At 40.2% G+C, this 72,089-nt stretch overlaps 2 protein-coding genes across 2 annotated transcripts; both read right to left on the bottom strand.

Moving 5' to 3' along the window:
* Positions 1–4,974: 4,974 nt before the first annotated feature.
* On the bottom strand, positions 4,975–6,548 carry BEX4 (brain expressed X-linked 4). The gene is made up of 3 exons (XM_072744894.1): positions 6,408–6,548; positions 5,931–6,011; positions 4,975–5,559 (listed from the first exon to the last, which is right to left on the bottom strand). Exon 3 carries the CDS (start codon positions 5,552–5,554, stop codon positions 5,198–5,200), a length of 357 nt encoding a protein of 118 aa, XP_072600995.1. The 5' UTR covers positions 5,555–5,559; positions 5,931–6,011; positions 6,408–6,548; the 3' UTR covers positions 4,975–5,197.
* Positions 6,549–35,901: 29,353 nt separating this feature from the next.
* Positions 35,902–44,057, bottom strand: LOC112911547 (putative elongation factor 1-alpha-like 3). Its single transcript, XM_072743511.1, is given in 4 exon segments — positions 35,902–36,218; positions 36,221–36,321; positions 36,323–36,546; positions 43,357–44,057. Coding segments are annotated over 4 exon segments (1,341 nt in total). The 5' UTR covers positions 44,056–44,057.
* Between the last annotated feature and the right edge of the window lie 28,032 nt (positions 44,058–72,089).

Genomic DNA, 72,089 nt, shown 5'->3' with positions numbered 1-72,089 from the left:
ACAATTATAAAAAGGAAAAGAGGATTAAATGTACTTCATGCAAATTTACAACTTTTGGTCTTGAAAGAAATCATTAAATAAATGAAAAGGCAAACCAAGACAGAAAAGTGTATAACATATATATCAAATAAATTGAATATAGAATTTATAAATAAATCTTGCAACTCAGTAGTAAGAGGACAAACAACCAAATTTTTTAAAATTAGCAAAATATTGGGTCACCTGGGTGGCTCAGTTGGTTAAGGGTCTGCCTTCAGCTCAGGTTGTAATCCCAGGGTCCTGGGATTGAGCCCAGATTTGGGCTCCCTGCCCAGCAGAAAGCCTGCTTCTCCATCTCCCTCTGCCCCTCCACTACTAATGCTCATGCTCTCTCTCTCTCTCAAATAAATAAAAATCTTAAAAAATATTAGCAAAATATTTGAACAAATTATTTCGCAAAAGAAGATATATGAATAATAAGTACGCGAAAAGATGCTGAACATGATTAGTCACTAGAGAAATAAAAATTAAAGCTACAATGTAATACACACCTTTTTAGAGTGGTTTAAATTTCTAACAGACACATGAAAAGATGCTCAACATCATTCATCATCAGGGAAATACAAATGAAAACTACAATGAAATAGCCTCTCACACCTGTCAGAATGGCTAAAATCAACAACACAGAAAAAAAACAGGTGTTGGTGAGGATGCAGAGAAAGGGAATACTCTAACTTTTTGGTGGGAATGCAAACTGGTGCAGCCACTGTGGAAAACAGTATGGAGTTTCCTCAAAAAGTTAACAGTAGAACTACCCTATGATCCAGCAATTGCATCAAGAGGTATTTATCCAAAGAATACAAAAACATTATTCAAGGGAATATATTCATCCCAATGTTTATAGCAGCATTATTTACAACAGGCAAACTATGGAAAGAGCCCAAGTGTGCATTGACTGATGAATACTTGTCAATGCACAAATATTATGAAGTACAATTTATTTACTTGTAAATAAATTTATTTATTTGTAATAGCCCAAAATTGGAAAGTACCTAAGTATCCATCAAGAGATGAATGGATAAACATTCACCATATCATGGAATACAACTTAGCAGTAGAAAGGAATATGCTATTATTACATGCAAAATCATTATGTTGAATGAATGAAGCCAGATAAAAATAAGAGTATATGCTCTGTGATATAAAAAGTATTGCAAAAAACAAAATATAGGGACAGAAAGCAGACCAGAGGTTGCTTGAGGATGCGGGTGGAAGGAGGGATAGATTACAAATGGGAAGAAAGAGACTTTCAGAAATAATGGAAATGTTTGCTATTTTCATTGTGGTCATGATTTCATAGGCTTCAATATACATAACACAGATCAAATTGCATAGTTTAGGTCTTTTTAAACTTTATACCTTTATAAAGCTAAATAATTACTCACACGTAGACACAGACTGAAAGGACTGGAAGTGATAACTTGTATTGGTGTTTTCTTCTCCTGATACTTCATTTATTTTTACTTTTTTCATTATAAGTTCATTTTTTTCCTTGGTGGCCTCTTTAAAGTATCCCTCAATGAGATCTCCATTTTCTGTTAATTGAAGATGACAACATATGCTTTTGGAAGACTCTTCTCAGAGATCTCTTTGTGTTTTTAATTACTGGGCTTCTATCCAAAGCCTTGCCTCAAAATCTATAAAATCATACACATATTCCTCAAGAAACTAAATAGTTACAAACATGAACACATAAATGAGTGATAGGGATGAATGCATTAGTTTGTTGTTCCTGGCTGATTCATTTTTTGGTTTTGTTTTCATATTTATTTTCTTGCCAACCTCTTTGGGGACACTTCCATATAATACATCTATCTCTATTGTCACCTTAAAGAGTTAGAATATATTACCCACCAAGATTGACCCTCCCATGGGATGTGTGGATTCACTAAAGTAACTCAGTTCTCCTTCAATCACCTTCTGACTTGGTGACTTTTACTTTTTCCCCTGGCCATTACTTTTTCCAAAATTCTGTTCTCATTCCTCCACCTTTGCTGAAACACTCAGAAAAGGGTGCTTGTTTGTCTTCAGTCATGTTCTGATCATGGTCCCTGAATTTTACATTTCTAGAAAGTTCTGTACTTATACCTGACCATCAGAGAAACTTCCAGGAGAGGTGTCTTAATTTGGTTCTCTTTCAACCAATCATATTGTAACCTTGTTCCCTGACCTTTACCACTTTTAGAAAGTTCTGACTTCATCTCCCTCAGAAACACCAAAGAAGGGGGCTTTATTTCAGTTCTTTCAAAAAATCTCATTCTGAACCCCAACATTGACCTTTACTTCTTTTGGAAAGTCTGTCCTCATCTCCCACCACCCCCAAAGAACCCTGGTGGGAGGCTTCCTTCAGTTCTCCTTCCACCCATTAAGTTCTAATCTCACTTTCCACCCACCGATTTTTTAAAATTGAGGCTACCTTGGGAAATCTGGGACTGGTGTATGGAAAGGTATAGTATTGATTTTCAGAAGGACCAAAAGGCCACTCATGAACATCAATCAGCTAGCCTTTATGAATTGCCTAAGTTTACCACCTTGCATTTCCAGATCAGAATCTCCATCATCCCCTTCTTCTAGACAGAAGCTGAAAGATCATTCCAGCTCCAAAAGGTTGTAAGGGGCACAGAGGTCTCATTAAGTGTTTGCCAATTAAACATGCAGGGAATCTGATGACTTAAGTGTGAACAAATAAACAGTGATTTTAAGTTGTACGTTTGTTAATGCACACACTGGCAATCAGCACACATATATTTCCAAATCATGCCTTGTGGAGGTACTGTGGGAAGGATATAAGCATCCTGAACTGGGGACTGTGGTCTCAGCTCTACCACTTACTGGTTGTGTGAACTTGGGAAAACTGTTTCCCTACCTAGTTTCTTCACTGTGAAATGAAGTTTGAATTAGTGATTTAAGACAAAAATTTTAATTTCAATTTAATTAACATATACTGTATTATTAGTTTGAGGGAGAATTCAGTGATTCATCAGCTGCATAGAACACCCAGTGGTTCAATTGCCCTTCTAAATGCGCATCTGCCAGTTATCCCCCCACCTCCCCTTCCTCCAATAAACCCTCAGTCTATTCCCTAGAGTTAAGTCTTATGGTTTGCCTTCCTGTTTTTGTCTTATTTTATTTTTCCTTCCCTTCCCCTGTGTTCATGTTTTGTTTCTTAAATTCTACAAATGAAATCATATGGTATTTATCTTTCTCTGAAGGACTTATTTCACTTAGCATAGTACCCTTTGGTTCTATCCACATCATTGCAAATAGCAAGATTTCATTCTTTTTGATGGCTGAGTAATATTCCAGCACGTGTGTGTTTAGTGGCAGAGAAAGGTGCTGGAGTTTATGTATATTATAATATACATAAAGTTAATATATATACACATACAGAGATATGGTATCTACATCTTTATCCACTCATCTGTCAATGGATATCTAGGCTCCTTCCATATTTTGGTCAATTGTGGACATTGCTGCTATAAACATTGGGGTGCATGTGCCCCTTTGAATCACTATATCTTTCAATAAATACCTAGTAGTGCAGTTGCTGGGTTGTAGGATAGCTTTGTTTTTAACTTTCTGAGGGACTTTCATATTGTTTTCCAGAGCAGCTGTACCAGTTTCTTTTACCTTGCAACCTACATTTAGAAATACATTTTATAAGGCTGTAATATTTCCTACATGTAAAAAATGTTTCTTAAAATAACTTTTTTAAAAGATTAATTTACAGGTACCTGGGTGGCTCAGTTGGTTAAGTATCTCAGGTCATGATCCTAGAATTCTGGGATGCAGTCCCACATCTGGCTCCTTGCTCAGTGGAGTCTGCTTCTCCCTATCTCTCTCAAATAAATAAATAAAATATTTTAAAAAAGAGATTTAGTTTAGAGGGGCAGGAGAGAATCTCAGACTCCCCACTGAGCATGGAGCCTGATTTCAGAACCCATGAGATCATGACCTGAGCCAAAACCAAGTCAGATGATCAACCTACTAATTCACCCAGGCACCCCTCAAAATAATCCTTACTACTACTCATGGGCAATGGACTGGTTTTTTTGTTGGTGTTGAAGATTGCTTGTTGTGACCCACAAAACTAATTTTAAGAGCCATAATGGGTGGCAATTGTCACTTTGAAAAATACTGGATTGCCAAGTCTTTTTTTTTTTGGATTGCCAAGTCTTTAAGCTTTCTCTCCGCTTTCCTAAAAACGAGTTTCTGTATTGGAAACATACTAAAAAAATTTAAAAACAGCCTCAATGTTACTGAGTCTCGACCTTCCTCAGCTTATCACTTGTAGGTCAAATATGCTCTTATGCCCAGATGACAAGGTCTTCTAGAAAATGACCCAGGCCAGATATATAGTAGGGGGTAGCTTGGTACTTAGCATCTCTTAACTTCAGTACCTTAATCTACCACTACCTTCACCCCTCTTATAATGTCTATTTTAAGGTCTTGTACTTTTCCTTTTTAATGTTTTTGTCCATTGAATTCAGGTAATCATTCTTAATTTTACTTTATTGCTCACACTTAACATGACAACATACACCTATGTACATAGATAGATGCATACATATATACATACCAGTGTCCTCAAATTAGAGGTGTACAATAGATTTACCTGGAAAGCTTGCTAAAAAATGGAGATTCTGTAGTGCCCATCTGTGTATCTGGAGGACAGAAGCCAGATATTCTATATTCTCAAATCTCCCTTTCCCAAGGTGTTTTTATGCAGGTGGAAGACTCATACTCCTTGAAAAACAGTAGAGCACATACATTGTTAAAATGACATCAGATATTGAGTTAGGAGTATGATCCTCCCTTGCTCATTGGATGGAAACAACAACAACAAAAACAGTCAATGACTAGAGATTTTGCGTTTAGGTAGCTAGGAGAGAAAAAGTAGTATTATAAAATAAAGACTAGGGTGAAAGTGGAAGATTGCTGTTTCAACTGCTTTATTAATTTCAATTATGAAAAGAATAGTTTTTTCTAAAACTGGGTGAAATTGCCCTGCTGGACATAAAGTTTTACAGAGACAAAACAATATTTAATTACAAACTGGTAACTGGAAACACCAAATGTTTACAGAAAAAGTAAATCACAAAACTACAAGCTTGTGGAGCAGAGGCCACATTATTAACCTCAGGGAAAACCTTAAGATTCACGGTATAAGGCAAAAGTCATAATGATTATCAGGTTCAGGAGTTTGGAAGCGCTTATGATGCCTCATTTGCTGCTCTTTAGTCTTTCTCCTGATCTCCATCATTTGCCCTACGAACTTTTCGACATCATCTCCCATTTCATTGTGATCAATATTCTTGTTAGGTATGGCCCATCGAAAATTAGGGACAAGTCGTCTCATTCGCCCCAGCTTAACATTTCTTCCATTCTTTTGGCCTTCACTCCCTTTCGAATTGCATGATTCCTCTTCATTCTGCACAGAGCTCTGTTCTTCGTTTTCCTGCTGGGCACTTTCCATGTTGACACTTTTCACCACTTGTTTCTCTTTGGACGCCATTGCTCCTAAAAGACAAAAGAGCAAGGATTTTCTTAGTGGACTGATCAGCACCGAGGACAGAGGCCCTACTATGTACATTCCAAGATTCAAAGCCCTGGATCTCTTCAGTTTTTTAAAATTTCATTTTCCCACCTGAGAGGCTCCCTACACCCTCCAGGGGTCCCCCGGTCCGAGCCCCCCTCCCGCCCCCGTCGCTCCCCTCCCCGCCCCCCCCCCCCAAAGCCCACCATTTTCCCTGCCGATCCCTTCCCAGGCCTCTGCAGGCACCAAGATGGAGGACGCGCTGGGGCGGGGGGAGGGGTAGGGAATTTGGGGCCTCAGGGCTTTCCACACCACACGTTCCCCGCACGCCCCCTCTACTGTCCCCCACACCGACCTGGGCCTATCCTTGCAGTCTCCTCCTCCTCCTCCGGATTCTCGCCGCGAGTGCGCCGCCGCAACACTTGGACCAGCACACCTGCAGAGGGCGGGGGTGGCAGCAGGGGGACTGCGGCGGCCGAACGCTTCGCGCGGACCCGACGCTACCCAGCCCCTCACGGGCCCCCCACGGCCGTGGCCCCCCCCCCCCCAGCCGCCCTATCCCCCGCGCTGACCACCATTTTCTACACCAAGAAGGACGGGCGCGGCGCGGGGCAGGGCGAGAGGCAGGTGATGCCGAAGGGTCAGCGCCTCACCACAGCCCGGCGCTCCGCCTACCATTTTCTGCAGCCAAACGCGGGCCGCGGTGGGGCGGGAGGCTGCGGTCCCTCCGCCGCTTCGCCCCGGGGCTGCGGCACCCCGGTGGGCTCCGCGGCCCGTGTGGGCTCTCCCACACCAAGCCCAGGGATCGCTCCCCGTCCGCCGGGTCCCTTACCTGCTCCCCCTCCGCCTCCTACTCTTTGGGGCCGCCCCTGGTCCGCCGCCTTCAGGGCCACCGGCAGCAGGTACCGACGAGCGGGCGAGCGAGCGAGCGAGCGAGCGAAGGCCGGGTCTGACGCTACAGCGAGGCGCGCGAGTCAGCGTTGGCGGGTCACGTGAGGCCTTCGTCACTGCTCGGGGCACCGCCCCCATGCCCTGTGGGCTGCTGCCCGAGAGGTGGCGTTCGGCGGGTCCGCTAGCACAGCTCGCCTCTGCTGCCGCGTCCTTGTTAAGCAGCACCAGCCTGGGCTCTGTGACTCTCCCTTTGTGTATTCCTGGGCCTTTCTCTGCCTGCTGGGGAAGGGCAGTATCTTCTCAGGGGCCTGTTGGCCATTCCCAGTTTTTCTCTGGGGACTTGCCTCTTCCTATCCCCCTCCCCCGCCATTACCTGTGCGCAAAATTTAAGGGGGCACAGAAAACCTCAGTAGTGAAGATAATCGCATTTTAATGCAGTATTTAAATAAAAATTATGGGATGCCTGACTGGCTCAGTGGTTGAGCCTCTGCCTTTGGCTCAGGGCGTGATCCTGGGATGGAGTCCTGAATAGGATTCCCCATGGGGAGCCTGCTTCTCTCTCTGCCTCTGTGTCTCTCATGAATAAATAAAATCTTTTAAAAAATTAATACAAGAACATCTATGAACAGGATGTCCCACCCAATCCACTCCCAACCTGTGGTCCTCTTGCTACCAATGCTCACTATTTTTTCTATACCAAAATATGTATGTGGGGTAGGGGGACAAGAAAGGAGATGAAATTTTTTTTCTAATTCTTAATACTTTTTTGTTTTGTTCCTTTTTGGATTATAACTGCATTCTGTTTATAGTTTACATTAACTTTAACTTTTGTTATGGAAAATATCAAACATAAGGAAAAATAAAATAGTATAATTGAAAGCTGCTGTACTCATCACCTAGCTCCAATAGTTAACTCATTGCAGTATTATTTCATGTATATCTTTACCCATTTCCTACTCTTAGAGACTATTTTCGAAGCAAATACCAGTCCTAATATTTTATGCATAATTATTTCAAAGTGCATGTCTTTAAGAACTCTCCTATATTTATATGATTTATGTATATAATATATATTTATACCACAATATCATTTTCACAACTAACAATATAATTCTTTAGTAGTGCTTTATGTCCACTCTGTGTTCAAATTCTCAATTCTGTCATAGTTTAACAGTTTGTTTGGATCAGGTTCTTAATGAGACCTAATATGTTTTGCTGCTTTCAAGATACTCTTTGTCTTTCGCTTTGACAATTTGAATATAATATGTCTTGGAGAGTGTATTCTGCAAGTTCATATCTGATGTCGAAACTTCCTATTGACTTTTTAATTTCAGCTACTGTGCTTTTCAGCTCCCGAATTTTTGTTAGTTCCTCTTTAAAAAATATTTTATTTATTTGTTTGAGAGAGAGTACAAGAGAGAGCACCAGCAGGGAAGAGGGAGAAGCAGATTCCCTGCCAAGCCAGGAGCCTGACTCTGGGCTCTATCCTAGGACCCTGAGATCATGACCTGAGCCTAAGGCAGACTCTTTACCCACTGAGCCACTCAGGTGCCCCTGTTAGTTCCTTTTAATTATTTCTTCCTGTTTATTCATTTTCAGTGAGACATTATTTGGTGAGACATTATTCCTCTGGTTTATTTTAGTTCATTTTCCATGGTTTCCTTATCTCTTTGAGCATATTAAAGACAGTTGACTTAAAATCTTCCCCGGGCAGCCCCGGGGAGGGGGGGCGCTCAGCAGTTTAGCGCCGCCTTCAGCCCAGGGCCTCAACCTGGAGACCTGGGATCGAGTCCCCCGTAGGGCTCCCTGCATTGAGCCTGCTTCTCCCTCTGCCTGTCTCTGCCTCTCTCTGTCTCATGAATAAATAAATAAAATCTTTCCCTCGTAAGTCTGGCTTCTTTAAGGACAGTTTCTACTAATTTCATTTTTGCTGTGAATAAGCCATTCTTTCCTTACATGTTTCATAATTTTTTGCTGTTGAAACTGGACATTTTGAATATTATAATGTGGAACCTCTGGAAATCATATTCTTCCTTCTCCTCAGGATTTGTTGCTGGCTGCTGTGGGTTGATATTTGTTTAGTGACTTTTCTAAATTGTTTTTGTAAAGTCTGTATTCTTTTATCATGTGTACCACTAAAGTCTGTTGCCTTAGCTTAGTGATCAGCTGGTGTTTTGGCAGTTACTTTGAGTACCTGGAGCCAGTAAAAGAAAAAAAGAAGAGACACTCTTAGTGTTTGAAGGTAGGTCTGTGCTGGAGAATTCATTCACTACTTAGCCAGACTGTTTTCAACTCTGCATTGTGTGTTTTTTTTTTAAGATTTTATTTATCTATTTGAGAGAGAGAGAGAGAGAACAAACAGGGAGAGAGGGAGAAGCAGCCTCCCCACGGAGCAGGGAGCCTGATATGGGGCTTGATCCCAGTACCTCTGGGATCATGACCCGAGCCAAAGGCAGACTGAGCCACCCAGGCGCCCCTGCATTAGTTTTCATTTCCTACTTGCACAGAGTATGAAGGCCAGCCAGAGGTGAATGGCCTCCTCGGGCCTTGGAAGCACTTGCATCCCATCCTGAACATATGTGTGGTCTTCTCAATCTCCCTGTATATTGGGAAACTTTTAAAAACGCTTATTCTCCCATGTATCTTCTTTCCCAGTGTCTTCTTCCCAGCTTTCTCATTCTGTTTATTATTTGTCTTCAGTACTGTCTTTTGCCTCTAATATCCAGGCCTTTAAATGCTTTTGACCAAAACCACCCCACTCCTGAGGTAAAATAAAGAGAAACTTTCATGCCCTCCATGAGAAGGACCTAACAGATGATAGAGACTCACAGACAGAATTCTTTGAGAATAAGGTCCATAATGTTTCTTCTGGTACCAGCAACCTTCACTAGCTGATCTGGTATATTGAGATGATGGGCTGGCAATTTAAAATGCCATGGCACTCTCTGATTGCAATTAAGGAGTTTCTCCCTTCAACTAGTTTTCCTCTGGTTGTTGTAAGTTTTTATTAGATTCCAGAGTCATGCAAAAGTTGACTAACCATTTTTGGCATGGAAATTTTGAATTCCCTACTCTGCCATTTTTGGTGATATCTTCTCTCTTTATATTTTTCAACTCTACAACGTAATGGCAGTATAAAATTTAAATTATCCTTTTTAGGGGCACTTGGGTGGCTCAGTCGGTTAAACGTCCAACTCTTGGTTTCAGTTCAGGTCATGATCTCATTGGTTGTGGGATCAAGCCCAGTATCTGGCTCTGTGCTCAGTGGGGAGTCAGCTTGAAGATTCTCTCCCTTTGCCTCTTCCTCAACTCGTGGGCACGTACTGTCTCTCTCTCTCAAATAAACAAATCTTTAAAAGAAATTATCCTTTTATATATATATATATATATCATATTATTCTTGCTTTCAGAAATGTTAAAATAGAATGCTTGGCTAATTATAATGTTTGGTACTTTGCCACACATAATATTTGATATATTTGACATGATTTTATTTTATTTTTAATAATAAATTTATTTTTTATTGGTGTTCAATTTGCCAACATACAGAATAACACCCAGTGCTCATCCCGAATTTGACATGATTTTAAAACATTCTTTTGTTTAGTTGCTTTCTGGAATATAGCTGTGGAAACTGCCTATTTCTAAATATGTTTAAAAGTTATATACAAGGTTAAAAATGATAGATGAACATCAAAAGGTAAGTTTTGTTACCTTTGTATTAACTATTTGAGTACTGTTTGAGTGCTTCTAAAAACAATAAATAATGCAATTTAAAAAATCACTTATGCTCAAAAGAAATCTTCTTAAGTTTAAAAGGTTATTAGTAAACTTTTTTTTTTCCTTTTACCTCATGATCTTACTGTGTCTGCTGAGAGGGAACATTTCCTCCCTCAAGTTTCTTACACATAACCAGGAAAAAAGATTAGCAAAAAAAAACTACATATGACAAAAGATCCAAAATGATCAAAATATCATTATCGAAAAGAATTAGTCCTGGCAACATTTAAAAAAAACCCATCTGTGTTGCAACATCTCCAAACACATGGAAATCTGCACATTATACAAACATGCTTGCTCCACTGAACCAGAGTCTACACTTATCCGGAAATTACCAACACCCAAATTGCACATTAAAACTCAGAGCTACACTACTTGAAATAAACCACATAGACATTGGAAGTCTTTTCATCTCATTAATGGCTAACTGAATTTGCATAAGCATCAACTTCATTTTCCATCCATAAGTGCAGAGAAGAGATTGAAATACAGGTTTTCTGACTCTGAATTCAGTATATTTTTCCTTATGCAAGATGATTTTCAGTTCAATTCTCCATATCAGGGATGCCTGTAATAAAGTTAGTATATATCCTTAAACAATATTCCCTCTTCCCTAACAGGCAAGGCATGGCCTGTAAAACAAACTAAATTTGAGTCCACAACTCTGCCACTGTTTGTCTATTTAAACAAGTCCTTTAACTTCTCTCAAGTTTCTTTTACTAACTTATAACCAAATTGACTAAATTTAAAAGTGTTTGAACAAATTGTATGGGATAATATACATAAAGATGCTTATAAATTATAAGCAGTATTCACATATATGTTACTATTAATAACTACCATCTTCCTGAAAACAGACAGACACACACACACACACACACACACACACACACACACACAGTGAGGTGTATCTGTTAGCCAAGAGCCAAAGGAGTTGGCAACTTGGACCAAAATACCAAGGTAGGAAATAATAATATAATCCATGAACTAAGAAGCATGGAAGCATTTATTAATAGAGAAATATTATTAATAGGGAAGTAAAGAATTATGGTGCATTTATACAACAGGAACACTATGCACAGATAAAAATGAATAACCTACATATCCATATAGCAATGAATGAATATCTTAAACATAACGATACATGAGAGAAGCAAGTTGAAAACACAATTCTTTGTCAAGTGTTGACAATCGTTTACATGTCCAAAAGTAATTCTGTATACATTTTAACATGTTTTATATATAATGTTTTATATACTTTAATTTTATATATTTCAAATATATGTCATATATTTAAATTTTACATGTACATAAATAGTCAAAGTATAGAAATACATGTGGAAAGATATACACCAAATTAGGAATGTGGTTACCTCGGGAGAGGCTGGGGTGAATGGAAAGGGAGGCTAACTCAGCTATATTCAAATCATGTGATTACTTAAAAATTTGATGTAATAGTCTTTGTACATTTCATAGCATGATGTAACTCTATTTTTAATGACAAAAATTATAGCCAAAAGTTATTTTTAGGTGAAAAATAAGTTTCAGATTTGTAAATATCATGTGATTCCACTAAACATATTCATAAATATATGTGTTTTGGTATATGCATAGTAAAAAATGTTTGCACACTAACTTGTTTCATGTTCTATACCATTTTGATTATCTATTGTTTCATATTAAACAGGGTCCAAAATTAGTACCTTAAAACAATGTATTATTTTTATTAGTGTTATAATCATCATCACCACCATCATCATTTCTTACAGTTCTGTGGGTTGACTGGGTTCAGCTGGGTGTATTTCCGCTGCCATCTCTTGTAAAGTTGCAGTTAAATCACAACTGGAGTTTTGAGCATCTGAAGACTCGAATGGGCTGGAACTCTTGGCAGTGGATGCTTGCTGGTGGCAGGGAGTTCAGCTGGGGTTGTTGACCAGGGTGTTTGAGGTGTCAGCATTAAACTAAGGTGTTTCAGTTACCTGTTACCATATAACAAACCATAACCAAATTTGGGATAGCTTAAATAACACCAGACACTAATGTCTTTCATGATTATGTGGACTGACTGGACTCAGCTGAACAATTTTTCTGTTTTGTGAGGTTTTTAGGGAGGATGTAGCAGTCTGGAGGCTCAACTGATGGAATAATCAGAGTGACACAACTCACATGGCTGGCAGCCAGAGGGGGAATAATTAGTATATTTGCTCTGCCTAATTAGTATATTTTCCACAGCAATAGTATTAGAAAACAGACAAGAAATACTGCATAAACTGTTCTGCCATTTGCATTTGCTTTATATAATATATTTAGGACCTAATTCCACACTCAATGTATAGAATTACACCCTTGTCTAAATGCCTGCATGGTGTTCTGACATGTTTATGCACTCTGTCATGTTTATTCATTCACCCAGATCCTTATTTTTTAAAGATTTTATTTATTTTTTCATGAGAGACACACAGAGGCGGAGACATAGGCAGAGGGAGAGGCAGGCTTCCTGTGGGGAGCCCAATGTGGGACTCCATCCCAGGACCCCGAGATCACGACTTGAGGCAAAGGCAGATGCTCAACCACTGAGCCACCCAGGGACCCCCACCCAGATACTTATTGATGGAAATTTAGGATGAATCCATCTTCCATGGGCTAAAGAGGACATAGTGGTGAACAGGATAGTACCCAGGTTCTTAAGGGGCTTACATCCTAGTGGGCTGTATGCAGAGGAGAGCAATCCATTACAAAAGGAGGGATAAGTCTAGTGAAGTGGGAGAGGTTACTTGTCCAGAGTGGCTAGACCCAATGAATAGCTCCTCCACAGAATTCTGTTTTAGGCTATCAGACCCAAGACCAGGCGTACCCTGAAGAGGTTCATTCCAGGGGTGGCATCTTGTAGAGGAAAGAACACAGCTGATTCAGGAGACAAACAATCTTGACTGTTAATTCTGGGTTCTTCCATGAATCTATTGAAGACTCTTATGTTGGGAGCTCCTTTGTTCTCATTTTTGGCTACCTTCCCCTTTCATGCAGCCATCTCATTTATACATATATCTTCAATCACCATCCACTCATATATAATTCTTGCATTTTCCTCTCTAGCTCTGTCTCTGATCTAAATATCTTAACATCCCCACTGGAGTATACAAAGGTATAGAGAAATCAAGATGGTCCATTTTGTTCCCTCCAAACAGGATCAATCATGTGTTGCCCATTCTAGCCAACATTACTACCTATCATACAGATAATCAGGTGAGTTGTCTGAGAATACCCCTAACACTTCACTCTTGTACCTCCCTACCCAATTTTCATATCTTTCATGAATTCATCTCTTTGTTCATTCATGAATATGTTCACTCATCTTACAGAGAGAGGGATAGTGCTGTATAAGGGGAGAAAGGGAGTAATTACACAATCACAGTCCTAGAGTGGGTGATCATTGCAATGAGAAAGGTCTGCCTTAGTAAGATTTGTCATATGAGAGAAAGTAGGGACCATACTTGCTGATGTGGATAATTTGGTAGGATTAGTGGTGGTAACAAATAGACAATGTCTTCTGTGATAGCATCTACTTTTCCAAAGAAACAAGAAGCCTAAAGAATAGTTGAGAATGTTGAGGTGTGAGACAGTGCTTATGGTTTGTGCAGAGAATAGATATTTTGCCATAGTGGTCTCAGATATTGAGAAAGTTTAATGCGGTAAGACTAGCAGCCAGGTCTGAGTATTGCTCCCTATCCTGCATTATCTTCCCTTCAACCTTATCTCCCACAACTCTCCTATTTTTTCCACCAGGCTCCAGCCACAATGGCTTTTTTTTCATATTTTTCAGGAACAAGTCATGCTCACTCCCACTTGAGAGTGTGCTTTTCCCTAGTCTAATGTCAGAAGATTTTTACACACCCACAACTCTTTCTTGTCATCCAGGTCTCAGATGAAAAGTCACCTCCATAGCATGGACTTCTCTAGTGATAGACCAAGTATAGCACAACTCCAGGGATCATCAAGCATAGTGTATGTAGTCTAAGTGAATGATGGTCTTTGAAGTTGTTGAACTGTATGGCCTTGGACATCCTTCACTGTCCTCTCCATAAGTGATATTTTCTTTTTTTTTTTTTTTTTTTAAATTTTTATTTATTTATGATAGGAACACAGTGAGAGAGAGAGGCAGAGACACAGGCAGAGGGAGAAGCAAGCTCCATGCACCGGGAGCCCGACGTGGGATTCGATCCCGGATCTCCAGGATCGCGCCCTGGGCCAAAGGCAGGCGCCAAACCGCTGCGCCACCCAGGGATCCCCATAAGTGATATTTTCTATCTCATTTCTCTGTTTTATTTTCTTCGTGGCACTCTTCATCCACTGAAATTACATTGGTTATTGTTTACTTTATGTGTATCCAAAAGAGAATGTAAGCAGCCTAAGGGGAGGGGCCTTTCCTGTCCTATTGCCTAGCAGCCAACCTGGTAGGCAAAGAGTAAACACTCAGTGAACAAGTGCTGCATGTCTGGATTGTTATCTACCAAATACATCAAAACAGGAACAGGTACTTTTTTTGAATGGCAAAACCATTGATATTGGAATCAGAGATCACAGTATGCAAAATATTTAAAGAAATCTTGGACATGATCTATTCAACAGTTTTTAAACTATAGAAAACATCAGAATCTACCAGGGAAATTGTTCAAAATACAGATTCCTTATCCTAAAACCTCAGGGAAAGGATTCAGCAGGTTTGGGGTAAGGTCTCAGAAGTTGCAATTTTAACAAGATCCAGGTGACTCTAATACAGGTAGCCTACACCTTATGCTTAGGCCAACATATACCTTTAAAATGGTGTTTTCCTAGAGAAAATTACTTCTATACCATTAATCTATTATCCATTATGCAATGTTCTCATATCTTCAATTTGACTACTGGAGTATTTAGTGGGAATACAATCCTCTACGACCTCAGATCACTTTTCCAGATGGGGTTTCATTTAACTCTTGATAAACAGAGTCCATTGGATTTAATTTTGATTTTTGAGCTTTTCAAACTATTTGTAAGGATTGCTATTTTATGACTTCTATTCTTTCTTATGTCTTTCAAAGAACAAGGAGAAATTTTATCTCATTTTTATTTTTTAATTTTTTTAAAGATTTTATTTATTTATTCAGAGAGAGAGAGAGAGAGAGAGAGAGAGAGAGAAGCAGAGTCACAGGCAGAGGAAGAAGCAGGCTCCATGCAGGGAGCCCGACGTGGGACTCGATCCTGGGTCTCCAGGATCACACCCCAGGCTGCAGGCGGCTCTAAACTGCTGCGCCGCGGGGGCTACCCTATCTCTTATTTTTAAATAGAATAAGCAATACTATGCTGCACACAACACATGGGAGAAGTGGGCCCTTTTGTAAAATTAACATGTGGGATCTCATTGATTTTATTTTTCCTATATCTTAAAACACTTCACTATTCATCTTTCATTATTAGTTTATTATTCCTAGTGCTACTAAAAAGACTAAAAAAAGAAGAGAAAAAAGAAATAATGATAGAATAGCTTACATTAAGAATGATGCAATATTAAGATAAATAATACCGCATCACCATTTAGTTTTTTACTGAATTGCCCAAAGTATTACACCATCTTTCAAAAATATATAGAAGAAATTAAGAGACTCTATTTTTGCATTTATTTAATCCAGGATTCACTGAACACTAATGGGAATTTTTCTTTCCTTTTTATTACCATACTGGCAAAGAAAAGTAAATTGACAGAGGAATTTATTTCACAGTTATTAGATCAGAAAATAAAAGTACAGTGACAGCAATACTGTAGATGTCATTATTGATAGTGAAATTGATATCTCAAACTATGAGTATTCAAATGGTGATATCTTAGATGAATTTTTTCAAACTCAAAAATCAATTAATGAATAGTGTACTTCTAAGAACCAAAATGATAAATGGTGTTCTCAGTTTGTTACTTGTCATATAATATGTTACAACAAGAAGTAGGAACATCCCAATTTACTCAAAGGACATTGGACAATTTTCTGTCATTTTTTATGATGTTGGATATTTAATATATGTGCAGTATGTAATCAATAAGTTTTCTAAGTGAACGAATGCTGAATTCAGATAAGTAGAGGGAAATAGATAATGCAGAAATGAAAAAAAAGTCATTGAACTGGTCATTCTAGTTGGTGTTTATCAATCTAAAAATGAATACATCTTGCAGTATGTAGCATACAAAATTATCCTCCTATCAACAAAATTATTAGCTGTCAATGTTTTGAAAAGTTTTCTGTTTTGGTTATATAAGTACAGGAAGAACTAGAAATAAGAAGTCAGAACTTACTGGGTATATAAGTGAGCAAGAAGTGAGAAATCAGTACCTACAGATGGATATATTTCAGATTTGGGCATGAGAATTGATAAGGAATTAGCTGCATTTAAAGGATGATGTCCTTTTTGAGTATACATACTTTCTTTTATTTTTCTTAAGATTTTATTTATTTATTTGGCAGAGACAGAGAGAGAGAGAGAGAGAGAGAGAGAGAGAGAGAGGGAGAGAGACAGGCATGGGGAGCTTCAGGCTGAGGGAGAGGGAGAAATGGGTAGAGGGAGAGGGGAAGCAGTATCCCTGCCAAGCAGGGAGCCCATGGGGGATCATGACCTGAGCCAAAAGCAGACGTTTAACGGACTGAGCCACCCAGGCACCCTAGTATATATACTTTCAAAGCTAGGGAAATGAGGAATAAAATTTTGGTTTGATATATTCAAATTCTTGTTAAATTTTCTGATTTAGTTGTACTTCATTATGTCTTTTTTTTACTTCTGTTAATTATTCATATATACTTAATAGACAAAACAGTAAGTGGGCACTTTGTACAAGAAGGTAATGATGATTTTGTCTTGATATTCTGAGGGTTAACATCCTAAACACTCTTAAGTGGCTGAGAAAACTCAGTATTTTTATCTTGTTTAATGGATGGGGCTAGTGTGAGGGAAGTGACTTCTCCAAAATGCCTTCATGATAGGACCTCCTGACTCTTGTTTCAATATTTTGTCTAGCCAAGTCAATATCACACCTTGTGCTTCCTTATCACCTTCTGTATTTCAAGATTGAAGTTCACAAACTTTTCTCGTGTTACTCTAGAAGTCAAAATAAGACAATTGGAAAGTTTATGAAATAGAAGGGTGGGGGAAGATTTTCTTCCCCTGAGACTTGACTAGAGGAATTAAATGGAAATGATGTAATGACACTCTTTTTCCAGAAGTCTATCAGGGAGCCAACCCTATCATAATAAATTGCCACAGAAACTCATGTACATGTAATGAATTTGTATTCTTAACCTTTTATGCTGTTACATGTTCAAGTATTCCTTCTGGTGGTTGAACTCTTCATTTCATGTCCAGGACACCTCTTTTAAGAATGGAAGAGGCAAAGTATGAAGGGAACTGGCAGCTCCTGAAGTGCTTCACTAGGTTTCTAACAGTAGTGCTTTAATAATGAGGAAGACTGAGAGTCAGAGAAGTTAAATATTGTTCCCAGGATCCACAGTTAGAGGGCTGAGGAGATCTCACCTAGGGTTGTCTGTAGGACTCCAGGGGCTGTGATCTCACCACTTTTCCACTGGGACTTTCTTTTTAGATGGAGGCTTTGCAAGGATACTTTCTGGGTGTGTGTGTGTGTGGGGGGGTCATGTTGGGTGGTACAGGTTAATAGGGGATTTGTACTAATACTTATCTTCCTCTAATTGAAGATTTCTGATAGACACACAGGACTGGGCTCCTGGGAGAAGTCTAAGATGAAGATATAGATTGGAGTTTGCATATCTCAATCTCATTAGGTGCATAAAACACATGGTAGCCATGCAGTACTTTGTTTTTTTCTGGGCTTCATTACCCAATGTGCAAACTGTAGTTGCTGGACTAAGTAATTGTTAAAGTCTCTTTATGCTCTGTTTTCATAAAGGCTAAAGATGGCCAGTTAGATTTTGGATCCTGCAAGGTGAGTCAGAATTCTTCATCACTCACCCCATCACTCCAATCAGGCTGCATTCCATCCATATCACACTGTCTCCAGACTGTGTAACTCAAGCACACTGGGTACATTTTTATTTCCATGTCTTTGTACAGCCAGGAATGTCCACATATGCATTCCATTTCCTTTCACAACCCTGCTCCTCCTGTAAGAATTAGCTGAAAGTCCACCTCCTCTGATGATTTTGACTGGCAGTCTCTTATACACAATATTTGCTCAAGAAGATCATGCCAAAAAAACATAAATAGGGACACCCGGGTGGCTCAGCGTTTAAGCATCTGACTTTGGCTCAGGTCATGATCCTGAAGTCCTGGGATCGAGTCCTGCATTGGGCTCCCTTTATGGATGGAGCCTGCTTCTCCCTCTGCCTATGTCTCTGCCTCTCTCTCTGTGTGTCTCTCATGAATAAATAAATAAAATCTTTAAAAAAAACACAAATAAGGCCATTAACCAATGAAGGTTTATTATCCTGAATGCATAAAGACTAGTAAATATCAGGAAAGATGGTTAATTATAAAGGTAATTAAGGAAATGGAATTGAGAACAACAAAGAGTAATATTTTACGACCATCAATTTGCAAGACTTATTTTAGAATTCTCTAAATACCAAAGTTGTGGGGTTTTTGTTGTTGTTGTTGTTGTTGTTGTTGTTATGAGTATGACGTATAAATGAGAATTTTCATCTACCACTGGTGGCAAATTAAAAAGGTAGAAACAGAAAAGTTTGGGGGTACAATATTATAATTTCAAGCAGAGTATGTTCATATCTTAAGGCTCAGACAACTCATGATTAGACACATAACACTTGGAAGTGTGTGTGTGTGTGTGTGTGTACACAGAGAGAGAGATCTAAAATTTCCATCAAGAAGAAATAAGATTGGGGCTTCTGGATGGCTCAGTCGATTAAGTATCTGCCTTTGTCTCAGTTCATGATCCTATGGTCCTGGGATGGAGTTCCCAAATAAGGGTCCTTGCTCAGCGGGGAATCTGCTTCTCCATTTCCCTCTGCCCGTCCCCCACCACCCCTCTTGGCTTTTCTATGTCTCTGTCTCTCTCTCTCTCAAATTAATAAATAAAACCTTAAAAAAAAGAACAAATAAGGTAAAAGTAGAGTATACACTCATACAGGTGATTACTATACTCTGGTACTGGCTCCCCTTCCCCACTCAACACATATAATTGAAAAACAAGACAAATCTTCTTGGGTGATTGGCTCCTTTATCATCATGTAATACTTCTTTTTATCCCTGATAATTTTCCTTAATCTGAAGTCCTCTTTGTTTGAAATTAATATGGCTATTCTAGCTTTCTTTTGATTATTGTTAGCATGATATATCTTTCTCTAATCCTGTACGTTTTTTTAGGGGAAGGAAGGGGCAGAAGGAGAGGGAAAGAATCTCTTCATTTCTGTTACAGTTTTTCTTTCTTATTTTTATCAGTTCCTTTTAAAAATGTTTTTATTTAAATTTCAGTTAGTTAGCATACAGTATAATACTAGTTTCATGTGTACAATACAGTGCTTCAACACTTCCATACAACACCCCGTGCTCATCACAAGTGCACTCCTTAATCCCTATCACCTATTTAACCCAACTCCCACCCACCTCTCCCCTGGTAACCATCTGTTCTCTATAATTAAGAGTCTGTTTCTTGGTTTGCGTCTCTCTCTCTCTCTCTCTTTTTCTTTTTTCCCTTTGCTCATTTGTTTTGCTTCTTAAATTCACATATAAGTGAAATCATATGGTATTTGTCTTTCTTTCACTGCCTTATTTCACTTACATAATACCCTCTAGTTTCATCCATGTCATTGCAAATGGCAAAATTTCATTATTTTTTTCTGGCTGAGTAATATACTATGGTAGATATATACTATTTCTTTATCCATTCATCTGTCGATGCATAAGTGGGCTCTTTCCATAATTTGACTATTGTAGATAATGCTGCTACAAACATAGGGATGCTTGTAACCCTTTGAATTAGTATTTTTGTATTCTTTGGGTAAATACCTAGTAGTGTAGTTGCTGAATCACAAAGTAGTTCTATTTTTAACTTTTTGAGGGACCTACATACTGTTTTCCATAGTAGTGGGACCGGTTTCCATTCCACCAACAGCACAAAAGGGTTCTTTCTCTACATCCTCACCAACACTTGTTTCTTGTGTTGTTGATTTTTAGCCATTCTTATGGTTGTGAGATGACATTTCATTGTAGTTTCAATTTGTATTTTCCTGATGATGAGTGGTGTTGAGTATCTTTTCATGTGCTTGTTGGTCATGGGGATGTCTTCTTTGGAAGATGCCTATTTGTATCTTCTGTCCATTTTTTCATCGAATTATTTGTCTTTTGGGTATTGAGTTGTATAAGTTCTTTACAGATTTTTGGATACTAACCATTTATCAGATATGTCCTTTACAAATATCTTCTCCCATACTGTAGGCTGCTTTGTAGTTTTGTTGATTATTTCATTTGCTTTGCAGAAACTTTGTATTTTGATGAAGTTCCAATAGTTTATTTTTGCTTTAGTTTTTTTTTCCCCTTGCCTCGAGAGACAGATCCAGAAGAAAGTTGCTATGACCAATGCCAAAGAGGTTACTGCCTGTATTCTCCTCTAGGATTTTTATGGTTTCAGGTCTCACATTTAGGTTTTTAATCCATTTTGAATCTGTTTTTGTGTATGGTGTAATAAAGTGATCCAGTTTCATTCTTTTGCATGTTGCTGTTCAGTTTTCCAAAACACCATTTATCGAAGAGACTATCTTTTTCCCATTGGATATTCTTTTTAAAAGTTTTTATTTATTTGAGAGAGAGAGAGAGAGAGTGCGAGCCAGAGAAAGTGCTCACAAGTGGGGGAGGGGGCAAAGCGAGAGGGAGAAGCAGGCTTCCTATTGAGCAGGAGCTGACTCTGGTCTCTATCCCAGGACCCCAGGATCATGATTTGAGCAGAAGACAGACTCTTAACCAACTAAGCCACCCAGGCTTCCCTCCCTTTGGATATTCTTTCCTTCTTTGTCCATGATTAATTGACCTTATTGCTGTGGGTTCATTTCTGGATTTTCTACTGTGTTCCATTCTATCATTTCCTTTTGATACCTTCTTAGAATTTTTATCTTTCTGTTTACATTACCCACCTGTCTTGCATGTTGTCTAATTTTTCCATTAGAATCCTTGGCATATTAATCATACTTGCTTTAAATTTCCAAAAAAATAAATAAATTTCCAATATGATAATTGTAACATCCCTGTTACATCTGAGTCTGATTCTGAAGCTTGCTCAGTCATTCCAAACTGTGTTCTGTATTTTATTATGCCTTGTACTTTGTTGAAAGCTAGACATGATAATCTGGATAAATGGAGCTGTGGTTAATAAGCCTTTAGTGAGAGGTTTTATGTTTATCTGGATAGGCTTAGGCTGTGTTTACTGTTTGTTATTCTTGTAATTTTCAGAGGCTAAAATTGCCACAAACATTTTTTTTGTCTCTCATATTGTGTTTGGGTTTCCTAGAGACTTCTTTTTAGTAAGTCTAAGACATGCAGTTCTTTCAGTTGTATTCCCCTATAATTATATAGGAACCTAACTGATGTAGTTGTAAGATGTGGGGTATGGCTAAGCATTCTATAGTCGTCTGATTTGGCCACAGAGTTTAGGGAGGCTGTGATCTGGGCTGTGACCCTCACAAGCACTTCTCACTCCTGCTGAGTGAGATGGGAAGGTAAAAGGTGGCTGGAGTTCAGTATTTTCTTTCCTTCACATGAAAGACTAGAGGGGGCAGGAGTTGGGTATTTCCTTGCCTGCAAATCAAATACTAAGTGGGGCTGGATTTGGATATTTCCTTTCCCTCAGGTTAGTTAAGTTCCAGTAAAACCACAACAGATTCTAGTAAAATAGTTTCCCTTGAGGGCAGGATTTGTTAAGAAGAATAGAGTGCCCTGGATATATTTCAAAAGGACTACTTTTTCTTTTCCCTTGCCAGAGTGTGAGGGGACTTTTTTCTAATCTTCACTGTGAGAATTTGGTAGAGCTCCTGTAAGTAAAACTCATGAATTCCATTAAAGTTTATGCTTTCCTTTTTCTAGTACTGGTTATAGCAGTGGTTTTGATCCTGGGTTCTGCTCTGGTGAGCTCTGATCCTCTAAATCTGTCTGTATGTTTCTTCAAAATTTGAGACTCAGTAGTTTGTCTTGTGACCTCAATTGTCTGATGGATCTAAGAAGAGTTGTTGATTTTCACTTTGTTCAGCTCTTTTCTTGTTGTGAGAACTGAACTGACAACTTCCAAGCTTTTTGTATGCCAGACTGGAACTCAAAGAATATTGATTGTTTTTAGAGTTTTAGAACAGATACATCCTGCCTTTGCAGGCAGGATGCCATATTATAGTACCTGAATGCCAAGCCAATGTATGTAGGTGAGAATACTCCAGTAAGAACCAATTGTGCAAACATAGTTCAATTGTGATGTCAGTCAAATGCTACTAAATCAGATCTCTGCTTCATTCACTAAGAAGACAAAGAAAATATTGTGGGGACATGATACAGGGTATGCCCATTTCCCAGAACCTCATACATTATATAAGGTGCACTGGTCCAAGCATGCTGTGTGATTGTTACACATTCGCTCAAAGCAAACTTCGAGCCTCTTTTCCAAAATGGCTCCTGAAGTGAGTTGTTCAGTTTTCCTGGGTCTCTCCCATGTATATAGGAGTTATATGTGCTATTAAACTCCTGTTTGCTTTTCTCCTATTAACCTATCTTAAAAAAGGAAACAAATAAAATGGGTCCTGAAACAAGTGAGTTATAGCCAGAGAAGAATAGTGACTGGATACTTTTGCAAGTCCTATGTCTTTGACCTAAGCGAACTCTACTGAAGTTCAGAGATGAGAGGTACTGTTTTCAAGCCTCCACAGCTTGGGAAGAGGCATTACAGGGATTGTGATACTGATTTTTCTTACCCTCTGCTATCGCACTGTCTTCCCTACAGAGAGTCGCCTTCCAAGTCTCAAAGTCCCATGTGTGTCAACTTATTTGATGTGGAAAACAGTGGTAGAATCTTGGTTTAACCAAATAGAACCACGTAGGCAGTTGTATCAATGATTTGGGCACTGAACACAGAAGTGTGAAAATGGAGTATTGATACAGGCTGCTGATGCTTGGCACAGAGAGGTTGCTCATAAATAAGTAGTGGAAGGACAAATTAATGAAATGTTGATTTTGGAATGATCAGTCTCTGACACTGATCATACATCTTTCCAACCTTTTCCTAAGTGTATGAGATGGAGGTTCATTTCATACTTCCTGTTTTAGAACCTGCTTTGTACAAGTTATTTTTAAAATGTTTTTTTGCTTTGACAATGTAAAATATGAACTTTGGATGATAAGGAGTGTGCCAGCATAAGTTCATTGATTTTAACAAATGTAGCACTCTGAGGCAGGATGTTGATAGTGGGAGGATTGTGGAAGCATGGGAGCAAGGGGTATTTGGGAACTCTGTACTTTCTGATCAATTTTACCTTGAACCTAAAACTGTTCTACAAAATGAAGGATACTTAAAGAAACAAAAATGTTTACTGCTTTGATTTTCTCTCCTTGCTAAAAGGATAGTATGCTGGAGAGAATTTAGAAAGTAGAGATCTTTCACCATCTAGCAACAAGAACTTGATCTGCAACTTGAACCTCATGGCTGACAGCAGATTAGGAGGGGAGGATGGAGGATCAGGGGTTTCTTAAAGCCACCAGATGGACCTTTCTAGATACGAAATGTTACACAAGACCTTGTGCTGTCACTGCTGTCTCTGAGCCTTGTGACAGCTGATGAGCAACATTTGGGATGATGCTATACATGGTTTCTAATCTGACTTTTTCTACCCCCATTCACAATTATTTGTAGACATGTTTTCAGATAAGTAAGTCTCTCTACAACAATTCTGCAAATACATTTAAGAGCAGATTCCCACCTCTTATTATGAAATATTATTTTTCTTATAATTACATAAGTGGTAAATCCTGGTTATAAGACAAATTTAAACAACATGAAAAAATAGAACTTCTCTACTTCCCCACAGCCCTGGTGATACCCATTTCTGTAGTTTGGTGTATGTTTGGCCAAATATATTTAGGTGAATATTACATCAATATCAACATGCCATCAGTTATTAACATAATATCAATTCTATTAATATATAACATTAATATTGCTATAATTTGTATTAACACATTAATATTAGAACTAATATCTTAATTATACATTATTTGAAGAGACTTATTTTTATTTATTTTTTAAAGATTTATTTATTTATTTATTTATTTATTTATTTATTTGAGAGAGAGTCAAAGGCAGAGAGAGTGCACACACAAGTGGGGTCAGGGACAGGAGAAGATGAAGAGAATCTCAAGCAGACTCCCTCTGAGTGAGGAGTCGGATACTGGGCTTGATCTAATGACCCATGAGATCATTACCTGAGTCGAAATCAAGAGTTGGAAGCTCAATCTACTGAGCACCCATACACCCCCATTTGAAGAGATTTAAAGCAAGATCTTTTGTAGGAGAGCATCCTTCACACCTAGCTCTTTGAAAATACTGAATGAAGTGTTTGCTCATTGTCCTTGCAATGCATAAGAGTCAGAAAAGCTAAAGACTCAGTTCCTCACCTTCCTGAACTGTTAGGCTTTGAATCCTCTATTTTCATTACTAGGCCATCCCTTTGCATCATTAATATAAACTGGCTATGTCTCTTCTTCCAATAAGTACATAAACATACCAAAAAACCCTCCCCTACAAATTAGTTCCCCTAAGTTCCACCCTCCCTGCTTTCTTCGCATTTTCACAAGCAACAAACTTCTCAAGGGGGGAATATATTCACTATCTCCACTCTCCATATCTCCCTATTATTCCTCAACCCACCCTTGTTTATTGCCTCCCCATTCTGCTGAATTCACTCTGAAGGAGGTTACCAATGGCAACATTGTTAGAAAACACAAAGGGGTCCTTTCAGCCTTTATCTATAGTGTAAGCTCATATTTATTTTTATTGTTTCTGATAAATAAATGGTCCTTTTGTTTGTTGTTCTTTTTTTTTTTAATTTATGATAGTCACAGAGAGAGAGAGAGAGGCAGAGACACAGGCGGAGGGAGAAGCAGGCTCCATGCACCGGGAGCCCGATGTGGGATTCGATCCTGGGTCTCCAGGATCGCGCCCTGGGCCAAAGGCAGGCGCCAAACCGCTGCGCCACCCAGGGATCCTGTTTGTTGTTCTTATTGCAAAAACTATACACGAACAGAAAAATTGTTGATATAAAACAAGGAATCCCCCACCTTGCCTCCCTGGACCATATGAGAATAAGTTGCCAACATTATGCCCCAGAGCTCCTAAACACTTCAGTGTATATGTCTTACACAATATTGTCTTATATAACCATCAAAATCAGGAAATTGTCATTAATAATATTTACCACAAGCTAATCTTCAGACCTTGTTCAAGCTTTGCCAATTTTCCTAATAATGTAATTTGTAGCAGAAGGATCCAAGACAGAATTTTGTACTGTATACAGTTGTTCATGTCTCTTTGGTTCTCTATAGTCTAAAAAATTCTTCAGTTTTGCCTTGACTTTAATGACCTTGACATTTCTGAAGACTATGTGCCAGGCATTTTGTAACTGGCTTCTTGATTTGATGTTTGCTTGATTATATGTAGGGATAATTATAGAAGTGATGTTGTGTTTTTCTCATTGCATCCCAGCAGACAGTATGTAATTCAGATTTTTCAATTAGTTAGATATTGGACTTTGATCACTTGATTAGGGTGTTGTTTCCCAGCTTTTCTCACTGTAAAAGTATTCCTTCTCCAATAAATATTTGATACTACACAAATATTCTGTTCCTCATCAAGCTTCAAATTTACTTAAATTACTTATTTAAATTCATGTTATATATATATATATATATATATATATATATATATATATATATATAAAATGGACTCATGTTTTCCTGTGTAATTGAATTGGCTATAATATATCCTACCATTATTTGTTTTGGTGCTCAAAACTGTTCCTCTTCAGACTGTTTTGTTGTGTCCTTTAGATATACTCTCAATCTTCTTTGAACACTTCCTTATTATCTGGCACAAGATACCCCAGAGTCATTTTGTATTTTCCCTGTCCCAGACCTGGAATTAAACATTTCTTTAAAAATCCCTGGTTCATTTCAGTGACTGAAAGTATTTAGAGAAAAATAAAAGCACTAGGTGGACCCAGCTGCTACTGGAGTGTTGCTACTTCCAGGTTTTCTTAGTGGACAGAGCTAGGGAACATAAACACGCACACACACACACTCAAACACATTTTTTACATGTATGTTTTCCCCAAGTCTCTTTAAACACCTTGGAAATTATTGGTTCTCACTCATAATCCTAAATTCAATCCAAGACTGTGTATTGTAATAGTGAGCAATAACATTGATCTTTTACTCAGTTGGTAGATTAACCATTGTGCTTAATCAAAATAGTACTATTTAATTGTTAACACTGTGAATATAGTGACTTTGTTTTCTAAGAAGTCAGATAATGAAAATGGGAACAATTGAAATACCAATGGCAGCATGACCAAGACATCACTAAAAAAGACTAAATGATTGCTATTTTAGTGACAGATGGAAGAATATATAAAACTGGGCTAGTAAGGTAAATACTAAAACAGAACATCCTGCAAAATATGCAGAAAAGAATTTGGAATAGAACATGATGGAGAAGGTGATGTGAAAGTATATACAGAGACTGAATCTCATAATTATAGAATGAGATAGTCAAGGTTTTCTAAACCAATCTTTTTGTTTTTGCATTTCATTAAAAAGACACGATACTTAGTTAAAAACACTGACAGCCAAATTAGCTTGGATATACTGAACAAATGAACTTGCATTACCTTACAGTTCTCTCAATTGCTCTATGAAAGCAGGTGAAATTATATTTTATGATCTAAAAGATGTAACTAAAATATCCTGTGGATGAACAAAAGGGGAAATTTTGAAAAATGTGATAAGTGTGAAGGGCTCTTACAGTGTAGAACCAATTCTGTAAGATCTTACCAACAATCATGCTTTCTACAGTATATTAAGTGATGCCTCAAATCTTGACCAAAAAAGAAACAAACAAAATCTTAACTGTAGAGAATAAACTGATGGTTACCAGAGGGTGGGGGTGGGTGGGGAATGAATAAAATACATGATGGGGATTAAGGAGAGCACTTGTTGTGATGAGAACTGGATGATGTGTGGAAGTGTTGAATCACTATATTGTACACCTGCAACTATTATAATACTGCAGGTTAACTATACTGGAATTTAAAATTAAATTTTAAAAAAGGCAGAAGGCATGAACAGAAATTTCTCCAAAGAAGACATCCAGATAGCCAACAGACACTTGAAAAGATGCTCATCATCACTTATCATCAGGGAAATGCAAAGGAAAACTACAATGAGATATCACTTCACACCTGTAAGAGTGGCTAAAATCAGCAACACAAGAAATAACAGTGGTTGGTGAGAATGGGGAGAAAAAGGAACACTTGACACTGTTGGTGGGAATGCAAACTGCTGCATCCACTGTGGAAAACAGTATGGAATTTCCTCAAAAAGTTAAATATAGAACTACTTTGTGACTTGTGATCCAACAATTGCTCTACTGGATATTTACCCAAAGAAAACAAGAACACTAATTCAAAGTGATGCATGCACCCCTATGTTTATAACAGCATTATTTACAATAGCCAAGATATGGAAGCAGTGCAAGTGTCCATCCATAGATGAATGAATAAAGAAGTGATTATATATATGGAATAGTAATTATATTATATTGATATATATTATGTATCAATTGATATGTAAGATATAGAATTATATATAATGGAATACTTATTATATTATATATATATTATGGAATATTATTCAGCCATAGAAAAGATTGAAATCTTGCCACTTGCAATGACATAGATGCTGCTAGAGAATATAATGGTAAGTGAAATAATTCAGAGAAAGACAAATACCATATGATTTCACTAATATATGGAATTTAAGAAACGAAACAAACAAGCAAAAGGAAAAAATTAAGAAAGACAAACCAAGAAACAGACTCTTAATTTTAGAGAAAAAATGGATGGTTACCAGAGAGAGGAGTGAGGGCATTTGTTAAATAGGTAATGAAGTTTAAGTAGTGTACTTCTCCTGATGAGCACAGGGTGATGTATGGAAGTGTTGAATTACTATATTGTTCACCTGAAACTAATATAACACTGTATGTTAAAAAATAAAATTGAATAAAATTTAAAAACCCAAATTCCCTTAGTACTTAGGTATGTTGGTTTGAAAAATGGAGATTCAATTAGTTTTTTTTTTTATTTCTATGAATATTTAAATGCAACTGCAGAAAAGATATAGCAAAGGATTTTATATCTTCTCTAAATTCAAACAAGATTTCATTCACCTATATGCACTTTTGGAAGATAGTACAAATGTAAATTTTGGTAAATTGCACTAACAGTCTATAAATTTCTTTTCAAATAAGAAGATCCTACCTGTTAAATATGGTGTACTAGTTGCACACAACACTGGTACAAAGAGGTGTGATTTACTTACCTGTGACATTGAGACTTTCATAATGAAAATTCTTGTCACTTTTCAGTTTCCTCAAAGCAAACAGTAGCTCTCAGTGAGATTTTTGACTGTATGAAAATAGAAAAAATAGGAGATAGCTTCCTTAGGCATGTGCCCATGAGATGGCCATCAATGTTCCTGGCCATAGAAAATACATTAAAATGTTGGTCAGACATGTTTTTCTGTAATTTGGAGATATATTGAAAATATGAATGGAGAAATGGATTAAATTAAAACAGATACAACTTGGAATAAGTCCAGGTAATTATACTGAGTGAAAAAAGACCATCCCAAAAAGTTACACAGTATCTGATACCACTTATATAACATTTTGAAATGACACAATTTTAGAAATGAAGGATATCTCAGTGGTTGTCAGATGCTAGTGATAGAAGTGTCGGTGTGGGAGGAAGGTCGGTGGAGTCAAAGGGCAATAAAAGGGATCACTGTGGTTTTGGAGCTAATTACTACCTTGAATATAGTGGTGGAAGCATGAACCTACACAGGTGATGAAATTGTATAGAATTTAATACACACACACACATACACATAAATAAGTACAAGTAAAATCGTGGAAATATGAATAAGACAGGTGGATTAATATTCATATTTGGGACAAGATATTCTACAGTTTTGCAAAATGTCACCATTTTTGCAAATGTCACTCCACCATTTGGGAGTATGGGAAAATGTAAATGGAATGTCTGTTTTATTTTCTACAACTACATGGGACTCTATAATTATTTCAGTTGAAATTTCAATTAAAAAATTAGAGCTAGGTAACCCACTGAATGGGAGAAGATATTTGCAAATGACATATCCAACAAGGGGCTAATATCCAAAATATATAAAGAACTTATAGAACTCAACATCAAAAAACAATCCAATTTAAAAAATGGGCAGAAACCCTGATGTTTATAGCAGCAATGTCCACAATAGCCAAACTGTGGAAGGAGCCTCGGTGTCCATCAAAAGATGAATGGGTGAAGAAGATGTGGTCTATGTATACAATGGAATATTACACAGCCATTAGAAACAACAAATACCCACCATTTGCTTTGACGTGGATGGACCTGGAGGGTATTATGCTGAGTGAAATAAGTCAATCAGAGAAGGACAAACATTATATGTATGGTCTCATTCATTTGGGGAATATAAAAAATAGTGAAAGGGAATAAAGGGGAAAGGAGAAAAAATCAGTGGGAAATATCAGAAAGGGAGACAGTACATGAGAGACTCCTAACTCTGGGAAACGAACAAGGGGTGGTAGAAAGGGAGGTGGGCGGGGGGTGGGGGTGACTGGGTGACGGGCACTGAGGGGGGCACTTGAAGGGATGAGCACTGCGTGTTATTCTATATGTTGGCAAATTGAACACCAATAAAAAATAAATTTAAAAAAATGGGCAAAGGATCTGAAAAAACATTTTCTTCAAAGAAGACATGCAGATGGCCAACAGACACATGAAAAGTTGTTCAACATTACTAATTATCAGGAAAATGCAAATTAAAACCACAATGAGATACCACTTTACATCTATCAGAAAGACTATAATAAAAAACATAGGAAGTGACAAGTGGTAAAGATGCAGAGAAAATGGAAACCTTGTGTACTATTAGTGGGAATGCAAATTGGTGCGGCCACTGTGGAAAATAGCAATGACATTCCACAGAAAAATTAATAATAGAATTACCATATGATATAGAATGTACTGGATAACCAAGTTTTTTTCACAGGGAGGCTGTGAGCATTAAAAGATATAACACCTATGTCAAACAGATGCATGTATAATCCTCTGCCAAGGGTATCTGTGTTCAAGGAATTTCTTATTCCAAATACCCCTTGTCCTATAGGGGATTCCAGGGGATCTGGAGAGGAAATGACTGTCAAGATAAAGGTAAATGGGTTTCTATAGCACTGTACTACAACACCAATAGATAACTCCTTTCACAATCCAAAGAAAGTCTTAATTTCATCCATAAAAGAAAAGTATTATCAGAGAACACTGAACTAAATTCCTCAGGTGTCTAGGGCTTGAATCAAGGAAATAGAACTCATATGGAGAAAGAAGGATGACAGATTCAGCGAGTGTGAGGCTGTTTGTGAATGGGTAGTGTCCTAAGGACTGTGGGATTCACTCAGCAGAATTAAGGGTATATTCCTCTTTATCCATGACCAGAACACTTGACAGAATTTGGGAGTTGTGACTAGGGGTCTTCAAGAAGGCACACTGCACCAATAATCAGGAGCTCCTTTGAGTCCCAGTGCTGAGCCATTCCAGGGTTAGTTCCTTCCTCTTCATGTCCTGCATTATCACATGGGTGCTCACTGAGAATCTGTCACTCTTCACATCTCCAGTGGCCCAGGGGCTGCAAAGGTTATAGAAATAGTTTCACAGGGTCCAGGTCCTTGCAGAAGTTATGGTAAACCTCTTTAGAACCTCTTTAATGTATAAAAAGGATGAAGGGCTCACTGGAGTAGTCAGAGACTCCCCAAAGATGAGCCGGCCCTGGCACAGTGGGCAGTACTAATGGAAGCTGGATGGGAGGGAGGGAATGGGGAGTCCAGCCTGACTGTTGAAGAGTAGGGGCTCCCAGGTGAGCAGACATGGCTCAAAGGTAACTGGTTGGACACTTCAGGGGACTGAGACCATCCTGGTTTAGGAATAATTGCAGGATTATTATGGATTTGCTTCTTTGTGATATTACACGAACTTCTAGGAAGTCTGGGTGAGATCAAAGCCTTGCCTTACCTAGGGGATACTTGGTTAGAGGTGTGTCCTCCTACCTCTACCTCACCACCACCTTTTCTGATATAGGCTAGGGTACTAAGAAGAGCCAGCCATCATTTCTTCCCACTTTATTTTATTTTGGAGGGATGAGGACAGTGTCCAACCTTGTCTGCTCTAGGTCTGAGGTTCCTGCCTTTGGATATGGCCATTGAAGGGCTAAAGTGCTCACATCCAACCACTGGCTTTCTCCAGCACAGAGTCTACAGGACAGTGGGATGGCAAAGGGCTGTGAATGAAGGAAGACTTGGGGATCATTAAGGGCACGATGCCATTAAAACTTTACGAGCAGTTGGAGGGGGAGCTAAGATGACAATGTAGCAGGAGGACCCAGGCTTCCATCATCTCTCAAACATGACTAGATTGCTCTCAAATAATTTTGAATACCCAAGAGATTGACCTGAGGACTGATAGAGCAAAGTGTACAACTTGAGGGAGAGAAGAGGCCACATTGAGGAAGGTAGGAATACAGAGATGTGGTTTGGGAGACAAATGGATCAGAGGTGCTGTGGAAGGGAGGGAACCCTGGTAGCAACGAAAAGAGAGAGAAAGAGAGACAGAGAGGAATGAGTGCACAGGGGATGGCACAAGAACAGTTCCCTGGAGCCATTGCTTGGTAAAGTGAAAGGGGTTGATTTTCATGAGTTTTTGCAACCAGCATGGGGCTCAAAGACTGGAGATTTAGTGGTCAGAGGCTTGGCTGTGTTAGAACCCTGAAGGTACTGCCCTGCTCCCAGAGAAAAGGCAGGCAGGCAATGATAGGGCAGACAGTGTGATCTGAGGATCATCTAAGGGGTACAGGTGTTCCTTCTTTTTTTTAAGATTTTATTTTTTTATTTGAGAGAGGGAGAGAGAGAGAGAGAGAGAGAGAGAGAGAGAGAGAGAAAGTACACTAGCAGGGCAGAAGCAGATGGAGAGAGGGCAGGAGCAGAGGGAGAGAGAGAAGTAGACTCCCAGCTGAGCAGAGAGCCTGTTGAGGGGTTAAGTCCCAGGATGCTGGGATCATGACATGAGCCAAAGGCAAACACTTAACTGACTGAACCACCCAGGTGCCCCAGGAGTTTTCTCTTCTTGGAGTGCATCTGTGAGAGGTGGCATTGTCTTTTCTGGGACAAAAGAGCCAGTGGGCACCATTTCCCTCTCCCACCCCTCAGCATAGGTGCAGAGACACCTGCTGAGGGTGGCTAACCCAAACATTAGCTGTTTGACATGCTTTGCTCCAAATCCCTAGCCCCTGTACTCTGATATGAATGCCCTTCCTGGTCAAACCTGCATCTGTCTCAGTGAAGTAAGATCTTTATTCAGAAGACCAGTGCAGGGCCTTGCCACACCATGTCTCTACAGTTTGGAGTTTTAAAAGTTAGCAAGCTTGGCTGTGATAGGGCCCAAAGTGCACTGTTATGCTCCAGGCAGGCAAGCAACTGCAACCTGGGGACAGTGTGAATAGTGATCTGATTAATGCTTAGGATGCACAAGGGGAAATTATTCCTTCTTCTGTGAAGGCTTCCTGAGAGAAGCAGGCATGGACTCCCCTCTCTGGAGAAAAAGGAGCAGGCTGGTCCATTTCCTTCCCTTACCCCTCAGCATAAACCAACTTCAATAAACAGCAGAGCAGCCAACACTGGCTGCCTAACCTGCTTACACCACGTTCTCCCCCTCCCAATCTCCACTCTGTTCTCTGTTGGTACTGCTTTTCTCAGGCAGGTATGCCTAAGGACCAGTATAACAGGCCCCTTTCCCAGAAGACCAGCACAACCTCCCCTCCATGCACCACATCTACTGACCAGAGAGCTCTACAAAGCTACAGGTCTATAGGAAATGCCTTCAGGTCTCATTTAACAAGCAGATCAGAATACAACCAGGTTAAAACTCCCCCCACTCTGACCAAGGTCCAAACACTGTCTACTGCAGGCAAGGACTGACCTGAGGGAAAGAGCAGTCAATCCACAGCAGCAGAGTGCACACAGCACACACCAGAGACACTTCTTGAAGGACCAGGCCTTGAACATTATATGACCTCTTCTTTATAAATCCATTACTCACAGGAGCAGGAGATATAGTAGGGTTTTCTAATACACAGAAGAAGACAAAGTCTGAGACAAAATAACAAAATAGAGGAATTCATCCCAAAAGAAAGAACGAGGAAAAGTTATGGTCAGAGATGTAATCAAAACATATAAGTAATATGCCTGATGCAGAATTTAAAGCAACAATCATAAGGATACTAGCTGGGCTTGAGGAAAGCATGTAAGACATCAGGGAGACCCTCACTGCAGAGATAAAAGAGCTAAAAAATAATCAGGCAGAAATGAAAAATGCAATATCTGAGGTTTGAAATTGACTGGATATAATGACAAGGATGGAAGAAACAGAGGAAAGAATAAATGATATAGAAGACAGATTTATGGAAAATAATGAAGCTGAATTAAGGAGAGAAAGAAGAATAATGGATCATGAAAGTCGACTGGAGAACTCAGTGACATACATAATAACATTTGTATCATAGGATTCCCAGAAGAAGAAGAGAGAGAAAAGGGGGAAGGTTTGAGCAAATAATAACTGAAAATTTCCCTCATCTGGGGAAAGAAACAGACATCCAAATCCAGAAGGCACAGAGAACTCATTCCCATAAAAATCAACAAAAGCAGGACAACACCAAGACACACTGTAGTTAAATTTGCAAAATATAGAGATTAAGAAAAAAATCCTAAAAGCAGCAAGACAAAGGAAGTCCCTAACTTACAAGGGAAAACCTATAAATTTAGCAGCAGATCTTTCCACAGAAACATGGCAAGCCAAAAAAGAGTGACATGATATATTCACTGTGCTGACTGGGGAAAATCTGCAGCCAAGAATACGCTATCCAGCAAAGCTATCATTCAGAATAGGAGAGATGAAGAGTTTCGCAAATAGGGGCTCCTGGGAAGCTTAGTTAAGTGTCTGATTTGATTTTTGGCTCAGGTCATGATCTCAGGGTCCTGGGATTGAGCCCTACATCAGACTCTGCACTACGTGGGGAGTCTGCAGGAGATTCTCTCTCCCTCGCCCCTTACCCCACTCATACATTCTCTCTCTCTAAAATAAATAAATAAATCTTTAAAAAAAATGAGTTTCCCAGACAAACAAAAAATAAAGGAGTTCATGACCACTAAACTAGTCCTGCAAGAAATAGTAAAAGGGACTCTTAGAAGGGAAAGGAAAGACCAAAAGCAACAAAGACCAGAAAGGAACAGAGAAAATCTCCAGAAACAATAAAAACAAGTAAAAAAAGACAATAAATACTTATCTATCAATAATTACTCTGCATGGACTACATGCTCCAATAAAAAGACATAGGGTGTCAGAATAGATTTTAAAAAAACAAGACTCATCTATATGCTGCCTACAAGAGACTCATTTTATTTTTATTTTTTAAAGATTTTATTTATTCTTTTGACACACACACACACACAGAGCATAAACAGTGGGAGCAGCAAGCAGAGGGAGAGGGAGAAGCAGACTCCCCACTGACAAAGGAGCCTTATGCAGGCCTTTATACAAGGACCCTGGGATCATGACCCCAGCCAAAGACAGATGCTTAACCAACTGAGCCACCACATCTTTGGTGTCCTAAGAGACTCATTTTGACATAAAGCCTCCTGCAGATCAAAAATGAGGGGATGGAGAAACATTTATTATGCAAATGGTCAGAACAGCTTTATTATGGATTTAGGGCTGCAGAGACAATGGTGTATGTAATCAAATGATCCCCAGGAATATGTATGGGGTGGATGAAACAAAGGAGAACTTGGGTGATCACATCGATAGACATTCGCCTATGCTAAGAAATCAGATCGCTGATAAAAAATCGTACTTAGAGCTGTGCAAAATCAAATCTTCCCTTTGAAACAGAGATGTGGGGGGCAGGGGAGTTGGGTGGAAGAAGAGGTAAGAAATAAAGAGGGTTCTTATTTTTATGTGGGCAGTTTTGGGGAAGAGAGACAAGTCCTCCATTCCAATCCCATCACATCGTTGTTTCCCTCTCAGTCATGGAAGTAAGTCTTTGGAATACAGGTAACTTCCAATCAAGTAAATTCTTATGGAGGCAAGAGGGATAAGATAAAGGTAGAACTGCGGGGACTCATGTTTTTTTATTCCCTTCCCCCACTCTCTGCTCTAAACGGCAGGGGAGATGCACAGAATTTAGTCACAGGCAAAAAGTTGCTTAGTTCATGTGATTCATCAGATCTCCTGTCCTAAAGGGGAGACAGTTTCTTGTAGAACAAGGTGAAGGAGATGATTCTGCTCAGCACTCAGCAGTGGCCATATCTCCACTTGTTGTGACTTGACAGCTTCTGTGTCCTTTTCGTGGGTAGCCATGACCAAGGACTGGAGCAGCAGGAACAGCTCCTCAGGAAGCTGGCCACTGCTCTCCTGCCCATGGCTGTCAAAAGCCACCCAGGAGTACTTCTCTAGAGTATGGGCACGCTCTGGTAGGAGCTTGGTGGGTGGTGGTTGCAGGAGGAGCAGCAGCAGCATGTGGGACACCTTGAAGCAGGGACCAAAACGTCGAAGAAGGCTTCCAGCTTGGTGGGAGTGGGCTCACCAGGCGCAGAGCCAGTGCTTGCAGGTAGCAGTGTGGCAGGCAGGACTGGGACTGTGGGGGCAGCAATCCGGGCAGCGACTTTGGCAGCTGTACTGGTGGGTGCAGAGCTCCCACGCCAGGTGCTGCATGTGTGTAAAGATAGCCAGGACACCCTTGTAGTGGCACACCAGCAGCTGGCAGGAGGTGGCATCACCCAGCACCTGCAGTGTGGCCAGGGGCAACTGCGGGAGGTGCAGCTGGACAGTATGCTGGAAGTGGTTGGCGGAGGCCGGCTGGCCCAGCTTGAGGTGCAGGCCGACGGCCCGCGGCCTTTCTCAGCACCTGTGCCTCCCCGGCTATGGAAGAGTGCCTGTTGGCAGTGCATCACAGCCAGCTGGCACCAGGCCGGGTAGGGCAGGCAGTCTTGGGCCCCACAGCTCACAGGAAGTGCATTATATCCTAATGAAGGGTAGTATCTAACAATAAGATCTAACCATTGTAAATATTTATGCCCCCAACTTGGGAACCCCCAAATATATCAAAGATTACTAACAAACATAGAGGAACTCATTGATAATAATATGACAATAGTAGGGGACTTTAACACCCCACTTACAGCAGTGAACAGATAATCTAAGTAGAAGATCACAAGGAAACAATGGTATGAATGACACACTGGACCAAATGGACTTCACAGATGTTCAGAACATTTCACCCTAAAGCAACAGTATACACATTCTTTTCAAGTGCAAATGGGAGATTCTCCAGAATAAATGACATGCTAGGTCACAAATCAGCCCTCAACAAGTACAAAAAGATTGAGATCATACTATGCACATTTTCTGACCACAATGCTATGAAACTTGAAGTCGATCACAAGAAAAAATTTGGAAAGAACACAAACACATGGACCACAAATACATCGTACTAAAGAATGAATGGGTCAACCAGGAAATTAAAGAAGAAATAGGAAATACATGGAAACAAAGAAAATGAAAACATGATGGTCCAAAATCTTTGGAATGCAGCAAAAAAGGTTTTAAGAGGGAAGTATATAGCAATACAGGCCTACCTCAAGAAGCCAAGAGATATCTCAAATAAATAACCTAAAAATAAATAAATAAATAAATAAATAAATAAATAACCTAAACTTACATTGAAAGGAGCTAGAAAAAGAACAACAAATGAAGCCCAAAGCCAACAGATAAAGGGAAATAATAAAGGTTAGAGAAGAAATAAATGACATAGACAATAAAAAAAAACAGTAGAACAGGTCAATGAGATCAGAAGCTGGTTCTTTGAAAAAAATTAATAAAACTGATAAGCCCTTAGCCAGACATATGAAAAAGAAAAAAGAATGGGGCACCTAGGTGACTCAGTCTGTTAAACATATACCTTTGGCTCAGGTCATGATCCCAAGGTCCTGGAATTGGGCTCCGTGTTGGGCTCCCTGCTCTGCCAGAAGTCTGCTTCTCCTTCTGCCCCTCCCCTGCTTTTGCTCTCTCTTGCCCATGCTCTCTCTCTCTCTCTTTCTCCCTCTCAAATAAGTAAATAAAATCTTTTAAAAAAGAGAGAATGGACCCTAATCAATAAAATCACACATGAGAGAGGAGAAATAATGAATAATAACCACAGAAGTACAAACATTTATAAGAGAATATTATGAAAAATTTTATGCCAAGAAATCAGACAATCTGGAAGAAATGGATAAATTCCTACAAACATATAAACTATCCAGACTGAAATGGAAAGGAATAAAAAAAGTTTAACAGATTGATAACCAGCAAAGAAACTGAATCAGGATTGAAAAATCTCCCAACAAACAAGAGTCAAGGGCCAGATGGCTTCTCAGGAATTCAACCAAACATTTAAAAAAGAGTTAATACCTATTTTTCTCAAACTATTCCAAAAAACAGAAATGGAAAGAAAACTTCCCAACTCATTATACAAGGCCAGCATTACACTGATACCAAAACCAGACAAAGACTCCACTAAAAAAAGAGAACTACAGGTCGATATCCCTGATGAACACTGATATAAAAATTGTCAACAAAATAGTAGCAAATATAATGCAATAATACATCAAAATAATCATTCACCACAATGAAGTAGGATTTATTCCTGGGTTGAAAGTGTAGTTCAATTTTTGCAAATTAATAAACATGATACACCACATTAATAAAAGAAAGGATAAGAACCATATAAGCCTCTCAATAGATGTAGAAAAAGCATATGACAAAGTACAACATCCATTCATGAAAAAACCCTCAACAAAGTAGGTTCAGAGGGAACATGCCTCGAGATCTTAAAGGCCAAATATGAAAAACCCACAGCTAATACCATTCTCAAGAGGGAAAAACTAAGAGTTTTTCCTGCAGTCAGGAACAAGTTAGGGAAGTCTATTCTAACCATTGTTATTTAACAGTGCTGCAAGTCCTAGCCTCAGCAAACAACAAAAAGAAATAAAGGGCATCTAAATTGGCAAGGAAGAAGTCAAACTTCCAGTATTTGTGGATGACATGGTACTCTACATAGAAAACCCCAAAAAATTCCACCAAAAAAATTTGCCAGACCTGATACATAAATTCAGTAATGTCGCAGGATACAAAAATCAATGTACATAAATATGTTGCACTTATATACACCAATAATGAAGTAGCAGAAAAAGAAATTAAGGAATTTATCCCATTTGCAATTGCACAAAACCCCTAAGATAGCCAGGAATAAACCTAAAGAAAGAGGTAAAACATCTGTACTCTGAAAACTCTAGAACACTGATGAAAGAAATTCAAGACAACACAAAGAAATGGAAAGACATTCCATGCTCATGGATTGGAAGAACAAACATCGTTAAATTGTTAAAATGTCTATACTACCCAAAACAATCTACACATTTAATGCAATGCCTATCAAAATACCACCAGCATTTTTCGCAGAGCTAGAACAAACAATCCTAAAATTTGTATGGAATCACCAAGGACCCTGAAGAGCCAAAGGAATCTTGAAAAAGAAAAGCAAAGCTGGAGGCATCACAATTCTGGACTTCAAGCTTAATGATCAAGACAGTATGGTACTGGCACAAAAAAATAGACACATAGATGAAAGGAACAGAAAAGAAAATCCAGAAATGGATCCACAACTATATGGTCAACTAACTTTTGACAAAGCAGAAAAGAATACCCAATGGGAAAAAGACAGTCTCTTCAACAAATGTGTTGTGCCCAAGACTGCGAATCCAAGAAACCACCAAGGAGCCAACACCAATGCAAACATACGAGGGTTTATTTACAAGCTCGAGCTTGGGTCCAAGTATACCCGACACAGTGGAACAGGGACTTGGACCCCGAGGTGGGTTTCAGCTTAGTTTTATGGGCTTGTCTAGGGGACCTCCCGAAGGGGTGGAGAAATTTTTCAAGTTCTGTTTACATTCTGATATGGGGCTTTCAAGGGCATGGAGCTCTGTTCTCATTCTGATACGGGACTTTCTGCCACTGGCTTGGGCTCTGTTCCCATTCTAATATGGGGCTTCCTGCCCCTGGCTTGGGCTCTGTTCTCATTCTAATATGGGGCTTCCTAGGACATTAAGCTGTGAGCTGTTTTTTTTTTTCCCTGTAACTGAAGTAATGTAAATTTCAGCTCTTATTCACAGGGCCCTGGGATGGCTGTACTTGTGCTAATGCTGAACTTAAAGTGGAATGGCCTTAATTTTCTCGGCCTCCACAAAATGGCGTTGGGAAAACTGGATAGCAACATGCAGAAGAATGAAACTGGATCACTCTTTTACACCATACACAAAAATACATTTAAAATGGATGAAAGATATAAATGTGAGATAGGAAACTATCAAAGTCCTAGAGGAAAACGCAGGTAGTAACTTCTTTGATATCAGGAGTAGCAACTTCTTTTTAGATATGTCTCCTGAGGCAAGGGGAACAAAAGCTAAAATAAACTATTGGAACGTGATCAAAATGAAAAGCTTCTGCACAGCAAAGGAAATACTCAACATAGCTAAAATGCAACCTTCAGAATGGAAGAAGATATTTGCAAATGACATATCTAATAAAGGGTTAGTATCCAAAATATATAAGGAACCTATTAAACTCAACACCCAATAAACAAATAATCTAATTAAATAATGGACAGAAAACATAAATAGACATTTCCCCAAAGAAGACATCCAGATGGCTAACAGACACATGAAAAGATGTTCAGCATCACTCATCATCAGGGAAATACAAATCAAAATTACAATGAGATATCACCTTATACCAGTCAGAATGGCTAAAATTAGCAACACAGGAAACAACAGATATCGGTAAGGAGAAAGGGGAACCCTCTTGCACTTTTGTTGGGAATGCAAACTGGTGCAGCCACTCTGGAAAACAGTATGGAGCTTCCTCAAAAATTTAAAGATAAAACTACCTTGTAATTCAGTAATTGCACTACTAGGTATGTAACAAGAGGATACAAAAATATTGGTTCGAAGGGATACATGCACCCCAATGTTTATAATAGCATTATTTCCAGTAGCCGTGGAAAGAGGCCAAGTGCCCATCAACTGATGAATGGATAAAGTGGTATATATACATACAATGGAATATTAGCCATCACAAAGAATGAAATATTGCCATTTGCAATGATGTGGATGGAGCTAGAGTGTATTATGCTAAGAGGAGTCAGTCAATCAGAGAAAGACTAATACCATATGATTTAACTCCTATGTGGAGTTTAAGAAACAAAGCAGAGGAACATAAGTGGGGAGAAGAGAGCCAAACAGGAAACAGGCTCTTAACTATAGAGAACAAACAAGGTTGTTGGAGGGGTTGTGGGTGGGGGGATGGGTTAAGTAGGTAATGGAGACTAAGGAGGGCATTTGTTTGGATGATCACTGGTATTGTATGTAAATGATAAATCACGAAATTCTACACCTGAAATTCACATTATACTGTACATTAACAGGAATTTAAAGAAAAAGTTTAGGAAAAAACGAAAAAAATCTTACCAAGACCAAAACAAACAAACAAATCAAAGAACAACAAAAATGGTATAAGCGGTCAAATAAGATCAATGGGATCCTTATTTAGAAAGATGAGCAGTTTGGGGCACATTCAATACTTTTGGTTAAGGATGATAGGCAGGAATCCCAGGGGCAAGTGTACCTGATTAGTTCTCAGGTTCTGAGGCAAGGTGTCAGGAGCATAGAGTGACACATAGTGAAGAACCCCCCCCCCCACCCCGTGAAAATGTAGAACCAGGCCTAACCCAGAGGCAGTCCACACCCAGGTGCCTTCCTGGAACTTAAGCAACGAAAAACGTTCTGTGGTTTTTCAGAGAAAAGAAGACCCCTTCCTCACGCCCTAACTGGAAAGTCCCTGAACGTGCTCATATTGACCTTCAAATAGACCAATCATGTCATAACCCGTATGCTATGCTGATCCCGCAGTTTTTGCCTTTAAAAGATGCCTGTAATTGCCAATCGGGGCTCTTCCACCTCTGAGGCGGAGAGCCTGTTTGCGCAAACGTTCAATAAAATCCTCTTGCTAGTTGCATCTGCCTATCTGGGGTCTGAGTCTCTGGGGCGTCCACTGGGACACGTTGGCTCCTGTGAGCCAGGGTCCAACAATAGGATCTAGAGGTGTTCCGAAAAAGGCACACAAGCTAGTTGGAAATGAGTGATGGAAAAGGACATCATTATGGCCACTACCCCTGGAGACCTGCAGCTACTTCTGGGGCTCCTGCCCTACTAAGGCTCCAAGATCCTGAAAGGGACAGGAAGGGATGGTCCATCCCCTATCACATCAGTAACCTTGTAAAAAGTGCACCTTGTTGGAGGTGTCCATGAACTTGAGGCCTTTGTGCATAATGGATAGGAAAAGAAGTGATGTACAGGGAATAATGCCTTTTCACTGAGCTATACTCACATGAAGTCCACAGCCCCAGGCTCCCTGACACTCTATTCCTAAACAGAGTGTGTCAGGACCCAGAGAAATGAACAGAGAGGCTGCTTCTGGACCCTCCGGGCTGGACTCCCATTTGCTGCCTTCCGCCTTCCCATGTCACACTTTATCCCATACCATAATCGACCTGCTTCTTGGTAAAGGCATCTACCATTGCATCTGTCTCTTGAAGATCTTCAATCAGCTCAGGAGACCAGATTCTGTGGAAACAAGTACTGACAGGGCTTAGCAAACAACATTGGCACCCAGGGGTGGGGAGGTGGGCAACCAAACAGGCCATTCTGTTATCAGTGTTTCTTTCTTTTTTTTTCTCATTAAACTTTGTTTTAATGGGTCTCCAAATTCTGTAACAGATTTTTGGTCAAGTTGTTTCCATTAAAAAATACTGATTTTAAAAACTAATAACTTAAAACTGCCACACACACACACACACACACACACACACACACAAACAAATGGTCCACAAAACATTCTCCTTTCCTTCTGAAGGTTTTATGATGCATTGTTATCATTAACCAGTCTTTTACTATTAAATTTAAATGGCCAATTGACACAAACAGTTCTGAGGCTGTTCTTCCACCACTGATTAAGACTGGGGTGTCAGGTATTGGGGGTAATATTCATTTATTCTTCTGAGCTTTCTGGGCAGACTTGGTGACTGTCATCTCCAGCTGCCTTCTTGTCCAGTGCTTTGATGACACCCACAGCAGCCATCTGTCTTGTGTCACAAACAGCAAAACAGCCCAGAGGAGGATAGTCAGAGAAGCTCTCAACACACATAGGTTTGCCAGGAATCATGTCTACAATGGCAGCATCGCCAGATTTCAAGAACTTGGGACCTCTTTCAGCTTTTTTCCACAATGACGACCTATCTTCTTCTTTAGCTCAGCAAACTTGCAAGCAATGTGAGCTGTGTGACAGTCCAGCACAGGTGCATATCCAGCACTGATTTGGCCTGGATGGTTCAGGATAATCACCTGAGCCATGAAGCCAGCTGCTTCCATTGGTGGGTTATTTTTGCTGTCACCAGCCACATTGCCACGAACATCTTTGACAGATACGTTCTTGACATTGAAGCCCACATTGTCCCCAAGAAGAGCCTCACTCAAAGCTTCATGGTGCATTTCAACAGACTACTTCAGTTGTAACATTGACCAGAACAAAGGTGACCACCATGCCAGGCTTAAGAACACCAGTCTCCACTGGGCCCGCTGGGACAGTACCAATACCACCAATTTTGTAGACGTCCTGGAGAGGCAGTTGCAAGGGTTTATAAGTTGGATGAGTTAGTGGCAGAATAAAATCCAGAGCTTTAAGCAGTGTGTTTCCACTGGCATTCCCATCTTTATGGGTGATTTTCCATCTCTTGAACCAAGGCATGTTAGCACTTGGTTCCAGCACGTTGTCACCATTCCAACCAGAAATTGGCACAAATACCACTATGTTGGGGATGTAGCCAATTTTCTTAATGTAGGTGCTGACATCCTTAATGATTTCCTCATATCTCTTCTGGCTGTAGGGTGGCTCAGTGGAATCCATTTTGTTAACACCAACAATTAATTGTTTTACACCCAGTGTGTAAGCCAAAAGGGCATGCTCATGGGTCTGCCCATTCATGGAGATACCTGCTTCAAATTCAGCAATACCAGCAACAATCAGGACAGTACAGTCAGCCTGAGATGTGCCTATAATCATGTTTTTGATAAAGTATCTGTGTCCTGGGGCATCAATGATGGTCACATAATACTTGCTGGCCTCAAATTTCCACAGGGAGATATCAATGGTGATACCACATTCACGTTCAGCTTTCAGTTTATCCAAGACCCAGGCATACTTGAAGGGGCCTTTTCCCATCTCAGCAGGCTTCTTTTCAAACTTTTCTATAGTTCTTTTGTTGATCCCACCACATTTGTAGATCAGATCGCCAGTAGTTGTAGAACTTGCCCAAATCTACATGTCCAAAGACAATGATGTTGATGTATGTCTTTTCCTTTCCCAGTTTGGTTTAGGTTTAGCAGTGGTTTTCACGACACCTGTGTTCTGATGGCAAACCCATTGCAAAAAAGCTGTCATCAGTGTTTCTAACCTAAAGACTACCAGGAACACATGTTTAACCAAACAAAGTCGGGTTTTTTTCCTCATTGCAGTGGGGAGTAATGTACACCGTGGAGAAACATGAGGTGTAGCAATAATAGGGCATTAGGAATTATTATTACAGGAATTACTATTATAGGATTTGGGCTTGTTTTAGGTGATTTCAGAGAACATTCAAGGAAATGGGGGATTTCTCAGTACTGGGTGCTTTCAAGAACTGGGAGTCATTGTAGGTTTGGGCATATTAATAAGCTTTTCCAGGGAAAGGGGCTTCTTGTGTATGTGTAAGGAAGTAAGAAGAGAGGCAGACCCTAGATTGCCACAGCATGTTAAAGCTGAGGCCCTGGCTAAGTAAGTGAGGTGTGGCTGTCTGTGCTCATACAATGCACTCTCACACACTTGGGAGTTCTACAGGGGAACATTTGTCATAAATCAAACTTTAAACCTTTTTTCTATTCAAGCTTAGTTTAGTGCTCAATATAATAGAATGAGTACTTTTGTCGTAGAAAGTTCATTTCCTTTCCATTGTGGGTCCTCATCTCTGTACTTTTCCTAGCTCCTGAAAATAGACTGGCTCATGGACAGGATAAGGATTTCTTTGTATCCACCACATTTGCTGTGAAAAAACGTGTGGTATTTAAAGTAGATCTTAGTAGGTCAACAATTTAGGCACATTTAAGGCTTTCTTTCAAGATTCTTTATGAATATGTATGAAGGTCACTTAGTCCTGGCTTAAATTTACATACTCTGGATGTGCGTTGCCTGTAAGCAAACGTTGTTTTTATAGACTTTCACTGTAATTAGTTTTAATGTGAAGTTCTTTAATTTGAGAAACAAGGAAATATGTCCTCTGAATGTTTTATGTAAGGTTTTTCCTATCACGTTCTTGCAATAGTTAATTCATTTTGAAAGATAATACATAGCTTTCCTTCTTCATTAAAAACAATATTTGTATGATTTGGTTTAAAACAGTAAGAATGAAGACAAAAGAGTTGCCACCAATAGCCATAGAAAATTAAAATTATATTTTAAACAGTGTTCAAATGTCAGGAAAGGAACCCAAACAGTTAACGGTTTGTCAGTGGGTTGCAGAGGTGGTGGCTATTTATATTTTCCCCTCCATACTTGAATTTATTTTCCACATTGTCTAAACTGAGTGGGGATTCCCATGATGGTCAGAAACAAAGCCCATAATAGTACATCCAATGGGAAGAGTAAGGGCTTTGGGGGTCAGAAAGACGTGGGTTCCAGTCTGAGCTCTGCCAATGACATAGGGTAGGATGGGGCACTAAGCTGCACAATCCAGGGATTGAACAGTGAACCCTCCCTCATGGGGTCCTTGGGGGCATTTGACGAAATGGCAAAGGCAGCATAAGTCACACAGGTGTTTTGGCCTCACCCACACCTGGGATGTGATGCTCAGTTTTCTCATCTATAAAGAGGGAAACACCATGTGGACCCTGCAGTAATGTTAAGAGATTCAATTCAACATTGCCACAGCATGTTAAATGTAGATTAAAAGATAAATCAGCAACACATGATGCACACAATTAATAAGAAAATAGAGAATGATTATATGTAACCAGAGTTTTTAAAAAAAAATTTTTATTGGAGTTCAATTTGGCAACATATAACACCCAGTGCTCATCCTGCCAAGTGTGCCCCTCAATGCCCATCACCCAGTCACCCCAAACTCCTCCCAGATCCCCTTTCACTACCCCTTGTTCATTTCCCAGAGTTAGGTGTCTCTCATGTTTTCTCACCCTCACTGATATTTTCACTCGTTTTCTCTCCTTTACCTTTATTCCCTTTCACTAATTTTTATATTCCCCAAATGAATGAGACCATACAACGTTTGTCCTTTTCAGATTGACTTATTTCACTCAGCATAATACCCTCCAGTTCCAACCACGTCGAAGCAAATGGTGGGTATTTGTCGTTTCTAATGGCTGAGTAATATTCCATTGTATACATAGACCATATCTTCTTCACCCATTCATCTTTTGATGGACACCAAGGCTCTTTCCACAGTTTGGCAATTGTGGACATTGCTGCTATAAACATCGTGGTGCAGGTGTCCTGGCATTTCACTGCATTTATATCTTTGGGGTAAATCTCCAGCAATGCAATTGCTGGGTCATAGGGTCTATTTTTAACTCTTTGAGGAATCTCCACACATTTTTCCGGAGTGGCTGTACCAGTTCACATTCCCAACAACAATGCAAGAGGGTTCCTTTTCTCCACATCCTCTCCAACATTTGTTGTTTCCTGTCTTGTTAATGTTCACCATTCTCACAGGTGTGAAGTGGTATCTCATGGTGGTTTTGATTTGTAGTTCCCTGATGGCCAGTGATGCAGAGCATTTTCTCATGTGCTTGTTGGCCATGTCTATGTCTTCCTCTGTGAGATTTCTGTTCATGTCTTTTGCCCATTTCATGACTAGATTGTTTGTTTCTTTGCTGTTTAGTTTAATAAGTTCTTTATAGATCTTGGATACCGGCACTTTATCTGATATGTCATTTACGAATAAATTCTCCCATTCTGTAGGTTGTCTTTTAGTTTTTATGACTGTTTCTTTTCCTGTGCAGAAGATTTTTATCTTGATGAAGACCCAATAATTCATTCTTGCTTTTGTTTCCCTTGACTTTATAGATGTATTTTGCAAGAAGTTACTGTGGCTGAGTTCAAAAAGGGTGTTGCCTGTGTTCTCCTCTAGGATTTTGATGGAATCTTGTCTCACATTTAGATCTTTCATCCATTTTGAGTTTATCTTTGTGTATGGTGAAAGAGAGTGATCTAGTTTCATTCTTCTGCATGTGGATGTCCAATTTTCCCAGCAACATTTATTTAAGAGACTGTCTTTTACCCAGTGGATAGTCTTTCTTGCTTTGTCAAACATTAGATGACCATAGAGTTGAGGGCCCATTTCTGGATTCTCTATTCTGTTCCATTGATCTATGTGTCTTTTTTTTGTGCCAGTACCACACTGTCTTGATGACCACAGCTTTGCAGTACAACTTGAAATCCGACATTGTGATGCCCCCCCAGCTATGGTTTTCTTTTTCAATATTCCTCTGGCTATTCGCGGTTGTTTCTGATTCCACACAAATCTTAAGATGATTTGTTCCAACTCTCTGAAGAAAGTCCATGGAATTTCGATAGGGATTGCATTAAATGTGGAAATTGCCCTGGGTAGCATTGGCATTGTCACAATATTAACCCCTTCCAATCCATGAGCATGGAATATTCTTCCATCTCTTTGTGTCTTCCTCAATTTCTTTCAGAAGTGTTATGTAGTTTTTAGGGTATAGATCCTTTACCTCTTTGGTTAGGTTTATTCCTAGGTATCTTATGCTTTTGGGTGCAATTGTAACACTGATTGACACCTTCATTTCTCATTCTTCAGTCTCATTGTTAGTGTATAGAAATGCCACTGACTTCTGGGCATTGATTTTGTATCCTGCCACATTGCTGTATTGCTGTATGAATTCTAGCAATCTAGGGGTGGAGTCTTTTGGGTTTTCTAGGTACAATATCATGTCATCTGCAAAGAGGGAGAGGTTGACTTCTTTGCCAATTTGAATGCCTTTTTTGTTGTTGTTGTTGCCTGATTGCTGAGGCTAGGCCTTCTAGTACTATGTTGAATAGCAGTGGTGAGAGTGGATATCCCTGTCTTGTTCCTGATCTTAGGGGAAAGGCTTCCAGTGTTTCCCCATTGAGAATTTTGTTTGTTGTCAGCTTTTCATAGGTGGCTTTTAAAGTGCTGATGAATGTCCCTTTATCCCTACCCTCTGAAGAGTTTTGATCAGGAATAGATTCCGTATTTTGTCAAATGCTTTCTCTGCATCTATTGAGAGGATTCTATGGTTCTTGTTTTTTCTCTTGGTGATATCTATTACACTGATTGTTTTACAAGGGTTAAACCAGCCTTGCATCCCGGAGATAAATCCCACTTGGTCATGGTGAATAAGCTTCTTAATGTACTGTTGGATCCTATTGGCTAGTATCTTGTTGAGAATTTTTGCATCTGTGTTCATCAGGGATATTGGTCTATAATTCTCCTTTTTGGTGGGGTCTTTGTCTGGTTTTGGAATTAAGGTGATGCTGGCCTCATAGAATGAGTTTGGAAGTCCCTTTCTGTCTTTCGGAACAGCTTTCTTAGAATAGGTATTGATTCTTCTTTAAACGTTTGATAGAATTTCCCCTGGGAAGCCATCTGGCCCTGGGATTTTGCATCTCGGGATGTTTTTGATGACTGCTTCAATTTCCTCCCTGGTTATTGGCATGTTCATGTGTTCTATTTCTTCCTCTTCTAGTTTTGGTAATTTTTTTTAAATTTATTTATTCTTGAGAGACAGAAGGAGAGACAGAGCCAGAGATACAGGCAGAGACAGAGCCAGAGACACAGGCAGAAGGAGAAGCAGGCTCCATGCACCGGGAGCCTGACGTGGGATTCGATCCCGGGTCTCCAGGATCGTGCCCTGGGCCAAAGGCAGGCGCCAAACCACTGCGCCACCCAGGGATCCCTAGTTTTGGTAATTTGTGGTTTTCTAGAAATGCATCCATTTCTGCTAGATTGCCTAATTCATTGGTGTATAGCTGCTCATATGTTTTTAAAGTCATTTGTATTGGGATCCCTGGGTGGCGCAGTGGTTTGGCGCCTGCCTTTGGCCCAGGGCGCGATCCTGGAGACCCAGGATCGAATCCCACGTCGGGATCCCGGTGCATGGAGCCTGCTTCTCCCTCTGCCTCTCTCTCTCTCTCTCTCTGTGACTATCATAAATAAATAAATAAATAAATATTTTTAAAAAAAAAAAAGTCATTTGTATTTCCTTGGTATTGGCTGTGATCACTCCTCTTTCATTCATGATTTTATTAATTTGACTCTTTTCTCTTGTTTTTAATAAGGCTGGCTGATGGTTTATCCTATCTTATTAATTCTTTCAAAGAACCAACTCCTGGTTTTGTTGCTCTGTTTTACAGTTCTTCTGGTCTCTATTTCATTTAGTTCTGCTGAAATCCTTATTACCTCTCTTCTTCTGCTGGGTGTAGGTTTTTTTAAAAATTTATTTATTTATGATAGTCACAGAGAAAGAGAGAGAGAGAGAGAGACAGAGCCACAGGCAGAGGGAGAAGCAGGCTCCATGCACCGGGAGCCCAACGTGGGATTCGATCCCGGGTCTCCAGGATCGCACCCTGGGCCAAAGGCAGGCGCCAAACCGCTGTGCCACCCAGGGATCCCCTGGGTGTAGGTTTTATTTGCTCTTCTTTCTCCACTTCCTTAGGTGCAAGGTTAGCTTGTATATTTGAGTTTTTTCCAATTATTTGAGGGATGCTTGTAGTGCTATGTATTTCCTTCTCAGGACTGCTTTTACTGTATCCCAAAGATTTTGAACAGTTGTATCTTCATTTTCACTAGTTTTCATGAATCTTTGTAATTCTTCTCTAATTTCCTGGTTGACCCATTCATCTTTCGGCAGGATACTCTAAACCTCCATGTGTTTGAGTTTCTTCCCATTTCTTGTTGTGATTGAATTCTAGTTTCAAAGCATTGTGGTCTTAAAATATACAGGGGATGGTCCCAATCTTTTGGTATCAGTGAAGATCTGATGTGACCCAGTATGTGGTCTATTCTGGATAAAGTTCCATGGGCACTTAAGAAGAATGTGTATTCAGTTGCATTCAGATGCAAAGTTATGTATATTTCTGTGAAATCCATCTGGTCCAGTGTATCATTTAAGCTCTTGTTTCTTTGGAGATGTTGTGCTTAGAAAATCTGTCATTTGTAGAAAGTGCCATCACAAAGTCTCCCAGTATTAGTGTATTATTATCTATATATGTCTTTATTTTGGTTATTAATTGATACACTTGGCAACTCCCACATTCAGGGCATAAATAGTCATGATGGTTAGGTCTTCTTGTTGGATAGACCCTTAAAGTATGATATAGTGCCCCTTTTCATCTCTCACTACAGTCTTTGGGATAAACTTTATCTGACGTGAGGATTGCTATCTGGGCTTTCTTTTGAGGACCATTTGAATGGTAAATGGTTCTCCACCCTTTCATTTTCAGTCTGAATGTGTCCTGAGGTCTAAAATGAGTGTCTTGTAGACAGCATACATATAGGTCTTGCTTTTTTATAGAGTCTGAAGCCCTGCATTGATCCCTTTTGGTGGGATCATTTATGTTCAGTGTTACTATTGAATGATATGTTCAGAGTTACAATTGAACAATATGAATTTAGTGAGATCTTAATACCTATTCAGTCCCTGTTTCTGTAGATTATTTCTTTGTGCGTCCTCTTTCAAAAGAAAAACAGGGTCCCCCTTAATACTTCTTGCACAGTGGGTTTCATGGTCACATATTCTTTCAGTTTCTGCCTATCTTGGAAGCTCTTTATGTCGGCTTCTATTCTGAATGAGAGCCTTGCTGGATAAAGTATTCTAGGCTGCAGGTTCTTCTCATTTAGGACCCTGAATATATCCTGCCAGCCCTTTCTGGTCTGCCAGGTCTGTGTGGAGAGGTCTGATGTTAATCTAAAATTTCTCCCCATATAAGTTAGGGATCTCTTGTCTCTTGCTGCTTTAAGGATTTTCTCTTTATCTTTGGAATTTTTAAGTTTCACTATTAAATGTCAGGGTGTTGAATGGTTTTTATTGATTTTTTTGGGGGGGGGGGAACATCTCTATCTCCTGGATCTGAATGCCCGTTTACCTCCCCAAATTAGGGAAGTTCTCAGCTATGATTTGTTCAAATATGCTTTCTGGTCCTCTGTCCCCCTTGGTGCTCTGGAACCCCAATTACACGTAGATTTTTCCATCTGAGGCTATCATTTATTTCCATTAACCTTTTCATGGTCTTGTAATTGTTTTTCTCTTTTTTTCTTCAGCTTCCTTCCTTTCCATTAAGTTGTCTTCTATGTTGCTCATTCTTTCTTCTCTTTCATTAACCCTCATTAGGACCTCCAGTTTGGATTGCATCTCATTCAATTGATTTTTAATTTTGGCCAGATTATATCTAAATTCAGCAGTCCGGAAGTCTCTTAAATCCTTTATGCTTTTTTTCCAGAGTCGCCAGTAGCCTTATAATTGTGCTTCTGAATTGGCTTTCTGACATCACATTGTAAATCAAATTCTTTTACTCCATCACAGAGATTACTGTTTCTGATTTTTTCTTCTGTGGTGAGTTCTTCCTTCTAGTAGTTTTGCTCAGTGCAAAATGGTTGTATGAGTGGGCTGAGTCAAGAATATCAACCCCAACCTAACTACATTTCACCCTAGTCGATTCTGACGAGGTCAGAGACCAGAAATTGAAAACAAAGATCAGAACTAAATAAAACAAAAGAACCAGGAAAGTGAAAAACAAATTTTAAAACAAAGCAGTAAAAAATAAAGGCCAAGAATCCCAAAGCAGAAGAGATTTAAAAAAGAGAGAAAAAACAAAAGTAAGGCAGAAAAAAAATTAAAAAGAGAAGAAAAAAAGTGGGACCTGGGAGAAGGTGATAGTGATGAAGTTGTAGTGGAGGTAGAATGCCGTCTACTTGAGGGGTCCTAGAGGGTGATCCTCTTGGTTCTGAGTATATTAAGTTCTGTATGTTAGATGCTCAGTCCTAAATTTATATAAACCAGAAATACTTGTTGAAAGCCCCAACATTTACCACCAAAGCATAAATGAGATAAAAGAGGGGGGCAGGGAGGGAGGGGGCAAGATGCTGGAAGAGTAGGGTCACCAAGTGACCTGTCCCCACCAAATTACCTGGATAACTTTCAAATCATCCTGAAAACCTATGAATTCAGTCTGAGATTTAAGGAGAGAACAGCTGGAATGCTACAGTGAGAAGAGTTTGCACTTTTATTAAGGTAGGAAGACGGGGGGGGGGTCAAGAAATAAAAAAGCCTCCAAGGGGGAGAGGCCCTGTGAGGAGCCATGCTAAGGCCACACGCGAGTGCCCCCAGGACAGGAAAGACCCTATCCTGAGAAGCAGAAGCTTCTCCAATCTTCCCGGAGAGAAAGCCACTTGCAGGGAGTTGGAGCAGGACCCAGGAGGGGCGGGGATGCCCTCAGGCTTCCGGGGGGCACTAACAGAGGATCTGTACCCTGGGGAGAGCGTGCCACACACCACGGCTGAGCTCCATAAAGGGCTGCAGCATGCGCCCAGCGGAGCCGGGAGCAGCTCGGGCAGCTCTGGCAGCTGCTCTGCACGGAGGGGCCTACCGCGCCCAAGAGTGTGATTCAAGCAGTTCAGGCCCCGAGCCCAGGGTGCTGGGGGACACAGCCCAGGATCTGGGGCTTCTCCCGGGACAGGCGGAGGCTGGGAGGGCCCAGGAAAGCGAGGACGCTTCTGCCACTGGGCCCCGAACTGTGCAGATCAGTGCCCCCCGCCTCAGAGCATGAAGGCCCCTGTGGACTGGGAGCTGCCGTAGTTCCTGTGGGAGCTGACTGCAGAGCTGGAGAGCTGGCTTCCACCACTGTTGTTGTTCCTCCTGGGGCCTCACAGGATAAACAACTCCCACTGAGCCTCACAGTGGCCTCACAGGATAAACAGGATAAACAACTCCCACTGAGCCATGCACCAAGCAGGGGGGTGAGCAGCTTCCCCAGGTGCACACACCTGAGAATCAGCAAAGCAGGCCCTTCACCCAGAAGTCCAGCTAGAAGGACAGGGGAAAAGCAAGTTATTGACCAAGCAGCACTAGAAAGTTCCAGGGGAAGTCTAGGGATTTACAGTATATAGAATCAGAAAATACTCCATCTTGTTTTTTGTTTTCAGTTTGCTTCCCTTCTTTTTTTTTCTTCTCCTTTTTTTTCTTTTTTCTCTTCTTTCTTTTCTCCTTTGTCCAGTACAACTTGTGTTTGGCCACTCTGCACTGACCAAAATGACTAGACAAAAAAACTCACCTCAAAAGAACGAATCAGAAACAGTCCTCTCTACCACAGAGTTACAAAATTTGGAATACAATTCAATGTCAGAAAGCAAATTCAGAAGCACAATCACAAATCTAATGGTGGCTCTAGAAAAAATCATAAAGGATTCCAGAGACTTCAAGAGTGCAGAATTTGGATCTAATCAGGCAGAAATTTAAAATCAATGAAATGAGATGCAATCCAAGCTAGAGGTCCTAACGACTAGGGTTAACGAGGTAGAAGAACAAGTGAGTGACATAGAAGACAAGTTGATGCAAGGAGAAAACTGAGGAATAAAGAGAAAAACAATTAAAAGATCATGAGGATGGGTTAAGGGAAATAAATGACAGCCTCAGAAGGAAAATCTATGTTTAATTGGGGTCCCTGAGAGCGCCAAAAGGAAAAGAGGTCCAGAATATGTATTTAAACAAATAATAGATGAGAACTTTCTTAACTTGGGAAGGAAAACAGGCATTCAGATCCAGGAGATAGAGAGATCCCCCCTGAAATCAATAAAACCGGCTTGACACCCCTACATTTAAGAGTGAACCTTGCAAATTCCAAAGATAAAGAGAAGATCCTTAAAGCAGCAAGAGACAAAAAATCCCTGACTTTTATGGGGAAGAATATTATGGTAACAGCAGACCTCTCCACAGAGACCTGGCAGGCCAGAAAGGGCTGGCAGGATATATTCAGGGTCCTAAATGAGAAGAACCTGCAGCCAAGAAAACTATTTCCAGCAAGGGTCTCATTCAGAATAGAAGGGGAGAGATAAAGAGCTTCCAAGATAGGCAGAAACTGATAAAATATGTGACCACCAAGCCAGCTCTGCAAGAAATACTAAGGGGGACTCTGTAATAGAAACAGGAAGTCCAAGGGAACAATGCACAAAAACGGGGACTGAATAGGTATCATGATGACACTAAATTCATATCTTTCAATAATAACTCTGAATGTGAATGGGCTTAATGACCCCATTAAAAGGTACAGGGTTTCAGACTGGATAAAAAAGCAAGACCCATCTATTTGCTGTCTATAAGAGACACATTTTAGACATAAGGACACCTACAGCCTGAAAATAAAAGGTTGGAGAACCATTTACCATTCAAATGGTCCTCAAAGAAAGCAGGGTAGCCATCCTTATATCAGATAAAGTTTATCCCAAAGGCTGTAGTAACAGGTGAAGACGGACACTATATTACACTTAAAGGATCTATACAACAAGAGGACCTAACAATCATGAATATTTATGCCCCGAATGTGGGAGCTGCCAGGTATATCAATCAATTAATAAACAAAGTTAAGACATCCTTTGATAATAGTACACTAATACTGGGAGACTTCAACACGGTGCTTTCTGTAAATGACAGATCTCCTAAGCACAACATCTACAACGAAACAAGAGCTTTAAATGATACACCCGAACAGATGGATTTCACAGATATTTACAGAATTTACATCCAAAGGAACTGAATACACATTCTTCTCAAGTGCACATGGAACATTCTCCAGCATAGACCACATACTCGGTCACAAATCAGGTCTTAAAGAATACCAAAAGATTGGGATCGTCACCTGCATATTTTCAGACCATAATGCTTTGAAATTAGAACTAAATCACAAGAAGAAGTTTGGAAGGATTTCAAACATGTGGAGACTAAGGACCATCCTGCAAAAAGATGAAAGGGTCAACCAGGAAATTAAGGAAGAATTAAAAAGATTCATGGAAACTAATGAGAATGAAGATACAACTGTTCAAAATCTTTGGGATACAGCAAAATGAGTCCTGAGGGGGTACTACATCGCTATACAAGCATCCATCCAAAAACTGGAAAGAACTCAAATACAAAAGTAACCTTGCGCCTAAAGAAGCTGGAGAAAAAAACAGCAAATAGTTCCTACACCCAGCAGAAGAGAGTTAATAATGAATCGAGCAGAACTCAATGAAATAGGGCCAAAAGAACTGTGGAACAGATTAACAAAACAGGAGTTGTTTCTCTGAAAGAATTAATAAGATAGATAAAGCATTAGCCAGCCTTATTAGAAAGAAGAGAGAAAAGACTCAAATTAATAAAATCACGAATGATAAAGGAGAGATCACCACCAACACCAAGGAAATACAAACGATTTTAAAAACATATTGTGAGCAGCTATATGCCAATAAATTAGGCAATCTAGAAGAAATGGACGCATTTCTGGAAAACCACAAACTACCAAAACTGGAACAGGAAAAAATAGAAAACCTGAACAGGCCAATAACCAGGGAGGAAATTGAAGCAGTCATCAAAAACCTCCCAAGACACAAAAGTCCGGCCCGGATGGCTTCCCAGGGGGATTCTATCAAACGTTTAAAGAAGAAACCATACCTATTCTACTAAAGCTGTTCGGAAAGATAGAAAGAGATGGAGTACTTCCTAACTCATTGTATGAGGCCAGCATTACCTTAATTCCAAAACCAGACAAAGACCCCACCAAAAAGGAGAATTATTGACCAGTATCCCTGATAAACATGGATGCAAAAAGTCTCAACTAGATACTAGGCTATAGGATCCAGCAATACATTAAGAAGATTATTCACCATGAACAAGTGGCATTTACCCCCTGGATGCAAGGCTGGTTCATCACTCGTAAAGCAATCAATGTGGTTGATCATACCAGCAAGAGAAAAAACAAGAACCATAGGATCCTCTCAATAAATGCAGAGAAAACATTTGACAAAATACAGCACTCATTCCTGATCAAAACTCTTCAGAGTGTAGGGATAGAGGGAACATTCCTCAGCATCTTAAAAGCCACCTAAGAAAAGCCCACAGCAAATATCATTCTCAGTGGGGAAACAGTGGGAGCCTTTCCCCTAAGATCAGGAACAAGACAGGGATGTCCACTATCCCCACTGCTATTCAACATAGTACTATAAGGCCTAGCCTCAGCAATCAGGCAACATAAAGAAATAAAAGGCATTCAAATTGGGAAAGAAGAAGTCAAACTCTCCCTCGTCGCAGATGACAGGATACTGTACCTAGACAACCCAGAAGACTCCACCACAAGAATCCTAGAACACATACAGCAATTTGGCAGTGTGGCAGGATGCAAAATCAATGCCCAGAAGTCAGTGGCATTTCTATACACTAACAATGAGATGGAAGAAAGAGAAATGAAGGTGTCAATCAGTGTTACAATTGTACCCAAAAGCATAAGATACCTAGGAATAAACCTAACAAAAGAGGAGGGAAAATTAGTGGGAAATATCAGAGAGGAAGACAAAACATGAGAGACTCCTATCTCTGGGAAACAAACAAGGGGTGGTGGAAAGGGAGGTGGGCGTGGGATGCGGGTTACTGGGTGACAGGCAGTGAGGGGGGCACTTGAGGGTATGAGCACTGGGTGTTATGCTATATGTTGGCAAATTGAACTCCAATTAGAAAAAAAAAAGAGAGAATATACATCATCAGCTTGGATCCTGGGCTGCTCCTCTGTTCCCTTATAGGCAAGCATCTTTGTCATCTTTAATTTTAACCATTTAGTTTTTTAAATACCAGGAAATGTATCGTGTGTTTCAGTTTTCCACACCTTTCCTAGATATAAGTTGTCATATTCTACACCAGAGCTGTGCTATAGAAATTTCTGCCAAGAAAGAAATGTTCTGTACCTGCACTGACACAATGGCAACTAGCTACTTGAACCTTTTATTCAGGAATTAAACATTTAGCACCTAAAACGTGGCAACTGTAACTGAGTAACTGATTTTTTTTTAATTCCATGTATTTTAATTTAATGTAAATAGCTACTTGTGACTAGTGGCTACCATATTGGACAACAACAGCTCTATACACTTTTCTGCACCTGGCATTTTTCACTTAATAATATATCTTGGAGATTACTTCATAGCAGTATGGAAAGAGTCATTGTTGGTTTTTAATAGCTGCATGGTGCTCCAGGATATAGATGTACCATGGCTTATTCAAACAGTCCCCTATTGGTGGGCATGCCTTTTTCTTGTCTTCTCCAGTTATGAGTTGTTCTGCCAGGAATCACTTTGTGCTTACGCCTTTTGTCTTTTCACATTGTTTCTTTGGGGTTGTTTCTTAGAAGACAAATTGCTGGCTCCAAGAGCAAGTACAAGTAAGGAAATAATTAACAAAACTAAAGGTAAACCTACTGAATGGGAGAAGATTATTTCCAAACGACATGTCCAAAAATCTGTAAAGAACTCATACAACTCAACACCCAAGAGACAAATAATCCAATTAAAACATGGACAGAAGACGTGAACAGACATTTCTTCAAAGAAGATATCCAGATGGCCATCAGACACATGAAAAGATGCTCAACATCACTCACCATCAGGGAAATGGAAATCAAAAGTACACTGAGATACCACCTCACAGCTGTCAGAAGGGCGAAAATCAAAAACACGAGAGGGGCATCTGGGTGGCTGTGTGGAGGGTCTGACTCTTGATTCCGGCTCAGTTCGTGATCTCAGGGTCCTGAGATTGAGCCCTGCCATGGACTCCATGCTCAGTGGGGAGTCTGCTTGAATATACTCTCTCCTTCTCTCACTGCCCCTCTCCTTGCTTATGCTCTCTCTCTAAATAAATAAATAGATAAAATCTTTAAAACACACACGCACAAGAAACAACGAGTGTTGGGGAAGATGTGGAGAGAAAGGAAACCTCCTGCCCTGTTGGTAGGAATGCAAACTGCTACCGCCATTGTGGAAGACAGTATGAAGCTTCCTCCAAAAGTTAAAAATAGAACTACCCTACAATCCAGTAATCACACTCCTGAGTATCTACCCAAAGGATGCAAGAACACTAATTCGAAGGGATACATGCACCCCTATGTTTATCGCAGCATTATTTACAATAGCCAAATTATGGAAGCAGCCCAAGTGTTTAATTGATGAATGGATAAAGAAGAATTGGGACATATATATAATGGAATATTATTCAAACATAGAAAGAATGAAATCTTGCCATACGATGTGGAAGAAGCTAGAGAGTATAATGGTAAGCAAAATAGGACAGTAGAGAAAGACAAATAACATATGATTTATTAATATGTGGAATTAAAAAAACAAAACGAATGAGTGAAGGGGGAATAGAGAGAAATAAATCAGGAAATAGACTATACTATAGAAAACAAACTGATGGCTACCAGGGGGGAGGTGGGTAGGAGGATGGGTGAAATAGGTGATGGTGATTAAGGAGGGTACTTGCCGGGAAGAGCACTAGATGATTAAAATATAAACTCAAGAAAAAAAAGAGGCTTAGAAATCTTTTATATGTTTAAGGAACATTTTTTTCAGCAAAATGCCTGTTTGTATCTACTGCCCTTGCTCCCTCACATGTTGTATTTTGCCTTTGCTTTTTCATAATCTCTGTTACAACGTATATAAACCTTGTGACCTAAATTGTAAGTATTTTTCTGTTTGTAATTCTTCACTTTAATTTACTTCTGGGTTTTTTTTTTTGCCATGCAATTTTTAATGAAATTGAAAGTATTGTTGTTTTCCCTTAAGGCTTCTGGATTTGAAATCATGTTTAGAAAAGTTTTCTCCACTGTTAGCTTACAGAGGAAATTTCACTGTGGGTGTACTTATATGGACAGGAGAGAGACAAGAGAGAAAAGGGTCACCTAAGTGTCAGGTGTAAGAGCAACCCTGAGGAACCATCAGGAGAATTAGATGTTCAGACCAGAGTCTTAAGTCTTTGAGAACTCAGTCTCTCTTATCTTCTGCATTGTGCGGGTATGGTCCCAGGACCCCCTAACTGATATAGAAGGTCTTACATGAAGCAGAAACTCCATGTCACCCCAGATAAACCTGGGTATAGTGGCCCCAGATGACTAAATGGGTAGAACCACCCTCCTAAGGATATGACAGACACAAAACCAATTCTGAAATGTACCGCTCTAACAGAGCAAAGGGTTAAAGAGAAAGTAAAACCTCCCCCTCAAGCCCATGAGGAAAAGCCAGACTGAAATTGACACTGTTTGTCTCCTCCTTTACTCTCTATGAGTGAGTTTAATCAGGAGAAGGTAATAGTCTGCTAGTCCTCTGCAAGAGGACAGAGGTGTGAGTTATAGGGTGGGTGGCACTTTTTGTCAAGTTACAACCTCTTCCACTCAACCCTATCATTTCCCGTTTATTTATTTTTCTTTTTTTAAAAATCAATTTATTTTTTATTGGTGTTCAATTTACCAACATACAGAATAACACCCAGTGTTCATCCTGTCAAGTGCCTCCCCAGTGCCCGTCACCCATTCACCCCCACCTCCCGCCCTCCTCCCCTTCCACCACCCCTGGTTCATTTCCCAGAGTTAGGAGTCTTTATGTTCTGTCTCCCTTTCTGGTATTTCCCACACATTTCTTCTCTCTTCCCTTATATTCCCTTTCACTATTATTTATATTCCCCAAATGAATGAGAACATATAATGTTTGTCCTTCTCTGATTGACTTACTTCACTCAGCATAATACACTCCAGTTCCATCCACGTTGAAGCAAATGGTGGGTATTTGTCATTTCTAATGGCTGAGTAATACTCCATTGTATACATAAACCCCACATCTTCTTTATCCATTCATCTTTTGATGGACACCGAGGCTCCTTCCACAGTTTGGCTATTGTGGCCATTGCTGCTAGAAACATCGGGGTGCAGGTGTCCCGGCGTTTCATTGCATCTGAATCTTTGGGGTAAATCCCCAACAGTGCAATTGCTGGGTCATAGGGAAGGTCTATTTTTAACTCTTTGAGGAACCTCCACACAGTTTTCTAGAGGGGCTGCACCAGTTCACATTCCCACCAACAGTGTAAGAGGGTTCCCTTTTCTCTGCATCCTCTTCAACATTTGTGGTTTCCTGTCTTGTTAATTTTCCCCATTCTCACTGGAGTGAGGTGGTATCTCATTGTGGTTTTGATTTGTAGTTCCCTGATGGCCAGTGATGCAGGGCATTTTCTCTTGTGCTTGTTGGCCATGTCTATGTCTTCCTGTGTGAGATTTCTGTTCATGTCTTTTGCCCATTTCGTGATTGGATTGTTTGTTTCTTTGGTGTTGAGTTTAAGAAGTTCTTTATAGATCTTGGAAACTACCCTTTATCTGATACGTCATTTGCAAATATCTTCTCCCATTCTGTAGGTTGTCTTTTAGTTTTGTTGACTGTATCCTTTGCTGTGCAAAAGCTTCCTATCTTGATGAAGTCCCAATAGTTCATTTTTGCTTTTGTTTCTTTTGCTTTTGTGGATGTATCTTGCAAGAAGTTACTGTGGCCCAGTTCAAAAAGGGTGTTGCAAAAAACAAAACAAAACAAAACAAAAAACAAAAAGGGTGTTGCCTGTGTTCTCCTCTAGGATTTGGATGGAATCTTGTCTCACATTTAGATCTTTCATCCATTTTGAGTTTATCTTTGTGTATGGTGAAAGAGAGTGGTCTAGTTTCATTCTTCTGCATGTGGATGTCCAATTGTCCCAGCACCATTTATTGAAGAGACTGTCGTTTTTCCAGTGGATAGTCTTTTCTGCTTTGTCGAATATTAATTGACCATAAAGTTGAGGGTCCACTTCTGGGTTCTCTATTCTGTTCCATTGATCTATGTGTCTGTTTTTGTGCCAGTACCACCCTGTCTTGATGACCACAGCTTTGTAGCACAACCTGAAATCTGGCATTGTGATGCCCCCAGATATGGTTTTCTTTTTTAAAATTCCCCTGGCTATTCGGGGGCTTTTCTGATTCCACACAAATCTTAAGATGATTTGTTCTAACTCTCTGAAGAAAGTCCATGGTATTTTGATAGGGATTGCATTAAACGTGTAAATTGCCCTGGGTAACATTGACATTTTCACAATATTAATTCTGCCAAACCATGAGCATGGAATATTTTTCCATCTCTTTGTGTCTTCCTCAATTTCTTTCAGGAGTGCTCTGTAGCTTTTAGGGTATAGATCCTTGACCACTTTGGTTCGGTTTATTCCTAGGTATCTTATGCTTTTGGGTGCAATTGTAACACTGATTGACACCTTCATTTCTCTTTCTTCGGTCTTATTGTTAGTGTATAGAAATGCCACTGATTTCTGGGCATTGATTTTGCATCCTGCCATGCTACCAAATGGCTGTATGAGTTCTAGCAATCTTGGGGTGGAGACTTTTGGGTTTTCTATGTTGAGTATCATGTCATCAGTGAAGAGGGAGAGTTTGACTTCTTCTTTGCCAATTTGAATGCCTTTAATGTCTTTTTGTTGTCTGATTGCTGAGGCTAGGACTTCCAGTACTATGTTGAATAGCAGTGGTGAGAGTGGACAACCCTATCTTGTTCCTGATCTTAGGGAAAGGTTCCCAGTGCTTCCCCATTGAGAATGATATTTGCTGTGGGCTTTTCGTATTTGGCTTTTCATAGATGTTAAGGAATGTTCCCTCTATCCCTACACTCTGAAGAGTTTTGATCAGGAATGGATGCTGTATTTTGTCAAGTGCTTTCTCTGCATCTATTGAGTGGATCATATGGTTCTTCCTCTTTCTCTTACTGATATGATGAATCACACTGATTCTTTTACGAGTGTTGAACCAGCCTTGTGTCCCGGGGATAAATCCTACTTGGTCATGGTGAATAATTTTCTTAATCTACTGTTGGATCCTATTGGCTAGTATCTTGTTGAGAATTTTTGCATCCATGTTCATCAGGGATGTTGGTCTATAATTGTCCTTTTTGGTGGAGTCTTTGTCTGGTTTTGGAATTAAGGTGTTGCTGGCCTCATAGAACGAATTTGGAAGTACTTCATATCTTTCTATCTTTCCAAACAGCTTTGGTAGAATAGGAATCGTTTCTTCTTTAAACGTTTGATAGAATTCCCCTGGGAACGCGTCTGGCCCTGGACTTTTGTGTCTTGAGAGGTTTTTGATGACTGCTTCAATTTCCTCCCTGATTATTGTCCTGTTCAGGTTTTCTCTATCTTCTTGTGCCAGTTTTGGTAGGTTGCGTTTTTCCAGAAATGCGTCCATTTCTTCTAGATTGCCTAATTTATTGGCGTATAGCTGTTCATAATATGTTTTTAAAATCGTTTGTATTTTCCTGGTGTTGGTGGTGATCTCTCCTTTCTCATTCATGATTTTATTAATTTGAGTCTTCTCTCTCTTCTTTTTAATAAGGCTGGCTAATGGTTTATCTATCTTATTAATTCTTTCAAAGAACCAACTCCTGGTTCTGTTGATCTGTTCCACAGTTTTTCTGGTCTCGATTTTGTTGAGTTCTGCTCGAATCTTTATTAACTCTCTTCTTCTGCTGGGTGTAGGATCGTTTTGCTGTTTTTTCTCTAGCTCTTTTATGTGTAAGGTTAGCTTTTGTATTTGAGTTCTTTCCAGTTTTTTAATGGATGCTTGTATTGTGATGTATTTCCCCCTCAGGACTGCTTTTGCTGCATCCCAAAGATTTTGAACGGTTGTATCTTCATTCTCATTAGTTTCCATGAATCTTTTTAATTCTTCCTTAATTTCCTGGTTGACCCTTTCATCTTTTAGCCGGATGGTCCTTAACCTCCACGTGTTTGAGGTCCTTCCAAACTTCTTGTTGTGATTTAGTTCTAATTTCAAGGCATTATGGTCTGAGAATATGCAGGGGATGATCCCCATTTTTGGTGTCGGTTTAGACCCGATTTGTGACCCAGTATGTGGTCTATTCTGGAAAAAGTTCCATGTGCACTTGAGAAGAATGTGTATTCAGTTGAGTTTGGATGTAAAGTTCTGTAGATATCTGTGAAATCCATCTGGTCCAGTGTATCATTTAAAGCTCTCATTTCTTTGGAGATGTTGTGCTTAGAAGACCTATTGAGTGTAGAAAGAGCTAGATTGAAGTCACCAAGTATAAGTGTATTATTATCTAAGTATGTCTTCACTTTGGTTATTAATTGATTGTTATATTTGGCAGCTCCCACATTTGGGGCATATATATTGAGGATTGTTAAGTCCTCATGTTGGACAGATCCTTTAGGTATGATATCATGCCCCTCTTCATCTCTCACTACAGTCTTCGGGGTAAATTTTAGTTTTTCTGATATAAGCATGGCTACCCCTGCTTTCTTTTGAGGACCATTTGAATGGTAAATGGTTCTCCAACCTTTTATTTTCAGGCTGTAGGTGTCCTTATGTCTAAAATGAGTCTCTTGTAGACAGCAAATACATGGGTCCTGCTTTTTTATCCAGTCTGAAACCCTGCGCCTTTTGATGGGGTCATTTAGCCCGTTGACGTTCACAGTTACTATTGAGAGATATGAGTTTAGTGTCACCATATCTATTCAGTCCTTGTTTTTGTGGATTGTTCCACTGAACTTCTTCTTAAAGGGGAATTTTAAGAATCCCCCTTAAAATTTCTTGCAGAGCTGGTTTGGAGGTCATATATTCTTTCAGTTCCTGCCTGTCTTGGAAGCTCTTTATCTCTCCTTCCATTTTGAATGAGAGCCTTGCTGGATAAAGTAATCTTGGTTGCATGTTCTTCTCATTTAGGACCCTGAATATATCCTGCCAGCCCTTTCTGGCCTGCCAGGTCTCTGTGGAGAGGTCTGCTGTTACCCTAATACTCCTCCCCATAAAAGTCTGGGATTTCTTGTCTCTTGCTGCTTTAAGGATCTTCTCTTTATCTTTGGAATTTGCAAGCTTAACTATTAAATGTCGAGGTGTTGAACGGTTTTTATTGATATTGGGGGGGGGGTGGAATCTCTGTATTTCCTGGATCTGAATGCCTGTTTCCCTTCCCAGATTAGGAAAGTTTTCAGCTAGGATTTGTTCAAACACATATTCTGGCCCTCTGTCCCTTTCAGCGCCCTCGGGATCCCCAATTAAATGTAGGTTTTTCTTCCTCAGGCTGTCGTTTATTTCCCTTAATCTGTCTTCATGGTATTTAATTGTTTGTCTCTTTTTTCCTCAGTTTCCGTCTTTGCCATCAACTTGTCTTCTATGTCACTCACTCGTTCTTCCACCTCGTTAACCCTCATTAGGACTTATAGTTCGGATTGCATCTCATTCAATTGATTTTTAATTTCTGCCTGATTGGACCTAAATTCTGCAGTCATGAAGTCTCTTGAGTCCTTTATGCTTTTTTCTAGAGCCACCAGTAGCAGTATAATAGTGCTTCTGAATTGGCTTTCTAACATTGAATTGTAAGCCAGATTTTGTAACTCTGTGGGAGAGAGGACTGTTTCTGATTCTTTCTTTTGATGTGATGTTTTCCTTCTAGTCATTTTGCTCAGTGCAGAGTGGCCAAAAGCAAGTTGTATTGGGAAAAGGAGAAAAAGAGAGGAGAGAAAGGAGGAAAGAAAAGAGAAAAAGAAAAAAGAAAAAAGGAAGAAAGAAAGAAAAAAAGAGAAGAAAAAAGAAAGAAAGGGAAAAAAAGGTGGGGGAAGGAAACAAATCAAATAGCAAAAAATAAAATAAAATAAAAAACACGGGGGTGTGTCTTCTGATTCCGTATACTTTAAGTCCCTTGACTTCCCCTGGAACTTGTCCGTCTAGTTCGTCTTCTGGGCGAGGGGCCTGTTGTGCTGATTTTCAGGTGTTAGCACTTGGGGGAGCTGCTCTGCCCCCTGCCTGGTGCAGGGCTCAGTGGGGGTTGTTTACCCCCTGAGGCCGCAGGAGGAACAACTGCAGTGGCGGTGGCCAGCTCAGGAGCCCTGGATTCAACTCCAGCAGTAACTTCGGAGCTCTCTGTCTGCAGGGGCCTGGAGGCTCTGGGGCGGGGCCGCTGATCTGCACAGCTTGGGGCAGGAGCGTCCTTGCTGCCCTGTGCCCTCCAGGCCTCTGCCTGTCCCGGGGGGGAGGCCGGATCTTGGGCTGTGTCCCCGCGCCCATTGCTCCCGGGCCTGTGCTGTTGGATTCGCGCTCCCGGGCCGCACAGCCCCCTCTCTGCGGAGCCTCTGCCCGAGCCCCTCTGAGCTGCTCCCGGGTCCAGCCGTGCGGGCTGCAGCCCTTCAGGGAGCTCGGGGCACTTTCCCCAGGGCGCAGTTCCTCTGTTACTGTCCCAGGGAGCCTGAGGGCATCCCCACCCTCCTGGGGTCCTGCTCCAAATCCCTGCGAGGCCTTTCCGCCCAGGAAGGTTGGTGCAGCTCCTGATTCTCTGGGACGGAGCTTTCCTATCCTGGGGACACTCGCCCTGGCCTTATCCCGGCTCCTCACGGGGCCCCTCTCCCTTGGATGCCTTTTGTTTCTTTATTTCTTTTTTCCCCGTCTTCCTACCTTGATAGAAGCGTGAACTCTTCTCACTGTAGCATTCCAGCTGTTCTCTCTTTAAATCTCAGGCCGAATTCTTAGATTTTCAGGATGATTTGAAGGTTATCTAGGTAATTTGGTGGGGACAGGTGATTTGGAGACCCTACTGTCCTGCCATTTTGCCCCTCCCTTTCCTTCTCATTTCCCGTTTCAATTTTGGGTTTCTAGGACTTGGCGGTCAAGCTTGAACTAATCTTCCTGGAAATGGAGGTCATACCTCATGGAGGGTGGGGGTGGGGTAACAACATCCATGTTGCTTCCTGTGGGTATTTCCAGTCATGCAGGTCTGAAGATGAAGAGAGGGAAGGTTGAGGTGCAGATGTAGAATTAGACTGATAGTGTCTCCAACACAGTAGACAGCCAATATCTATTTAATTAATTAATTAATTAATTAGATATAGATGTAGGCATAAACAGGAAAGGAAGCTGTGCATGCATACTTTACATCTTTTTTATACAAATGAATTTTTCATAAGGAATTTGGATCACACTGTACTTCTTGTCTTGTGACATGCTTTGAAGAAACATTTTGCTTCTGTTCATAAAAAGTATGCCTTTTCATTGGGGTGCAGGGTGGCAGGGGAGAACAGCTATAGATTATGGAGAACAATGCTACCTGGTGACCAGAGTCAGAACTGCAGGTGTGAAAGACTCAACTATGAGGCCTGGGGAAAGGTAGGCAATGGAAAGGCCTGTGGTGTTGGTGATGAGGGAGGGAGGTGAATAGATTCCATATCATAGGCTAGATAGATAGATAGATAGATACTTCTAGACTTTTCTACACACTGGCAGTCATCCTTCTACGTTCACACCCGTCCTGGGATCTTTAAGCTTGGACTAGAAATCCAGCCCCTCTGTGAACTAAGTAAAAGTTGCATGATGAATGTTGGATGAACTTAGTTGCATGGATGAACTTAATTTTGGATACTTAGTTGAATGAACTAAGTAAAAGTGTATGATGAATAATTGGTGTGGGGAAGTTTGAGACAGAGAAACATACACAAACATGTGTATACAGAAAACTGCCAAATAAATTGTTTTGATCTGCTTGCAAAGCCATGAATATATAAGTATCATATTTGTAATCAGCTTGCAATTATTTTACCTTTTCAATATTTTTTCAATGTTTCCATATTTAAAACACTATAGAAATGAAGATTTATAAAACAAAAATATCTCTATCTCCGACAGTGCATATGCAGTGAATTATTATCAGAGACATCTCTATTCAGTGTGCTACTTTCATACTGCAGGATATGAACATGTTTCTAAGTTGCTAAATAAACATATTTCTACACTATTACTTTGTGACTCAGTAGCTGATTTACCTGTTTTACAAAGCTTTATCTCGAGTTGGTCCTGTTGCCAGTTAATGCTTCTCTTTGTCTAACACATATAAAAAAAACTATAGAAATACATATTTTTAAAAGCTGAAATTATTATGTTGCTCCCATCTGTCCCTACCTTTTTCCAACACTCAATGATACAAAGATAGTCTCTGTTAACTTATTGGTGCCTATTTCCCAAATTTTTCTCTGTATGTAGTGCACTAACATATTTAATCACACACATACCTATACACCCATGTTAATATATATTCTTTTGCGGAAATGGGGTCATATTTTGCTTTAGACATTATGGTATCCTTATTTCACTTGGTATGGCTTATTTTCTGCTTATTTAGACTGGCATGTTTTCCTTAGGCATTTATATTCCTTGTTATGTGCATCCACTCTTGATACCATTGACCTATCTCTATTGTTTAAGAACATTTTGCACATTGCATATGTAAACAGGTGTCTGAATGTAAGTTGTAAATGATTTCTCCCAGATTTTCACACACCCTTTAACGTTTGCTGTGCAGATGGTATTTGATTCTTTTTAATGAGAGTTAGTATTTTAAAAGTATTTCTGCACATTGTTTGAAAAAGAGCAAGCGAATAATAATGCCTTCAGAGATGTGGAATGATGGCTCGTAGGACAAATGGGGGACAGCTTAATGAATTGTTGTAACTCCTGGAACAGTAATTTATAAGGTTGTTTCCTGGATTTTGTTACTTAAGTTTTAACTTTTGTCCCCTGATCATCAGTAAGTATTGGTCTTGCACAGAGTACTTGGGATTCAATGAGCTGAACTGTAAAATACCTTTCATATAGCAGCTGTCCATGTTAATATCCTACCACTCAGTTTCCCTTTTCAAAAGGCAACAGTGTGTGTTGCTTCCTGGGTCCCCTTCAACACCCCAGGAATCAGCCAGCCTGTGTGGCCCCCATATCCAGGCCTCTTGGCTCATGGCTTATGGGGCAGGATTTCATCCCCACCATCATCTTCATGCCAAATGAGGACATAACACCGCTCAATTTCCATATCAGGGAAGGTTCCCACTATCAGTCCTTAAGCCCTGGAAATCCATCATCCAAAGGGGAGGCTGCTGATTGGCCTGTGAGGATGGCAAGGGATAGATGTCTGACTCTGGAAAACTTACACAGCTCTGTGAGTCTGAGGTTGGCCATCTGTAAAATGGGACTAAGGGTGCCTGCTTCCAGACTTCTAAGAAGAGGAGAAAACCTCAAAGAATGTTTGGCTTATAGTAGAACTTGAGGTATATTACTCCTGGCCTACCCTGCCTCCTCTGCCCATAAAGTAGAAGATTTGAAACATCATGTAGAAGTGTAGCAGCAAGAAGTGAACTTTGGTCCCATTTCATCATTTCCTTTTCCCCCTTGTGCTTTCCTGTCTCCTTATTTTCCTTCTACTTTGACATGAATTAAGGTGTTTTTTTTTTTTTCTGAGCCTCAGGAAGAAGAGATAGTATAGAAGAACAAATAATAGTAACAGGTCAGCTAAATAGAAGATGAGAGTCATCAAACATGGGTCTCATTTGCCAGACTCATCACTGACCACAGGACCTTCAGTGAGTCCCCTCCCTGTGCTGGCCTCCAGCCTAACCCAGAAGAACACTCAATGTGTACACAGGGGTTGGGGCAGGGGCCTTGGGGTCAGAAGGACATAGGTTTGATGCTGGGAATCAGTATTTGCATAATCTTGAACAAATAATGTATCCCACTGTGTGTGCTGTAATTGTTGGTATCTTTTATTATTATTATTGCTAGTGTTGCTGTTTTCAGTTTTATTAGTATTATTAATTATTCCTGCCACCCAGCCAGAGTGTGAATGATAGAAGTGGGTATTAACTGCCAGATAGTACAAGGTTACAGATGAACCCAGCTGAGGGTGGGGAATAGAGAAAGTGAAGACAGAGAATAAATGTGAAGTAAGCAGACAGGTACTGGGCTCTCTGCGTACCAGTCCCTATGCCCCATCTTTGTTGTGCCCAAGATCGCGAATCTGAGAAACCGCCAAGGAGCCGACACCGATGCAATCACACGAGGGTTTAATTACAAGCTCGAGCCTGGGTCCAAGTATACCCGACCCAGGACTCCGAGACTAAGAGGCTTAGCAACTTTATAGGGGCCAGTGGCCAATGGGATACGCAGAACGTTGCACAGTCATGCTGGTCTACTGAGCCGGATTTCCGGTTAGGGTCTGTCCTGGTCCTTGATTAGGGTGGGGCAGTGCCCTAAGTAATAAGCAGGTCAGCACAAGGCGGGTGCAGCCCAAAATAGAGTCAGTCCTGCTCTGCTTGTCCAGGGGTAGGGGATTTTGTTCAATTTCCTGGGTCCCACAATCTTCACCTGACCCTGGGAAAGTTCTGACCCCAGAGCACTCCTGGTTTTCAACTGCAGACAGCAGCAACCTGGGGACTGCCCTGGAGCCATGGGGCTGAAGGGCTATGTCATCATCATCTCCCTCCCCATCAAGGGCCACCAGCGCTGCCCCTCCATCTAAACCCATCTCTTTTCCCTTTGCTCCTGGGTATCAGGGAAGGTCTACCTGTGGAACCTCCCAGAACTGACCTTGAAGGGCTTTCCTCATACAAATGATTTTCTATCCACTGCAGTCTCTGAAAGTTGTCCTGTACACCAGCAAGCAGGGAGGGGTCTCTGAGATAAAGACAGAAATGCCTACCTCTCAGAGACATGTCATAGCTACATGTTTTTGCCTGACATATTGTACTCTGATAAGTAATGACTATCCATTTCCTATACACAATATATTAACATAGACATATGTACACAGAACTATCTCCTCTCTCTCTCTGTCCCTCTTTTCTCTCTGAATTTTCCTGAAAATAACAATCTCCAGCTTTCTTTTCTCATTTAGTATCTCATCTCAATGTTTGCAGTTACATTTTTGTAGTTACTGTGTTTGAATAGCTTTTCATAGATTAGTTGGGCATTCCTAGGTTAATCTCAGTTTCTGAGATCTCTACTGGTTTTTTTTTTTTTTTTTTTTTTTTTACATATCAAGGACTTTTATCCTATGTCATCCATATATGTGGGTAATTTTTCCTTCCCAGGTTTTCATGTGCTCTTTAATGCTATTTTTCCCAAGAAAATGTTGTTTTTAAATTTGAGTAGATTTGTATGAGTAAGCAATTATACTGTTCTCTCTATAAAAACATTTTAATAATATGCCAGGGTCACAGAACACCATCTTATGTATATAACACCAGGGTCTTATGTTTACCAGGGCAACAGATCATTCTCTGCCTCAACAGCCACATGGCCCTGGGGAGCACACACACAGCCTGGGCTTTAGGGGGTCCAGGATTTTAGACTCTACCCCGCTGTTCCCAAAGAGTCTCTGACCCTCTCTGACTTTACCTTTCTTCATCTGTGGTACAAAAATGCCTGCCTCAAATGGATTTTGCAGGGATTTGACACAACATGCAATGTCATTCTTTATTATCAGAAGAATCAGGGGGACCCTGGCTGGCTCAGTCTGTAGAGCACACGACTCTTGATCTCAAGGTTGTGAGTTCCAGCCCTGTGTTGGGTGTAGAGATTACTTAAAAATAAAATCTAAAAAAAAAAAAAAAAAGAATCAGGGATTCTGAGTGAGACAAATACACAGAACTACGGTGCCCTTTGGGTGGATTAGTATCAGTTAAATGTTGGCTTCCCAGCCTCAAGCAACCACCTGCTCAATCACAGGGATCTACTCAGACTAGAAGAAAAACACAACAAAGATGCTGAGGATGAAGATGACCACACTCAAGGGTTTCTTGTCAGGGCTATGTTCTCAGGGTCCTGCACCAGCCTGGGTGAGGTCTTCCTCTGGGATTGTGTGCTTGGCCTGGAGGAAGTGAAGGGAGGGATATGGGAGATCAGCAGATCCAGGAGCCCTGAGTCTCATCCCCAGGTCACTCAGTCTCCACTCACTTGGCCTGAATTCCTGGGACTCGCCTTGGGCCAGGTGAGAACCAGTGTACTCCCAGGGGCTGTCTTGAAGTCACCTGGGCTAGAGAAAGGACAGGTGGCATCCATTAGGACCAAAGTGGTGACAGTCTGACTGCACAGTGCCATTTCCCAATCTACGCAAAGCAAACATGGCTCCACATTTACCACAACATATGCACTGGAAAGAGCCCTGTGGCACAATGAGTACTGGGAAAACTCCTGAAACCAAAATGTCTGTCAATAAAGAAATGAGACCCAAAGAATTCATAATATAATATACACCCGTTCAAAACAACTAGGTAATTTAATGTGTACGGAGACAGAAATGTTCAGGATGATGAGTGAGATCAACAAGCAAAACAAATTACCTGCAAGTTCCCATTATTCCCTCCTTGGTTCCTCCCAGCAACCTCCTATCTCCATGCACCCCCAACACTCACTTCTGAGACCACTGGAAGTTCGTCCCAGACTGGGTAGTAGAGAAAGCCTGCGTCCTTCCTGCTGCTCCTGGGAGAGGGTGGGAAAGGAGCTGCAAGAGGGTGTGGGAATCTGGGATAGAGGAAGTGCTCTGGGTCTCCTTGGGGCTGGTGTCCCTCACAATAGCATGTTATTCATGATGCATACACTGGAGAAACATGAACCCTGGGACAGCTGGACAGCTGGACAACCCCAGTCCTCCAACAACGATCCTGCTCCCATTGCCACTCAGCAACCAAGTTCCTTCCATATCCTTACTGTGCCTGCCCCCAGACTCTTTGGTTGGTACCTCTACCCCTCCCAGAGACCACCTTTGGAGAGATTATCAACCAGGTTCGCTAGATTAGGAGGTTTACCTGCACCCCAGGGATGGTTTTATAGTCTCATTTACTCCATAAAATGGCCTAAGGACTGGACTGTCTAACCTCCATTTTCAGAGGAAGACACTGAGTCACAGCAATGTCTTGACCAAAGTCACACAGCTGGTATGTTTTGGGGTCTGGGAAAGAACCCATATTCCTATTCTATACCCCCATGCCCTTAACCACTAGGCTAGGCTCCTTGGATCTACCTGTTGGCTTTCCACAATATTGAGAAAACACCGAGGACTGAAGAACCACATTCCCCATAACCTTAAAGGGTTGTGGGAGTTCCACCCACAACACAGCATTCACCTGGAATTGCTGGCGGGGGTAGCAGTGAAGGTCTGGATGAAGGTACAGATAAACTTACAAAAAGGTGAATGTCACTTATATATCAATGAAACTGGGTTGGGAGGGGGTATGGGAAGAAGTTATGAACGGAACCCTAAGACTTTCTTTCCACTTCAACAACAAACAACAATACCCCTTCGAATTACA

The sequence above is a fragment of the Vulpes vulpes genome, chromosome X (genome assembly GCF_048418805.1).
Source record: "Vulpes vulpes isolate BD-2025 chromosome X, VulVul3, whole genome shotgun sequence".
NCBI lineage: Eukaryota > Metazoa > Chordata > Mammalia > Carnivora > Canidae > Vulpes > Vulpes vulpes.
The sequence above is the reverse complement of the archived record's forward strand: the minus strand, read 5'-3'. Positions and strand labels throughout refer to the sequence as shown.

Coding starts and splice junctions, on each gene's coding strand:
- BEX4 (XM_072744894.1), bottom strand. CDS start 5,554: ATGGCGTCCAAAGAGAAACAAGTGGTGAAAAGTGTCAACATGGAAAGT.